Genomic DNA, 71,261 nt, shown 5'->3' on the forward strand with positions numbered 1-71,261 from the left:
AGGTAAAAATCTGATGCCCAAGAAATGCACTATGCGACCACAAAAGAGGGAACGCGATCGCGAAAGGGAACCAACTGGGTTGTGCTATGCGAACGCGAACGGTAAAACGCGAACGCGTTGAAGGGAAATGCACACCTACGCGATCGCAGAGAGTAGTGTGCGAATGCCAAGAACAATTATTCCTGCCTACAAAATTACACTATGCGAATGCAGAGGAATTGATGCTAACGCGATTAAGAAAACCAGATACCAGCAAAACAGCAGTCCAACATCATGGAGAAATGGGCTGTAGCCCATCCGAAATATGCCCGAGGCCCCCGATACCCTATCGAAACATGTCAACAAGTTCTATAACATAACACGGACTCGCTCCAGGTCTCAAATCACATCAAACAACGTCGAAACTACGATTTGCACCACGAATAGAACTTTGAAATCTTTCAACTTTTAAAACTCGTGCCGAGAAACACCAAATCATTCCGGAATGACGTCAAATTTTGCATGCAAGTCCCAATTGACATAACGAAGCTAATCCAACTCTCGAAATCGCATTCCGGCTCTGATATCACCAAAGTCAACTCTCAGTCAAACCTCTCAATCTTTCAAAACTTCAACTTTCTAATTTTGCCAAAACGCTTCAAATTATGCTACGGACCTCCAAATCTAAATTCGGACGCACATCTAAGTTTAAAATCATCATCCGAGCCTATCGGAACCATTAAAACTTCAATCCGAGATCAAATACTCAAAAGTTAAATATTGGTCAATTCTTTCAATTTCGAGCTTCTCAAATGAGAGTCACTCCCTAAAATCCTTTCCGAACCTCTCAAAAACCCGAGTCAATAATGCACACAAGTCATAATACACTCTGTGAAACTACTCGTGACCTTAAACTGCTAAACCAAGCACAATTACTCAGAACGACCAACCGAATAGTAACATATATGAATATAAGTATAAAACATCCATTTCATTGAGTTGGGGCCGGGAAGTTGGCACTTGACAACTTTGACTTCACTCATGTATTGTTGTATGCATAAGTTGAATAGAATAGTTTTGAAAACAATACTACAATTTGTAGTAATTAAGAAGACAATTATGATATTGTCAATAAAATGAGATACAGAAGTAGGTGAGATTGAGGCACACCTTCATTTATTTAATACTCGTGTGGCATCATAGACCAATTAATTGTCAAACTAGATACACCCCGTTATGAAATTGCAAAATGCACCAATAAAAATTATGGTGGAGGGATAAATACTCCTTCATTCTTAATCAGAATTCGAGCTCTAGGTATGGAGAGTCACCTTTGTTAGGGAGCATTTTGTCCCTCCACCCCTCCCCCCAATATGGAACTTTCCGCCGTTGTGTACGGGTAAAATCAAGAGCAAAAATTTCTCTTATTCCCCGATGAGAGAACGAAGGGAAAGCCCGGATCGGCGTGATTATAATCGAGGCCAGAAACCCCTCATATCGAGACCTAGGTAGAATGAACAATATATCCGACATCGGATATGGTAAAACAATGTATCCCAAACCGAGAGTAACTTCTAGACCTCGTGAGACGCGGTAAACGGTTACGCATGACAGATAGGGGGCCATAATATTCTCCCTCAACTGGATATTACTCTTCGAATCTCGTTCACTATCGGTTATGGATCAATAATTATTGAAAAACCAAAAAAAAATACAAAATGCACGACTAACTAAGTGGGAAGGACTCTTGAGGTTTTTTTTTTTTTTTTGTTAAATTTCATAACTCTTATACAAATTTTGAGTAGGTGTCATTACTTGTAAAACTTTATTGTATTTATTAACCATGTTTGATGAAAAAGCTTAAATCTTTGCTATTACAGTTTGTTGAAAACAGAATTCACTACTAAAGTAAAAGGTCAAATGAAATATTTGGAAGTTCTCATTAATTTAAGCGGTCAATATTTTTTTCAACAATTCGAATATGTAAACATAAATACCTAAACAAGTTTCTAGTAGTACTAATAACCAGTAGAAATATTATATACTTTCGATGAGATATTTTCAGTCTTTTAAGATTTTCGCATACCTTATAAAATCACATTTAATGGTTTAATCCTGCAAGTTTGACTTTGACAAGGTAAAGACAAAAGGAAGGTGACTCCTGTTGGGTGTATTATCACGTAATCAATAAATAATTGGCAGTGCACGACTGCATAACAATCTACTAATTATTAAACAATAGTTGACCATATCAATTAAATAAATTCCATTGATTAACTTAATATATCTATATCTATAAAAAAAAAATAGTTTACTAAATGTAGCACAATTTATCTCTGTCCCTTTTGTTTCTTGAAAAAGTATAAAGGTTCTTATTTTTTCCTAATGTCAATGTTCGGTATCCTACTTCTTTTTTCGTTTCCCAACATTATTTTTGAACAATATTTTCAGAAAATTATTTTCCGTATCTTTTTTTTTTCTAATCCACTGGTTGGTTCAAGCGGAGGAAAATACGTATGTTTACGAATTTTTGTCTTCTTCCAAAAGTTAAAGAAAGCTTTTATAATTCAATTTAAGTTCAGTTAGAGAGTACATCGATTTTCACACCTCTAATTTAGAAAATAAAATGAAATTACAAATTCGAATTTCTTGCAACTCAAATAACTAGATTGAAATAATCGATATTCCTAAGACCAAGTAAAATAGCGATTAGTTGAATTCTTATATTATTACTTGAAGCGTTAAATAGGTTTTATTTTATTTTAATATTGAGTCTTTTCGAACGTTTTGTTTACTTTTTCTTTACGTAGTTCTTAAAAATGTAATATTGAGAAGTTGATATTGATGTATGAATTTATGCTGTAATTTGAACAGCATTGTTTTTTGTTATACGTTATATTCATGAGTTGTTTCATTTGTACATTGAATAATGACTTGAGAGAGCAACTCCAGACCCACCACGTTGATATGGATGAAACGTACATTGAATATAACTAGCTAAGAAGGGTCCTGTCTATTTCAAATGAAAAATTAAATAAAACCAGAAAGAAGAAAATAAAAGGAAAAAAATAGCACACCAGGAGTATATATAGTCTACGTCCCGATAAATAAAGATAGATGAAAATAGATATTAGAATTTTAATTTTAATAAAGACAGAAAAATAACGTTTAGTGATTTCTTCTCATCTTCTTAAACTTTAGATAAAATTAGTCGGCAGTTATGTTAGTCAGTAGTGACTACTACAAAAGGAAAATGAAAATTAGCTACGAATTTCATCATTAATATATTGCTAAATCGCTCGCAATTAACAAAATTTTTTGATAACTTATCTCTAACCTGCCGCTAAATAGGATTAGCAATAAATTTTGCTATTTAGCTATAAAATTTATTTGTCGCTAGTTTTTATTTTTTTAGTAGTTGGTAAATATGCAAATTCATAATAAAATACGCACAACCTAACTCGAATACCAAAAAATGAAAATCCAATAAAGATAAAAGATGAGAAGTCTTGTCTAAATTCTCCATCAAGGAGTGAGTTGACTAAGAAAAAGCACTTCATTTTCAGTAGCAAATATCACATGGAGCAAAAAGCATTAAGAAATGTGGGGTTATTTATTTCATATCCCACCAATACTGAGTTTTATTCTTATCCACATAACTTTATTTGGAGGCAAACGGCATCTTTTTGTGGGCAACAAAATTCTTCTCTAAATCAAATCCCATATGATTGTATACACAATATTCTCGTCTCATCTGATCTAATAATTGAGAGAGAGCCTATATTTTATAATTAAAAATATAAAAACTTACAATTTGCACGTGTTCATTTCACCTTGAAACAAAATAATAACTATGCTTTTCTTCTTTCTTATTATTCTTTTTTTTTAAAACGAATCGGAGTTGCAAAGAGATGAAGTTTAATGGATCATGGCAGCAAAGTTACTCTGCTACTTACAATACCCCGTCGCGTATTAAGTCGTCTGCAAAAGATTCTACCTGCTGCTCAATGGAAATTGTAGTTCAATGTGATCATCGCAGCTGTTCCGCCGCGAAGACTTAGCCAACGACAGGTGACCTTGGGTCCAAAGGCTCCTACTGCGAGGCAAGAAGACAACGGTACATGTGTTGCTTCTAACCCAGATTCTGACTTAGAGGCGTTCATTTATAATCCAGCACACGGTAGCTTTGTGCCACTGGCTTTTCGGCCAAGCGCAATGACCAATTGTGTGAATCAATCGTTTCTCACGTACTAGGTTGAATTACTATTGCAATACTGTCATCAGTAGGGTAAAACTATACTTTTGTTGATCTTTTGAGTTTTTGAAAATTTTGAGATTATTAGGTTTAAGCTATGATCAATATCTCATATTCACAAGCATCAGAGAATGGGTTGTTAGGACTGTAATTTATGAATATTAAAACATATGACTAAAAGGTTATATTTTAACTAGATGATTCATAGCAATACTAATTGATGTTTGTTGGAATATTAGGTGTAAGATATAAGAAAATTAAGCACTTTAAGGTTTTAAGTCTAACCTCAAAACTAAGAAGCAAAGCTCTTTTATCTGCATATATATTCACAAAATATGATTTTATGCTACTGTTTAATGGAGCAAATGATCTCTTATATCCACTTATAATAATAATAATAATAATATAAATAGAAGAAAATGACCAAACAAAAACAATAGAGACGTGCAAAGTACAAATCTAAGACATCTTAGCTTTATGAGTTAAAAGAGGTCTGAATTGACGATAGGCCATCTTTTAAAATACCAATACGGCAATACCAAAGAGCAGATTCAGCAGAAAATGAAATTAGGGCAATTTTCAGTGACGCCCCTTAAAGTTTTTACTTATACACTTACATCCCTTTGGGTTTGGGGGAAATTAACTTTGGGAACATTCAGTTTGAACTCATCAAAATTCTTTCTAGAGCTAGCAGTCCTCCCCCTTGCTTAGCCGCTAATGGCATAAATATTTGTCCAATACAACTTGTTAATGAAAGTACTAAGAACAAATATAATATCATGGATAAGAATAAGAGTTAAATCGAATGTGCACCATACTTACGGCTTGTTTGGTACGAGGGATAAGGGATAATTAAATCTGAGATGAGTTTATCCCATATTCAGTTGGGAGAAAATCGCGGTATAACTAATCTCCGGATTAGTTATCCCGCGATTGTAGTGTTATTTTTATCCCTATGGGAGGGTGAGATAACAATTCTGGGATAATTAATCGTAGGATAACTTGTTTCCGAACCAAATGACCCCTAGTTGGTAATAGACTAACGAAGGAAAGGACTTCTTGTGGGCGCAAGGGTCTATTGTTGGTTGAGAGAGTGCGTGCGCGCGCGCTCAATATCAACGCAATTACACGCAATGAAGCAGTCACATTAACATGATCTTCAAATAAAAAGCTTAGCTTACCTCCGCTTGTGGTTTTCTGTGACATGCAATGCCACAATATTTAACAGCTATTCAGTAAAACGACAATAGGCTGAGATATGTAGTAGTAAAGCCAAAAGTCATGTTAAAACAGTCATTTCTTTTAAGGGAAAGAAGACTACTAGATATTATCATCAGACATAAAATATATACAGCCAAATCTACAGAAGGGAACAAAGACTATAGTCAATCAGAGAGCAAAGATGAAGTAAAACAGATGAAAACAAAAGTCAGTCAACAGAACCAAAGTTGTTCTCTATGAGGAACTAAGTTTATAATGCTGGTACCGCTAATGCAGCAACTCTATGCTGCCAAAGGTGCTATACAATGTGCATGCCTATTTTACACTAGCCAACCCGAACTAGATTGGAACTGAGCTGGAGTTGTTGTATTCTCTCACTACCAAAAAGATACTAAATAATGCAAAGAAAGGTAAAAAGACATACTCTGTTTTAGTTTCTGTAATTCTCTCTTTCTTATCTGATATCTGCCTAAAAGTATCTGCTTTTGTTAGCTTTTACTGTAAAAATTCCCTTGAAGTCTTCATACAAGTAGAAAGTCAGTCCTAACCCTTCGACAAAGACAGAGGAGGGAACTCATCTTCATTCTTAAGGCGCAACAAATGTTCTGCAGCCCTGAAAGCAAAATTAGATTGGCTTAATTGTCGTCTGATAACAAACAAAGACTACACTACTACTGCACAGCCCGAAAATAGTAAAACAGGAACTTCTCTTACCTTTCTTGTTTACTACATACAGATTCTGGAAGCTGCACCTTTTGCGGGACACTTGGAATCAGGAGCACGTCATGAGAAGTGCATGAAAGTGCATCTTCAGAAAGATTCCCCAGAGATCCAAACTCAATTATACATGATGAATGCGAGAAATCATTGGCATGAAAATCTTTGAGGAGCTTATCAGATTGGCTAGCTACAGCAAACTTTCCACGAACTTGAACAGAAGATTGCACAGCTGAAATCTCTACTGTACACTTTTCTGAACGATTTGCATCGGAAAGAGAAGGAACCCACTTATTACTATGAGTGCTACTATGCATGTGCAACTGACCATGATTTCTTGGTGCCTTAATCCTAGTCCTTCCTTTACACCGTATCTCCTGGAAAGAATAATTCTGCAAGACACCAAAGAATAAGTCTTCGTAAGGGGTTGTTTTTCAAATCTTAATGACATGGTCAGATATTCCTGAAAGGAAAAAGGGGGGTGATACAAAAAAGGCACCTAGCTTATGAAAAGGGACTTATCTGAACAAACTGAGATATAATAAAGATGGGAAATAAAGAACTGCACAGACTGTAGGAGCAAACTACCGAATTCGGGAAGTAGGTGCCAATTCCTTGTGCCGTTTCTTTCTTCTCAGAACCTAAAGTAGCAGTAGATGGTAGATAATTATCAGGACGGTGAACAGCTGGTCCTACAAGCATGCCATTCACATTTGTTTGCCAAAATGAGTTCTGTCTAAGTGGCATCGATTGCCGCACAGTATCCCAAAAGTGCTTGTTCTGACATTGAGATGGTGATGATGGACTATTGAGTACTGGTGCTGACAGAGAAAAACCATAGCAACACTGGCCATAGAGCAAACTCCGTATATGGCTGTCATAGTCCCCACTTAAGTCCACCAAAGGATTCAAAGCTTCAACATCTCCGGCTGTGCTCGCCAAGTCCCTTTCCCCAATATCGAGAGATAAACTTCCTAGAATACTGGTCTTTGGACTCGAGATTACTGAACCACCAGACCAGACGCTCTCGCTATAATCTGTACCTGATTGGTATATGCTGCTGCACTCCAGAGCGCACTCTCTGGTTTCTACCCACAAACCAGAATCAGATAGGTCACTTTGGCACAGATTCTCAGGCCCAGAGTTTCCATTTTCAACACATGATTTATTGAAATGAAACGGAGGATCATGGTAATGCTTCCTAGAAAGAAAATTCATGGAGTTTCCATTAAAACAACAGTCATATGTTCCATTTGCAACATCAAGATTTAGAGGATCAGAAGCTGAATGATCACTTTCATCCGTAGATAGAAAGAATCCTGACAATGCTGCATCATCTGGAAAGGAGCCACTTTCTGACACCATATCTGAAGAAACTCCATTCATCAAGTTACTCGACAACTCATTTGACATTGATTTAAATACCTTTTTCAGGCTATCATTCTCAAAATCACCATCGGATGATTTCAGAAGCATTCTATTGTCAGCATACGATTCAGCAGGGGATAACGAAGAACATGTGTCTTCATCACCATATATTAGGCCGGAATCTTGTAAATCAGCCAAAAGATTGTGTCTACGCCTCTCAATAGTATTTGCGAAGAACTTCTTGATCTCATCGGCAACTCTATCAGATGGTAACGAAAGAATGTTCCCAAGCTTGCGGGCCCCATACCTAAAAGCTCTTTGTATTCGACAGAAACTCCCTGGAGGGAATCAAAGCATAACTTACGCATGAGATAAAGTAACACACACCACCTAAACACCAACCCGAAGCACCAAAAACATGCTCTTTCCGGGAATAACAAGACAAGCACATTTTCTTTTCCAAAATTTCTCTTGTACAGTCATAATAACTCTTAAATGACTTTATCTACTCTTCTGTAGGCAATCATAAAACATATCGCTCATATCTAACTAGAGGTGGTACTAGTTGTTAAGCCAATAGAACTGCATGGTCACTTAGCAACATTTTAGTACTTTTGGTTGCTATGGGAAAAAAGGAATGCAAAGATAAATATAAAGACCTAGCTGAAAGCATTCAAAACAAATTTGGTAATGATCTCTTTTGTGGCCAAAACCAAAACAACAGAATCAGATCATTAGGCTCCTATTCCTCATATACTCTTTGAGTCACCAAAGTACCAAAGAAGGGAAACAAAAGAACAAAGAAACAAAAGGACGCTGCATTTCCTATGTGATAATCTTGTAAACCACATAAAGAAATCATTAAAGTTGTACCTCTGTTGACACTACGGCCAAGGTTGTTATTCTCCTTCAAGGGGTCAACTATATTTAGATACTTTTGTTGAAATACTCGTGTGTCCACCTCAAGACCCCTGGATGGAACTGAGAACATTTCCATACAGTTCCTTAGAAACTCTTCACTAAGCAACAGATTGTTGCTTATATGATCTGGCATTTCAACTGCAGACAGAAAAGGGGCGACCGTGAGCAAAAATTTGAAATGAAGAAAGATCAAATCTTCACTCATCTGAATCATCCCCCCCCCCCCCCCCCCCACACACACACACACAAAAAAAAAGAAAAAGAAAGGGAGAGAGAGAGAGAGACCAATCTCTTTGAAAGCTCACGTATGAGTACAAAAAATTAATCTATACAAGGCCGTAGACATCGAAAAGAGATTGCAGGCAACATCAAAGATGAAAGGAAGGGCATTGCCTACCTAATATGTCAGGAGATGATTTGCATATTGGACCATTCAAACTGATACAATAGTTGTCCCAATCAAATTTGCTGTAGTAATCCAAAAATCTATAGAGAACCTAAAATCAAGCATAAACAGGATATCCAATAAACTTATGCACAAAGCATAATGCACAAAGTCAAAATGCACCAAAACAAGTAATTACCGCTAGAGGACCATTTAACGAAGAATGGAACTGATGGAATATAAATAAGACCAGTGTTTCCAAAGCATATGTGGAAATCAGACCATGATGTGCACCAAGAATACGACTTTCATAATAGCACCAAGCCTTTATCAAAATAATACTACGTTTGAAGAGATGATTTTTCCCAACAAGACGATCTACCTGCGCTCAAGAAACAAAGAAGCCAACAACAAGAAAAATCAGCTGCTCATTGCCTCGATCAACATGAAAACAGAAGAATAAAAAATATCGACTAAAATAAAACGGGAGATATTTGGTTCTCCAAGTTTTTGCAGGTAATAGAAGGATAATGAATGAAAAACTCCAGACAGTTTAAAAAGACATTAAGCTGACAGAGACAAATAAACAACTAAAGGCTATCAGATTTTTTTGTTTAGAAAGCTAAAATATAGTTCATTTTAAGCACAAATTGGATAATACTGCAGAAAGGAGGGATATATGGATGTCAACACCCACCATTTTCCACTTACAGCTGCTTCAGCTTAACCAAGACATGCTAAAATTTTGCACATAATAGTCTATGTAACAAAAAGTAAAGCACAATGGCACTATTAAATTGACACACTGTCATTGACACCTGCAACCAAGCACCTATAATATAATGATAAAAATTTGATTGTTAAAAGTCAACTTTGTAAATTACCTGCTCAAGGAAACAAAGTGTGCAAAGTCCTCCTAACTGATTAAAGGATATATCTATCACAGTATTTTGTACAAGACATTTCACCAGCTTAACCTGCCATGAGAAATTCCAAACGTCTCAATACTAAACAGATAAAAAATTATCAGTTAAGCATAAAAATAGTAAACTACTATTGATAGCCAACCAATAGACAGTATTACAGACTCTACAAAACAACCTTCAAATACAATAAACATTCTTCAAGCAACTAAAAGCACAAGCCTCCCCCTACCCCCAAAATTACTAGGCATGGAAAAAAAACATTTGCTTATGCTCAACTATCCTTAGGCTGCAGGATATCGAAATGAAAACTCTTCGAACTATTTGAAACAGCAAAGAACAGTGAAATACTTCATCCAATTCAGTTCGTTTTACAGATTCTGAAGGTTTGAATACACTTGTCATTATTAGTCAGGAAAGAACCTCAGCATCAATAAATTGGGTATCCCTGACATCATACTCAGCATCTTCTTTTTGCTCTTCTTCCTGCAGAACAGCAAGAACATCACGGCCCAATGTTTCTTCTGTAATAGAACTGCTAAAAACAGTCAAATCAATGTCACCATCAGGAAGGTAGGTCTTCAGTGGCACTGATCCATATGGGAAGACCTGTACGACAAACAAGTACCATCAGTAAAACTCAATTAAGATACTGAAACGCAAGATAGAACTTACAAACTATTTCAGTTTAAGGTCTGAACAACATCATTCAAGCTTCATCAGTTAGTAAACATGAACAGAAATCACATAGTTCAAGCACAACATGTGATCTTATATAAGCTTAGCTTTCAAGTTCAAGCACACCAGACTACGCAATATTGAAGCTGATGCACCTAAGGTAGCAGGACATAATTTAAAGAGAAAAGGATGTTCAACCATTCTGTGAACAAATAAAGCAAGAGAAGACTTGAATACTTCAAATGTATAGACTTACTCAATTTAGCGGCTGGAACGATCAGATTCATTATCGACTAAGTTATGCATCTAATAGCATTTGCTTATGAAAATGTAGAATTCCTAAGAACTTAGAAAAGAAAAGATAAAAAATGAGTCATGCATTTCAGTTTAACTCATATGTGTTTGACTAAAAGCAGAAATTAGCTTCCTGAAGTTGAATTGATTGAAAGGTGTACAAAGAATGCTTAAAGGAACAAAAATCACTTGACATGAAATGAAAGAAAAGTAGTTACAACAACAACAACAACAAACAACCCAGTGTGGTCCCACAAGTTAGGTCTGGGGAGGGTAGGATGTATGCAGCCTTACCCCTACCCTGGAAGGGCAGAGAGACTGTTTCCGATAGACCCTCGGCTACAGAAGGTGGGAGAAGCCCAAGTAGCAAGTAATAGCAAAACAATAATTAGAAAACTAAACCGGGGATAGCAACAGGTAATATGAAAGGGTACTGATAACAAGTAGCAACAAGATAACATATTCAGAAAACTAATTCCAAGGCAGCAGACGAGAATATGAACGAAGTACTGCTAGCAAACTACGGAATTACCAATGGCAAGTAACAACGAAACGAGACATGCGAATATAGAAACTAAGGAAAAAAAAGGGTACCGAACTAGCGCTAATACTATCGAGCTAGAGAAGATAAAGGGGGATGCACGACTACCTACTAACCTTCTACCTTAATCTTCAACCTCCACACCCTTCTATCTAGAGTCATGTCCTCGGTTAGCTCAAGTAGCGTCATGTCCCGTCTGATCACCTCTCCCCAAGACTTCTTTGGCCTACCTCTACCCCTCCTCACACCTGCTAAGGCCAACCCCTCACATCTCTTGACAGGGGCATCTGCGCTTCTCCTCTTAACATGCCCGAACCACCTCAACCTTGCCTCACGCATCTTTGCCTCCACAAGGGCCACTCCCACCTTGTCTCGAATAACTTCATTCCTAATTCTATCCAACCTAGTACGCACACACATCCATCTCAACATCCTCATTTCCGCTACCCTCATCTGCTGAACATGAGAGGTTTTGACTGGCCAACACTCTGCCCTATACAACATAGTCGGTCTAACAACTACCTTGTAGAACTTACTCTTAAGTCTCAACGGCACATTCTTATCACACAAGACACCGGAAGCGAGCCTCCACTTCATCCACCCTGTTTAGATACGGTGTGTGACATCCTCATCTATCTCCCCATCCTTCTGAATTATAGATCCCAGATACTTGAAACTCTCTCTCCTGGCAATGACTTGCGTATCGAGTTTCACATCTCCATCCGCCTCCTGGATAACACCGCAGAATTTGCACTCCAAGTATTCTGTCTTGGTCCTGCTTAACTTGAAACCCTTAGACTCCAGGGTATGTCTCCAGACCTCCAGCCTCTCGTTTACGCCACCTCGCGTCTTATCAATCAAGACTATGTCATCCGCAAATAGCAAGCACCAAGGCACCTCCCCCTGAATGTGACGTGTCAAAGAATCCAATGCCAGGGAAAACAAAAACAGGCTAAGTGTTGATCCCTGATGCAACCCCATCTCAACCGGAAAGTAATCTGAGTCTCCACTTGCTGACCTAACCCGTGTCTTAGCTCCATCATACATGTCCTGAATCACTCTAATATACGCTACAGGCACTCATCTAGCCTCCAAACATCTCCATAAAACCTCTCTAGGGACTTTGTCATAGGCCTTCTCCAGGTCCGTGAACACCATGTGCAAATCCTTCTTCACCGCCCTAAACTGCTCCACCAATCTCCTCACAATATGAATGGCCTCAGTGGTCGACCGTCCCGGCATGAAACCAAACTGGTTCTCGGGAATGGACACACACCTCCTCAACCTCCCTTCAATCACCCTCTCCCACACTTTCATCGTATGGCTTAACAACTTGATACCCCTATAGTTGTTGCAGTTTTGGACATCCCCCTTATTCTTGTATAGCGGGATCATCGTACTCTGCCTCCATTTTCGGGCATCTTCTTCGTACTAAAAATGACGTTAAACAACCCAGCAAGCCAAAGAAAAGTAGTTACAAAAGTGAATATTGCCAGCCCCTCCCATAAAGAAACAGCTTACTGCTATTTATTACTACTAGCTCTCAGATCAACTACTAAAACATCACTTCTAACGCAGTGCAATAGGTCAAGACCCGATGCTCTTAGCCAAAAAAGTGTTTACACTTTTATAAGTGAAAACTATTACAACGCAATTCAAAGTAGTTACACTTTTTGTAGTAATCATGACAATGAAATCTTTAACTACCATTCTTCTTCTTCTTCTAACTTGGTTTACCGAAAGTACATGAACTTAAGTAAGGAGTAAAGCTGCCAGAACAAAATTTTGGGCTTAACACTACAATCGACAATAGTACTTGTAATAATTCTAGAACTGAGGGGATTCCCTCGAGGTTGAAGAGCTAGAGAAAACCTTGGGAACCAAGGTTCCAATCCTAGCAAAGTGAACACTAAGTAAATTCTTCTCATCTGCCTAAACATGGTGACTCGGTACCTATGCTGGTGAGAGACAGCAGATACTTGGTGGATTAGTCAAGGTCGGCACAAGTTTACACAAACACCAACACCTCCTCAGTCCCAAACAGGTTGGGATCGACTACATGAATCCTCACTTATTTCTTTAAGCTCAACACATATCATCATCATATCAAATAAAAAAAGGTGGCAAATAAGTAACGCAAACGCCATTGTTATTAAAAGAAAAAAGCTTACTTTAGTAAAACTGTAGCAGTAATGCTAAAAAGAAGAAAAAGAAAATCTAGGTCTCTTTTTCTCCCCCTTTGCATTCATACCATCTTAAGATTGGCAGAATATAATCTGAGATTGTAAACAACATTAAATCGACCCTTATCTGTTCAGCCGATATGAAGAAAACATCAAATAAAAGGTAAAACATCATTTTCTGACCTCCTGCAGGTTGACCAAGCCCCTACCCCACCCCCACAAGCACACCCACATTATTTTCAAAAAGAAGGTATCAATAGAAGCTAAAACGATTGAACCCAAGGGTGTTGCGAGTGGTCAATAGAGTGGGAGGAGAACCATCAAGTCTCAAATTCAAACGTTGCGGGGAAAAAAGCACTTAGGTGGTGACGTCACATTGACCTAAGCCTTGATAAACAGAGTTACTCTAACTCGATAGAATATTAGAGGTGCGCACAAGCTGGTACGGACACCCTCGTCATACAATAGAAAGCATAAAAAACCGTGATAAAACATTGAGATAGCAATGGAACAAATAATCTATGAAGACGAAAGGCCTCGTGAAAAATAATTATGAGATATCACTTAAAATTAGCTGCAAAACATTTAAGTTATACAGATAATCTAGACATTCAAGATTCACCTCGCATCCAAGAGAGAATTTGATGAGACTCTGGACGTAATCTATAACGTCTTTCCTCTTTTCCTCAGTGTCAAGTGTTGGATGAAGACAATTCACCACTTCTTCTGTAGCTTCTTCAGCAACAGCCCAACAATTCTCAGTAACTGTTAAAGGATCAGAACTCAAAAAACTCCAACCGTTCTCCATTTCAACCCGGCTTCCGTTTCCACAAGAACCCATAACAGAAAAAAAAAACCGATTACACCCAAGCAAAACGTAGGGTTTTAGAGGCCATTGACAACATGGAATGTTCTAGACTAAGGGATGGGAATAGAGAGACAAAGTGAGAAAAAAGGGTAATGTGGAAAAAGTGCTATATATAGAATTTTTGTATGTTTTGGATATCTGTAATCTGCTTTGTATTGTATTAATATCAACCCCAATATCAAAGAAGAAGAAAAAAATGGAACGTAAAGTTCGGGAGAAGGAGACAATTCTCAATTGCCCCCACCTCCCCCTTTGTATATCTCTGTTGTTGTTTTCTTCCTCAAAATCAAAAACTTCCTTCTACCTGCAACTACGTGTATATTTCGTATATATGTACGTATACGTATACGTATATTTTTGGGGCTTTTTTGGTTGAGAAATTCTGTTATTGTGTCAGACAAACACGTCTGCCGCGGGGGTGAAGGTTGCGGCGCAACGCGACGCCGCGAAAGAGGGTGGCGCAATTGTTCAAATGCAGTTATTGGAAAACTATATCATAACTTTATGTAATTTTGTCACTTTAATTTTGGATTCGAAGTCTATATATATATTTATGTGTCAAAAATAATTTATAATTATAATACTCACAATTTTTAATTTAATATCCATTGACTTGCATCAATTATTTAAAGTTTGAGAATACATTAAGGGCTCGTTTGGTATGAGGGACAAGGAATAATTAATCCTAGGATTAAATTTAAGAATAGTTTATTTCATGTTTGGTTGGGAGAAAATTGTGGTATAATTAATCTCGGGATTAATTATACCGGGATTGTAATATTTTTTAATCCCAATGAAAAGGTGGAATAACTAATTAGGGATTAGTTTAATCCTGAGATAACATCTTTTCAACCAAACGGCCCATAACGACATTGTCCTCGAAGGTACTCCACTGGTCCATAATAAGTGACTTTTAAGTTTTTGGCACACCCTTTAAGAAAATACAAACTTGTAGAGAAAAAAAGATGTATTCATTAAATTATCCTTAATTACATGTTACCTTGACACATTGAAATATGTAAATAAGAACAAATTTTGAAAAAATAAAATTAACTTTTTCTTGATAATAAGAAGAATAAGGAATCGCTAAGAGCCCAAATCCAAGGGCCATTAATGAATCATGAACAACACCAACCATTAGCAGACATTATTGAAAATAATTCTTATAACTTTAACAAATTATCATTCCAGTTTCCCATCGGGGTTAAGAACAAAATCAATAGCACATACATCAAGCAATTTCAACCTATCGAAGATAAATATAGCTGGGGTAAGAGTACCAATGGGATCTTCACTATCAAATCAGCTTATGAAATGCTCCAAGGGAGAGAAGAGGGGGCCACACAAGACTACAAATGGCTATGGAAAATTAATACTCTCAATAAAATAAAATTCTTCCTTTGGACGACTATCCATAATAAACTCCCCACATCACAAATGCTCTTCAACAGGAACATCACCAACTCTCCAACCTGTAACATTTGTAGCATTGAGAGGGAAGATATAATGTATATGTTCTTTAGGTGCAAGCACTCCAAAACTATCTGGGACCAAGTTGGCTTCAAACTTCTCCCTCCAGAACCACCAGACAAATACACATTGCACATCTGGTTAAAAGCTCAAAGTAGCTCGAACATTAGATTCAATGACTATCTCGTCTGGTCTGATGTCCTTCCCTAATGAGACGATATTCAACAACACTAGCAAACATCTCCTATTAAAAAACAGTATTAACAAAGCCATGGAATATAAACTCCTGGCCACAAATCAAAATTGATCCTCAATAACTAGAGATACCATCCTCATCAAATGGAACCCGCCACAACAAAATATTTATAAACTAAATGTGGATGGATCGTGCTTTGGAAATCCGGGTAAAGGTGGAATAGGAGGAATCATCAGACGGGGCAATGGAGAATGAGTTTCGGGATACAACATGGGTATTTCACATGCAACCAACATTTACATGGAAACATCCTGAAATTAGCTATAGAGAACAACTACCTCCCTCTCACTATTGAAACGAATTGTAAGGAGCTCATTAATCTAATTGATAATAAGGACTGTGCCTATAATCTAATTGATGATTGCAGATGCCTATTGAGTAGAGCAGGTGATCCGCCACTACAGCACGTCTACAGAGAGGCTAACCATGCGGCTGATTCAATGGCGAAGAATGGAAGTTGTTTACCAACACTTGGAAGCTTAACAACTTATCTTATTCCTCCTACTTTTGTTATTTCTATTTTGGAAAGGGACAAGCTAGGAACTACGTGTCCTAGAACAGTTCCCATTTGTAATGTACTATGTAATGACTCTTAGTATGTGTTTTTAATATATGTCTTTATTACCAAAAAAAAAAAAAAAGATTATGTAAAAGGATATATATTTTGGACCAAAATAAAGTTAGTATTTACTAATTTTTTGTTCCAATGATACAAAAATAAAGAATTTAAAAATTTATGTAAACTAATTTGTACAGAGTTATTCCAGTTATCTTTCGTCCATATATCTAAGTTCTACGAAATCCATAACAATATTTACTTACTAATTTTGGTTCAAATGATATAGTAACAATTAAAAATATTATGTGAAATCATTTTAAAATTTGAAATTTGCCTCCATCTTACCCACTCATCCTCTCAAAAGAATCCCACACTCTTGTTTTGGTAAATTCCTATAACAAAAGAAAGAAAATCCGGAACTCGTATTCCTGGATTTTATTCCAATGACAAATTAGCTAAGAGAATTATGAATTTACCTTTTTTGATGAGTATAAAGAAGAAAATAAAATAAATGTATCTAATTTAGTTTTCTTATTTAATATTTCCACGTTTGTGAAAACGAGACAATACGAGGTAATATCATACGTATATAACGTAACCGTTTGATTTTTTCTTTTCTTTTTTCTAATACGACAAAATTTTATCATCTAATGAATGATTATTTATTGAAAAAATGACACCGTATAGCCGCTGTAAAAATAATAGTCGAAAAATATATAAAATTTGTATATTTTTTGTATATATATACATTATGTATGTTATATACAAAAATTATACAAATTTTATACACTTTTTCGACTATCGAATATAAATAATTTATGGTGCATGTTAAAAGTGATAATATCCCTTATTTATTTATATACGTACTCTATGTGATTTCATTCAATTGAGTCAAATATAGTTGAACAATTGGTCCTTTTAACATTTTTGGTCCTAATACTAAATCATTAATAATCTACAAATAGCAAAATTAGCAAATTTCACCTTTTTTATTTCGTATCATATGCCAAAACAAAGATAAGATTCAAAACTCTTATTTTCTGGTGGACCATCTATTTAGTACTTGAAACGTTTTTCATATGCATTACATTTTAATAAAAAGGACGAAAATGAAACAAACTTTAGGCATCTACTATCAATTCCTTGCAAAAATTAACAATTTGTGAGAATATAAAGTATCAAAGTAAGATAAGAAACGATTCCACTAGAATAAAACAAGAATAGTACAAAGGTTTCCAAGTTTAGGGGAAAATATTTATCCTTACCCACATTAAAAATTTAACCTTAAAAGTTACAAATTAAAGTAACAAGATATATCACGTAACCATGCTTGCAACGTTAAAGTTGTCTCTGTGTGACTTATAGATCACATGTTCGAGCCGTGGAAGCAGTCACTAATGCTTGCATTATGGTAGATTGTTTGCATCACATCCCTTAGGGTGCAACCCTTCTTCGGACCATGCATGAACGCGGAATACTTTGTGCACCGAACACGGTTCATGGTTAAGCGAATAATGCCATTTATATAATGTGCAAATGATTTATATTCAACTGATTTAATGTAAATAAATATTTTTTTACATTATTAAAGTAATGGAAAAATATATAATTTATTACCTTAGATCAATATCAAGATAACATGTCAAGTGGTACCATGTGAAGACCAACTTGCCTGTCGAAAAAGGAGTTTTGATCTCTCTCTCTATGTTGAAAAAAGAAAAGAAATATTGGAGAAATATATTATAGAGGAGTGAGCGAAAATTATAGGCTTTCCCACTGCACATATCCCCTAAAACTTCTTGTATCAGTGTCGTATTAAATTATGTGACTATCTCAATGACAATAATAAAAAATTCAGTATAGTCTCTATAGGTGGGATTTGAGGAGAGTAATACGTACACAGACTTTATTTCTATCTTGTAAAAATAGAAAAATTATATTCGATAGATCCTCGGCTAAAAAAATATAAATTGCGTGACTATCTCGTTTAAAAAAGTTTTTACTAATTCATATTTTGAACAATAATTGTTCTATGAAGTGATAGTGAATAGAGATATTTGGACTTAAAGCTATTCGTCTTAGATTTTAGCATAGGAGGAAAATCCAAACTTCTTTATCCATTTCGTATTTTCAGAATTCTGTTGCTCAGCGGGCCACACAAGTCGAAGGATTATGTCACATCTCTCTCCATCTCTACACTTATATAATTTATTTATTTAAAAAAAAAAACAGTCTGGTGCACTAAGCTTTTACTATGCACGGGGTTCAAGGAAGGGTCGGATCATAAGGGTCTATTGTACACAGTCTTACCCTGCATTTCTGCAAGAGATTATTTCCACGGCTCGAACACGTGACCTCCCGGTCACATAACAGTAACTTTACTAGTGGCTCCCCTTCTATCTCTACACTTATATGCGAGACCATAATTCTTGTTTTAAAAGATCCTATTCTTTGTTTGTACATTATGTAAGCTAGTTACTAAAAGGTTTTAAATTATGTAGACAGACAATGCTAATGTTTTCGTCAGCGTAGTTCTACCCGCTATTATAGTCCGTTTTTTTTCCGGACCTCGCGTGTATTGGTCAAAATCTGACCACCACAATCAGGTCGCCCAACACCCCGCCTCGGTAATAAGGCGGTTAAAGTCAATATAGTCCGCTCCATTTTTTCCTCTGAGACATCCGACAAATCAGAAAAGACAACACATAAAGTCAAGATCAGGATACATTAGTGACAAAAAAGGGTTGAGTCAAGCAACGAGTAAAAAGACCTCAACTATATATAGCCAAGAAAAAGCTCTCAAAAGGGGGGCTTCTGCACTTTCTCCCAAGAGAGAGGGCAAAAAGCCTCTTTCTTGTATCTCAGAAAACGGGGAAATGACCCCAAAGAATACATGTAAATTTACTTTCTCTTCCATGGATGGGGAAGACAATGTTAAATCTTAATAAGATCGATCATGTTTCTTTCGCCCCATATGCGTTCATTATCATTTATGTTTTGATCTGGAATTAATTATATTTGGCTACGATTTACCCCTTCATCTTTGATTGATTTGTTCAAAAAGGTTTTAACATCTTTTGAGTCAAACAATTTGGCGTCGTTTGTGGGGATTTCTTATTGAAAATTTCCTAGTTTCTCTCAGATCGAAACCAAGAAGTGAAATCACTTACCAAAAGTAGCGCGGAAGAGGAAGAAGAGCCAAGCAAGATCACCGGGCTCGAAAATCTTTGTCCCATCAACCATCGATATACTAAACAAAGCAAGCGATGCCACCAACATGTATTCCCCCACCGGATCACCGGGCAGGAGCGAAGGAAATCTCATCCTTACCTCTCATTTTTTGTCCGGGAAAGCACATAAGATCCACATGGACAAGCGTATACTGGAACATCTCAACTAAAGGCCGAAAAATGCTTCAACACAGCTGAAATGCCTCCTGCCGGCAACATATCCGAGCTGGACGGTAGAAGTGAGACAAGAAAACCATGGGGCATACACAGCACGAACCTAAACAAAATATCAACACCTCGCATTCACCAGCGTTATACCACCCGGTGCAAGCAATGCAAAAGGGACTGGGACTCCCACGAAATATGACCGACTCTCCAGAAACCGGGACTGATGACGGGCTATTATTTCGATAAGTTCAAAATAACACCCTTTAAGGCTAAAGGCCTTTGCCAAATGTAAAGAAGAGTTCGACCTCGCTCGAACGACGACGAGCTGTTATTTTGATAAGTTCGAAATAACACCCTTTAAGGCTAAGAGCCTTCGCCAAAAGAGAAGAAGAGTTCGACCTCGCTCGAACGATGACGGGCTGTTATTTCGATAAGTTTGAAATAACACCCTTTAAGGCTAAGAGCCTTCGCCAAAAGAGAAGAAGAGTTCGACCTCGCTCGAACGACGACGGGTTGTTATATTGATAAGTTCGAGATAACACCTTTTAAGGCTAAGGGCCTTCGCCAAATGAAAAGAAGAGTTCGACCTCGCTCGAACGACGACGGGCTGTTATTTCGATAAGTTTGAAATAACACTCTTCAAGGCTAAGAGCCTTCTCCAAATGAAAAGAAGAGTTCGACCTCGCTCGAACGACCACATCTGCTATTTCGATAAGTTCGAAATAACACCCTTTAAAGCTAAGGGCCTTCGCAAAAAGAAAAAAAGAGTTCGACCTCGCTCGAACGATGACGGGATGTTATTTCGATAAGTTCAAAATAACACCCTTTAAGGCTAAGAGCCTTCGCCAAAAGAGAAGAAGAGTTCGACCTCGGTCGAACAATGGCGGGCTGTTATTTCGATAAGTTCGAAATAACACCCTTTAAGGCTAAAAGCCTTCGCCAAAAGAGAAGAAGAGATGACGGGCTGTTATTTCGATAAGTTCGAAATAACACCCTTTAAGTCTAAAAGCCTTCGCCAAAAGAGAAGAAGAGTTCGACCTCGCTCGAACGACGACGGGCTGTTATTTCGATAAGTTCGAAATAACACCCTTTAAGGCTAAGAGTCTTCGCCAAAAGAGAAGAAGAGTTCGACCTCGCTTGAACGACGATGGTTTGTTATTTCGATAAGTTCGAAATAACACCTTTTAAGGCTAAGAGCCTTCGCCAAAAGAAAAGAAGAGTTCGACCTCGCTCGAACGACGACGGGCTGTTATTTCGATAAGCTCGAAATAACACCCTTTAAGGCTAAGAGCCTTCGCCAAAAGAAAAAAAGAGTTCGACCTCGTTCGAACGAGGACGGGCTGTTATTTCGATAAGTTCGAATTAACACCCTTTAAGGCTAAGGGTCTTTGCCAAATGGAAAGAAGAGTTCGACCTCGCTCAAACAACGACGAGCTGTTATTTTGATAAGCTCAAAATAACACCCTTTAAGGCTAAGAGCCTTCGCCAATAGAGAAGAAGAGTTCGACCTCGCTCGAACGACGATGGGTTGTTATTTCGATAAGTTCGAAATAACACCCTTTAAGGCTAACAACCTTCGCCAAAAGAAAAGAAGAGTTCGATCTCGTTCAAACGACGATGGGCTGTTATTTCGATAAGTTCGGAATAACACCCTTTAAGGCTAAGGGCCTTCGCCAAATGAAAAGAAGAGTTCGAACTCGATCGAACAACGACGGGCCGACATTTCGATAAATTTTAAACGACGTCCCTAAAGGTCAACCATCACCGAAAGAAAAGAAAAACCGGCACTCGTCGGACGAGCCTCCATCCTGTACCAAAGCCGTGAACGGTGGAAATAAAAGTGAAGTACAAGGCAAATAGCGAAGAAAAGAATTTTTATTTATGCAAGGTCACATTGTGGACTACCACCGCCTACATATGGCCTAGGCCAACCAAAATAAAAAAAGAAACGAACAAACAATAGTCGACAAACCAAACAAAAATAAAAAACAAAAGATAACATTCTTCATTCCAAGTGATCACCACCATCATCATCACCATTGTCATCACCGTCTCCAAGAGGTTCTCCATTACCATCATCCGCATCCCCATTAGCTTCGGGCGTCGCCGCGTCATATCCACAATTAATGCAAGCCTCACGAGCTTTCGCCCGTGCTTCTTCATAACTAGCCTCGGCCACGGTGCCTGCCTCCCACAAACTCTTATATATGTCCCGCTGGGCTTCAGCATAAACCTAGAGCTTATGCGTTTGGCGAGGAACGACAGCGGAAGATGACTCAACTTGAGCTCGTAATCGTTCATTTTCTGCCTCCAGGGCCGCGACCCGATCTCCTAGAACCGATGCCTTTTGATCAATCACGCCAATGCGGTCCTCGAGCCTCGCCTCCCTTAGAGTAGATGTCGCTCTCTTTGACTCCAGTTCAGACTGGAGTACACGAATGGTGTTCTCTAGAGCCGTCGCCCTCGCCAAATACTCAGACCAAGCTCTCTCAATGTTCTCCAAGCCAGCGACTTTGCGCTCCATCGCGGTCAGTTTCCTCGTCCATTCCATGCTCATCGCCTTGATCGTGAAAAAGTTCTGGTCCATCTATGACTGCATCGACCTCAACCTACCCTGTAAATGCTCGTACTCTGCCGCGACCCCCTACCCAACTCGAGCTCCTCGTCCTTAATGCGAAGTTGGTCCTCGAGCTCACTCTTGTTGCGGATGGTCTGCATCATTTTTCTCCAACTCCTCACCAAGAGCCCGATTACGGGGATCCGTCCTTAGCCGCTCGTGTATCTCGCGACATCTATCACGGTAGCAACGGAATTTCTCCAACATCTTCAAGAAAACCCTTGCCCGGATGTTGGCCCTGCGAATGTTTTCCACTTCCACCATGTATGTCTGGAAAACAGAAAGATAGGGTTAAACTAATACTTTCGAAAAGGGCAAAAGCATAAAGCAAAAATAAAATGTAACGTACCCTCAAGCCCATGACGGCCACCTCGTCCAGCAATTTAGCATCGGGAACATCCCGAAGGGACTCATTCTCAGCTTCGGAGCACAACAGGCTAAACTGCGGTACCAGATCTTTCCCCTCCGCCAAGAGATTAACACCGGAAGGGATCTGGAGGATACAGGCCGAGCCCCTCGAATTAACCACCAAATGAGTGAGACCCTCCACAAACATCCTAACGTCGTCGGGGTCTAGGTTCGACTTAGACTCATAGTCATCAACCACCACGCTTTTTCCCCTTTCTGCTGCTGAAGAGGAAACACACCCTCTACAGAAGATGAGGGCACGTCCGAAGTCATAACAACGGCCCTAGAGGTCTGGTTCTCTACCACGACAAGGTGTTGATTGTCAACAATGGCGGGGTATTCTGATTGAGCCAAGACAACGGCAGGGGTTTCTGATTGCTGATCGCGGGCACCGACAACTCCAACGTTCTGTTCCGCCCCAATGTTGGGGAGTCGCAATAACACCCTCTCCGGAGCCCGTCGGGGGAGAGTCATCCAGATGAATTATTGTTGGGGGCGCCGTCTCAAACTCTACTCTCCGTCTCTTTGAAGGCACCTCTTCCTCTCTTGTAGATGGTGACTCGTCCGTTGGGCGAACGATATTGGTCGGGACCTCGTCCTGGGAAGCGGCCCTCGTTGGAGTAAACAAGGCCGCAGATTCAACCGAAGCAGCCCTCGATGAAGGTCGTACAGTGGATACTGCGATGGGGCGAGCATATGCGGCCGACTGACGAAAGGCTAGCTGAGGTGCCCTTACTCTCCGCACCCTCCCTGGCAACGACGAATGATACATAAGAGGCTAAACAAAAAAAAATAAAGAAGAAGAATAGAGAACAATAGATGAAAGCGCCATCCCACCTGTAAGGGGCCTGCGTCCAAACCTCTCATGAAAGGTCGACCATGTGCGAACACCCACTGTGTGGGGAAGAATGGCCTCCACCTATTCACGAATCCCTTTGACAAGCGGCAGGGGCAATCTCTCAGCTACAAAGATGAGACAGTTTAGTACTCACAGAAAATGGTTGAACATTTCACTGACTAAAGATACAAACTTACGTGCGAAGTTCCATCTCTCAGGGAATCCCGTTGGGTCCGCCACAATGTGTTCGGTCCGCACATAAAAGTAGTTCTCATAGAAACGACGGTTGGTCCCGTCGTCCATCTTCACCACCAGACTCCTCGACCCCCGAGGACGCATGTGAATCATCGAACCACGGATCATTTGAGGAGCAAAAATGCTGAGCATACGGCGTAAAGTGACTCACGACCGGCAAGTTCCGCATATTTGAGCAGCATAAGGAATAACTTGTACAAATAAGGCGAAAGCTGGGCGAGGCATACTTCATAGAAACGGCAAAAATCCACCACCAACATAGGAAGAGGGAGTGTGTACCATACAATAAAGGGGTAGGCGTAGAACATGCAGTACCCGAGACGGTCGAAGTGAACTATGTCGTCTCCCTCCACCGGCCGCATATCAATGTAATTGGGGATTCCCCACCTTTCTTTCAACTCTACAATCCCCCTTTCCCTCACGACGGAGGGGACAGGTTTGGGCTCCGCTCCGCTGCTAAAGCTGAAGTCAGTCGCCTCTCTCCACGGACGAGGCAAGATCTCAACCATTAAAGGAATCTCCTCGTCCTCCGCCGCATCCGCCCCTCCAGTGACCGGAACAGAACTCTCCGGTACCGGACTAGCGGCAGGAAGGTTATTGCGGGAAGAGTTACCAGCCATTTTTTAGCAGAAAACGTTCCAAAAAGAAGTAATAAGAAGAAGAGATGAGAGATTTCAGTGAGCAAGAAAGTAAGCAGAAATTCGAGATTTCAGAAAAACCTATATCTGAAGAACTCCCTCAAGCGAAAGATGAAGTGAATCAATCAAATGACAAGTTCCCTATATTTATAAGAGACATAAATTCCTCAAGCACGAAACCCAAGAGTCGCCATTCAAATTTGATAGGGCACGAAACTTTTCAGTCTCCCAGGAACGTGTATCATAATGGTGTAACCACGAACCAAAGCTTCAGTGCCAACCAACGTCTCGATTCCGAAACCGCCGCAACGGTCCATGAGGATCGAAAGAACGCCACCCTTCCGCCAAAAAACCCACAGAATGCGACTAAGGAATAGAAAGTTGTAGGCCAGATTTCTCTCGACTTTGTAACGAACATGATCCGTCTACTGAGTCCGACATAGGACGACCTCGACAGACGGAGGAACTAACTGTATTGGTCAAAATCTGATCACCACGACCAGGTCGCCCAACACCCCGCCTCGGTAATCAGGCGGTTAAAGTCAATATAGTCCACTCCATTTTCTCCTCTGAGACATCCGACAAATCAGAAAAGGCAACACATAAAGTCAAGACCAGGATACATTAGTGACAAAAAAGGGTCGAGTCAAGCAATGGATAAAAAGATTTCAACTATATTATAGCCAAGAAAAAGCTCTCAAAAGGGGGGCTTCTGCACTTTCTCCCAAGAGAGAGGGCAAAAAGCCTTTTTCTTGTATCTCAGTAAACGTGGAAATGACTCCAAAGAATACATGTAAATTTAGTTTCTCATCAATGGATGGAGAAGACAATGTTGAATCTTAATAAGATCGATCATGTTTCTTTCGCCCCATATGCGTTCATTATCATTTACGTTTTGATTTGGAATTAATTATATTTGGCTACGATTTATTCCTTCATCTTTAATTGATTTGTTCAAAAAGGTTTTAACATCTTTTGAGTCAAATACCGCGCATAGTGAAAGCTTAGTGCACCGAGCTGCCCTAATTTAGTATCTCTTACTAAAAAGAGTTGTTTTCTAAGATTAATGCCGTAAAGCCACCAAACTTATTGGGTCATGGTTTAAGCGTGTAACTTCCTAGTGACATAACTGTATACAAAAGGAAAAAACAAAGCTACCACAGATGGGACAAATGATTCTGTTTGTTTGGATAAGGCCCTTTACGTAATAATTGTTGGCAGTAGCAAAGCAAACTCTAGTGAGAAATGGAAAAGTATGTGACCCTTGACAAATAAGACTAAAAACTTCACAATTATCTATTGAAGTTATCTCATTTTCTAATTATGGATGTTAGGAAATTTCACGAGGAAAGGGAAATGACAATACAACAAACATGAAAGCTTTATTATGGCTAGACAAACTAGTAAGGCAAACGGGCTATATACCATTTTCTAACTTTAATTCTAGAAAGTAAAATATATCGTACTCCCTCCATTTCAATTTATATGAATCTGTTTGACTGAACACAAAATTTAAGAAAAAATGAAGACCTTTGAAATTTGTGGTCCTAAACAAGTTAAAAATAGACCCAAAATATTTGTGTGGTTATAAAAGTTTCTCATTAAGAGTACAATTATAAGTTTAAGCTAAATTGTTTCCAAATTTAAAAAGGGATCATTCTTTTTAGAACGGACCAAAAAGAAAATAGGTTAAAATAAACTGGAACGGAAGGAGTATAGTATATCCCAGTAGCAAAATGACTCAAAAAATTCAAAATATGTAAGGGTTGTCTGTTTGAGAAGTCTTACATCAGGGGCATTGCTTCCAACAAGGTTTGTATTTGGTACTCAATTAAAAAAAAAAAAGAACTGATTATTTGACCAATCAGGCAGATGTGATATCTCAAAGCAAACAGAAAATGCTTAAATTCATAGAACTTAAATCTCTACTCTCCAGCCAGAATTTCATGCCATAAAATAATGTACTTGGTCCCATTAAACTGAACCAAAAAAGTACTCAAAACTACCATATATAACAAAACTTCATAGTCACTTTCACATTATAGCTAAACAACATGATCAAAACAGCTGGCACTCAAGTACGAGCTGTTGCTGTCGGAGCAGCTCCAGGAACCCGTGGAGCTTGACCAGGCTTTGGAGCATCATCCTGAAATAATCACAAAGAAGCTTTAGATAAGCATAAGAAGATTGGTGCACTAAAGCTCATAATGTATGTTGCAAAAAGCATTGAAAGGCCTAAATCTATGCACAAGCCGATTCAGCTAGAGAGTCTGGCAAAAGATTGGCAGCAACCCAAAGTAATGTTGCATTGGCCAAGTCAAGCGGCTTTAATTGTTAGTCTTTTTATTGGTTCATCGGGTTCAGCCAGAAAAAGGAAAAACTCGGGAATAACCACAGTACGAGCGGCATTGGTTAAGGCAAGAAGTTCTACTTGAGACTGTGTTTGGTTCGTCTCGCGGCCTTAAAACAACGTTGTTTGAGGCTCCAATCTTTCCTTTTCAGAGGAAGAAAACTGCCTTCCACTCCTAAAATTTGATCTTCAATTTAGATAGCCGAAAAAGCTTCAACGATAAATAGAGAAAGTAGAATACCCTTGGGCGCCTGAATCGCTGTGGAGGCTCACGGACCCTCCTATCAGTTCGAGAGCGGACCCTAACCACCTTAGAGTGGATGGCACATGATACACAATATTGCATCTTCAGATACAGCTTAGGCAGAGTGTACGCTGCAGAGAATATATTTCATGTTAGCTGCTGTATGAGTATAAACTATTGCTCAACGAGGATCACTGCAGAACAAAGAAAGGCCCACTGTAGGCTCTTTCACAACATATCCACAGAAAAAAAAAAGGAAAAAAAGGAGGCTCACTTTCAAAAGCACAAGCTTCCTGCACATCCCTAACAGCTGCTTGCTCAACAATATTCCTCACAAGAAACCTCTTGATGGCTTTGTCCTGTCATAATAGGAGTACTAAGCATCAAATTAAGTTGCAAACTCTTGTCAACAAACTTGTCTTATATCAACATCATAGCATGATTACAATGTCAAAAGAAAGTTAAGCCACACACCTCTCTTGTTACCATGTTGGTCATAAGATACAAAACAGAGACACTCTACCCTAGATCTCAGCTATAATTCAGAGAACGGACTTCCACAATATGAACTATACTAAATAACATAAATCATCAAACTGATAAAGTTCCCAAACTACTACTGAACATGCACACCACTTTCATCAAACCCGATCAACAAGGCGACAAGGACTTAACCAGCAGGCATTTACAACTCTGCGCGTCAATCAACCAGCTACACTTGAATCTCAAACTAGATGAGGTTAGTTATGTTTCAGACGCGGATTCAGTATTTGAAGTTTATGAGTTCCTCCGGTGACCTGAGTTAATATACAATAATAACTGGGTTCACATTCAAATATTTATAAATACTTAAGTGAATTTCTTAATACATATACAGGGTCTGAACAAGAGCTACAGGGTTCATTCAAGTACAAATCATTTATCTCACAGGGCAATTTGTTCATTATCTTAAACTAAAGGCTCACAACTCTATGCATAAAAGCTCAATAGATAACATGGAACTCAGAAACCACATAAAATCATACAATGCACCTAAAATCAAAACGCATCAACAATAGTTACAGAGGAACAAAAAAACGATAATATTTAGCATCTTTTATTGATGTAAACCATCGTGTGCTTATCTCAGTATTTAAAGTGGTACCTTAGGGCAGCATTTGCCGCAGTTGGAGCAACGCACGAATTTGACGTGGCCACGTCCATGCTTGTTGCGACCTCCGTTCCTTCTCTTGAACGTCTGCACAAATAAAAAGCTTAGAGAATGATAGTTTGCTGAGATTTAACTGACATTATAGAAAAAGTTCAATTTTCTCTTACCATTTTCGGAGCGGGCTGGAACTCGACGGCTGCTCACAGAACCTAGGGTTTTCGTTTTTTCCAGAGAATGGGGAGCAATGTAAATCGATGGTAATATTGGAATCACTCTAATTTTCGCGGCTGATCATTTTGCCCCTTCAAGTTTCGGGTCAATTGGTTTTGTGACCAATACAAACTTATTTTTAATTTTATGATCCCATATCTTTTTTTATACATGAAAGATTTGTTTTTACGGAGATCTAAAAAAGACATATTCTTAAATTCAACATTGTAAAAAGTCATGAAGGCCTAAAACCCTCAAGTTTCTTTAATGTTACTGATATAATATAGTCCCTCCCGTTTATTTTAGAAAGAAATTTAGTGTGCATTTGGACATAAGAATCGTAAAATTCCAAGAAAAAGTGGGGAAAAAATTCAAATGAGAATGGTATTTAAAAATTAGAGTTGTGTTTGGACATGAATATAATTTTGGGTTGTTTTTAAAATTTTGTGAGTAATCTGAGTGAAAATTTTGAAAAATAGCTTTTTGGAGTTTTTAAAATTTTCGAAAATTTCCAAAATTCATTTTCAAGTGAAAATTGGAAATTTTATGGCCAAACACTGATTTCAAAAAAAAAGTGAAAAAAATCTTATGTCCAAACCGGCTCTTAGTTGGTAAGATTTTTGAAACTTGTGCTAATTTTTCAAAATTATGACCTTAAGCGTGTTATAATATTTGTACGGCAATAAGAATTTTTCTTTAAAAGTAAAACAAAAGTGTAAATTAATTATTCTCAAACGAAAAAATATGTCATTGTTTTCAAAATGAGCGACATAACCTGTACGGGAATGAGTAATACTAGTATTTATTATTTTGCCAAACAAATAAACTAAAAATATAAATTGGACCAAATAACTACTCATGTTTCAACAAGCACCAGTGGTCTAGTGGTAGAATAGTACCCTGCCACGGTACAGACCCGGGTTCGATTCCCGGCTGGTGCAATCCTTTTTTCACTTTTTCACATAAAAATAAATGTGAGTTTGTACAGTAATTTTTATGTGTGTGAAATCGGAAGTTAGAGTCGCCGAGCCCAACTATACGACCCCATTCTTAGCTAACATTAATTACTTTCTGCACTGTCATCTTTGTGTTACAAGGATCAGCTTTCTGGAAATATATGATCGCGACGACAAATGCTAATATGGTGTGAAATATCAAAAGTAACTTTTGTGCCCCAAGTTTTGCCATCCCTCATCTACTTTGTAGTTATGTTTTCTTTTCTTTTTTTCTTCTGGTTTTTGGTTGGATTGTCTTCCCTACAAAGTTACAGACCTATGTTACTTCCTTTGTCTAAAAAAGAATGGCATTACTATTTTTGAAGTCAATCAAAAGTTTATTACTACTACTTTTTATGTATTCAAATCCGATTGCAACATCTTCATTGGCTTCATGTGAACAAACTAATCCAAGAGAGAAACGATCTGAGAGTGTCTGAAGAACATAATAGTCAACTAGGAAAAAAATATATGCTATATATATGTCTAACAAGGTTCAATAATGAAACTGCTACATTAGGACAGCTATCCTTATCCTTCAAATCCACCAACTGCAAAATAGAAAGCTACATTCTATTCAAATGCTGTAAGTTGTAACACATCTGTGACGTATGGAAAACTTTGCAGCGACATCTTCATCGCTGAAAACTTCTATCTATACTCTGATCAACCGCTAGCCAATAGACAGTGTTAGAAATTTTATACGTGCTGATCCTTGTTAGAATTCCAGCCAGGAGCCTTAGCAACAATACTATCCGCCATATTGCCAGTACCTTTTTCAATATTTATTAGAGGATCAGATTCGCTTTCCTTTACCTTCAACACAGAAACAGCAGATATGATTAGTACATCTATGTGTCCAACATATAGGAAAATTTAATACTTAATAAAAAACAAGTTCCCAGAAGATCAGCGATTTAAAGTGAAGGGAGCATAAGGTTTAAATATTAACTTTCTTCTAGATCTGCCCTTCCTATGGGGGCGCAACTAACTAAACAGTTTTGTTAGCAAATCATAACGCAAATGCAGTAGTAGTAATAGTAGTGTAATGAGGTAACACAATAGGAGGTAGTAAAGGGAGCCGTGCCACTAACTGATCCATTTGTAAGCACATTGCAGATTTAGCAGTAGTGTAATCAGGTGAAATGAGAGGAGGTAATATTGGGCCTGCCGGCCTCCAATCTCCATTACCGGCAATCTTGCAAATCATTGGCCCATAGTATGAAAAATAGGAGTACCTTTTTGTCTGTCTATGTTCTGGAAAGACATGACATAATGTAGAATACTAAAAAACAAAGGTGTAATAATACCTGAGAGAGATGGGATGCAGCCTCTATGGACTTCTGCTGGCTCTCAATGGTGCAACAATATGAATAGAGTATCATTCCAAGCATAGCAATGACGATGCCCAGAATGTTTCGCCAGCTGAAGGGGTCACGAAGAAGAACATACCCAAAGGCCAAAACAAGACATGTTTTTAGATGTCCAAGGACCTGATAGGTGACTGGAGAAGTCTTGCCAATTACCAAAAAAGTACTGAAATTCACGGACACAGATATAAGGCAGGAGAGAACAATAAAGGCCTGCCATCAACACGTTGAAGTTAATGAATAATGATATCTAACTTACAATTGAAAAAAAATTCTAACTTACCAGAACTTTTGGTGTGTAGTTGAAAGCAAACACATTCTGATTTGTCAAAAGCCCATCCAAAAATGGTCCTACTATAAACAAAGTAAGTGATTGATAAGGACAAGACTGATACAGGAGCTGGGTTGAAGAAACCTTGAACTTCTTTTGGATGGTATTCGTCATCTGAGAAGATGGGTTAAGATATCCAAGCAAGAAAAAGATATGATACAATCGTTGTAAATTATAGGTCCAACAGCATTTGCTAATACATATAAATAACTTCCAAAAAAGTTTTAAATCTTATTTGCCACAAATAAGGTTGCTAAACTGAGTATCTATGAAGTGGATGGAGGCATGGAGACACTGAGACAAAGAACTGATTGACAATACAGCAAAGGATACAATCTGTGCAATACAAGTGGTGACAATTGCAAACATAGATAAAACAGAACCCAAGAGATTGAGCTGCAAATCAGTGACTGTTGCAATTCCAACCCCAAAGAGAAGAACGGTAAGTGCAAGCTGGATATTCCTACTGCAAATCATAGTTGAGAGAAAAATAAACTCGTTAGTAAATATGTACAACTAAAAGAGTAATTTCATAAATGCATAAAGCGAAACAGTAGATGAAAGCAGAACTTTCAGAGCTAAAAGTATTACTTCATAGAGCACTAACAACACTCAGGACCAACAGATACATAGAGGTTAATTAGATCACAATAGTGGAGCCAAAATAGTTTCCAGGACTTTGGTCTAGTAGTAGGAGTGCAATGCGTGACGTGTGGATTAGGCGCATATCATGAATTGGACTCTCCCATAGGCAAAAGCCTAGTATTTAAGTGGAGAAGGTTAGAGCGGTGGGCTCATTATCCATGAGTTTCTAACCGTGCGCCACTGACCTTCAAGGCTTCTCAGTTATCAAAATAATAATAATAATAATAATAATAATAATAATAATAATAATGGAGCAAAAAATAAGCTCTATTTGTGCACAGTTATACTCGGTAAAGATCTCCCGGTATCTCCTCTCACCTTTTCAAATAGTTCCATGACTTACCGCCCCATGACCATTATTATTATATGATAATTTACTAGTCACTTGCAACCTCAATATTGCATCTAACTCAGGCTTAAATAATCGTCAATATTTGAATTAAGCAAGAAAAAAATTCCTTGAAAAAGATTCCATCCATGTTGACAAGGATCTTCTGAACATCACATAAAAATAGGAGAAACAATCTTGAGTGTGGTAAAACCTAACAGGAAAACTAATGAAATTGACCGAGAATGTTCCAAATGGATCTCTGAATTGTTAAGGACCCCAAAAAAAAATTGATATGGTTGGCTCTAACAATCTTAATGATTAATAGCATTTCACAGGCATATATGCATTTCAAAAGCACAATTTTGTCAAGAACTTAATCTTCTGCTTTACCTTTAACCCTGTTAATGGCACTTAAGATATTTGCCTAGTACTAATAGAATTTCAGTCATAATCTTAAAGTAGTAGAATTTCTAACACAAAAATTAATTAGCTAAGATTATGAAAGCGCTTTTGCTAGCATTCACTGATAGAAGCTAACCAACTTTTTTTTGGGTCCAAAAGCTAGCCAGCGTTTGAATTACTTTCAGCCTGCAGAATGCACCTAATCGCCCCTTTTGGAAAGAAAAAAAAACACCTTCATGATCCAAAAATAAAATACACATGCAAGGGGCGAATACCCAATCAAAGATGCCTGAGTATTTTCCTCTAGACACTACTTGCCGTTTTTATTTAGATTTTGATGCAGATAGTTGTCTTAAACACCTTTCTTTTGCCATAGTTTTTGTCTAAGTTGATCTTTATCAAATCAAGAAAAAATGACTGTATATGTGACTAATGTTATGCCTCTGATATTCAACTTAACAGATAAGGGCAAGATACAGTATTCAGACTCAAATTCTAATTATTCAAAGAAATTACTTCTGGTTTGAGCCAAACACATGGTGGTGAAAAAGCTTCCTCAATGTAATGTTCCAAGCTTAACAAAACAAGAACAGATCACTATTTGGGAGAGAAAAATGTTCCAAAGGAGAAATAACAATGGCTGTGAAGGTAATGTACTGTGATACTCCATCTACCTAGTGTAAACAGACTCACTTTTTAAGAACTTTTCGGAAATAGTAAAGAAAATTGAGTAAGTCAACATCTAGCATATTTTACCTGAATTTTTTCCTGTAGAAAAGAGTCTCCAAAAGAACTGTACAGGGGATGATTGCTAATTTTGTCATCTATAATACAAAAGCAGTAAAAAGATCAGAAAAAATAACTGCATTTAAGTTTCAAAATTAACCAGAAGCTAAAGATCTCCTATGCAGAGACAAAATAGAATTAAGCTATAATGAGAGTTTGAGAGCAACAGGAAACAAGAGGATCGCATCACATCAAGTAAATTCGTGTCTCACCACAAAAAGGAAGAAGCCTGCTGCCCTTTTCAAAGAATGAAAATGGAAAAGACCTTACAATTCAGCTAGCTATGTTGATTGTTATTTTCGTAATGACCATTAAACATTTCATGATAAGATTTTGATAGCACATATTCATCGTGAGTAACTTAAGGTCAAAGAGGAACAAGCTATTTCCAGTTGTAAAATCATGCCGTGCAGCTTCTAGATCTTATAAACACTTAACTATATCAAACTAATTATCCCAGCGGATACATTGTTATACCTTGAAACATAGGTACAGAAATAAGGGGACAAGAAATGAGAAAAAGGAAAACTTAAAGAAAAGAGAGTTAAAAACAAGAAGAAAAAGATCTTAACCTGAAATATCACTAGTAAAAACAGACAGGTTTAAATTTTTTTTTGCCAGATAGTCATTAATAGCAGAAAGGAAAAAGAACGAACCTGATAAAAACCGACAGAATTAAACCCCAGGCTTAGATTAAGAAGTCCAATGGAGGACCCATTCAGTATTCCGAAGCCCATAACAGCTTTTGGATCAAAAGGCTTGTGCTCAAACAATCTCATCCAAATAGCCACATGGAGAGAACAAAATGTAACTAGAAGATGCCAGCTTGTCAAAGTCGTAGCTGAGAAAGTAATATAAAAAGTTAGAACTGAAAGCTGAACAAAATACAATTGAGAATTTCTTTTATTAGGTTTTTCAAGAACCAAAATGGAAGTGCCAACTAACGGCCTAATAAATTGTTTCTGGGATGTCTAAGAGGTGTTTAACAAATTTTAGATGTAAATGCACAAGAGTAATTTGCACTATGTTATACTTTTTGTTTAACTACTATGCATGCACTTGGACCTGATTTTATGTTCTCTCCTCCTACTAGTATGACATAAGCCAAGTTGATCAACTGTCAAAGTAAGTTGTTATTCATTAGAGGACCAGAGGAAATAATTGCAAAATAGCTGAAGGTGTATGTAAAGAAGAACACAAACAAGAGAAATAACCAAGCCAAAATATTTTAGCTGTTTCTGCTCCCGACTAATTACAAACAGTCGAACCCATTTTTTTGGCGTAAAATATTGAGGTTTACTGAATGACATTCGTCCAAACAACAACAACAACTACGTCTCAATCCCAAGCTAGTTGGTGGACACATCCGTCTCAAAAAGAGTGACACAATCTTAGAAATCTTTTCCCCCACAAGCTCTTGTGATTCACCATGTTAAAGTAATCGACGACTCAATCAATTATGCCTCAATCTGAATAGTTCCAGTTGGCTATATGAGATCCTTTATGTCCATTCCCCTCTAAATGTATTAAATAATTTATCTTTTCAAGGTAAATTAAATGTTAATTCTGAAGCAAGTACCTAATTTCACAAAGCAAGTTCTACAACATAAGCAACTCACTCGTAAAATTAATCATTATACTAATGGAAGAAAACACACACACAACTAGTACTGCTATGCCTCAATCCCAAGCTAGTTGGGTTGACGTATTCGTCCCAGAAGAAAAGTGAGTCATCGTAGATACTCCCCGCATAAGCTCTTTGTGAATCTCATAGCACCATGATAAAGCAATCAATGAACCAATCAAGTACGCCTCAATCTAAATAGTTGTTTTGGCGATATGGAATCTTTTATGTGTATTCCCCTCTAAAAGTATGAAATAATTTACTTTGTCAAGGTAACTTAAATGTTAATTGTAACGCAAGTACCTCATTTCAAGAAGCAAGTTCTACAACATAAGCAACTCAGTCGTAAAATTAATCATTATACTAATGCAAACACACACACAAAAACAAACAAACAAAAAGGTGCCTTAGGATAAAAGTTATCAAACTCACCAAATGTAAAACCAAGTGTGCTAATAAGCGCCTTATTGCAAATAACAATGGACACAGAAGACACCACCGACAAACTCAGTGCCCCTATGGTCCCCAGCTGAAACCTCTGCCCTTCGCTCATTTTCGCTTTTTCTTCAATCCCAACCTCAAAATCTGCACATCAAATAGAATTTTTCCACCTCTTATATCATTGAAAAATGCAAATCGTCTCGCAATTTCACAACCAAATTCTTACCTCATCGCAATCGTGAATCCATACAAAACCAGCTCAGCTGAAAATAAACGTCCAATTCCGACAAAAAATGTGATTTACTCAGCGATATATAAAAAGTTATTAAAAACCATATACGAATCCAGCATATATGCGGTGGATCAACATGCACGTGTGTGTAAGTAAATTTAAAAAAAGTGCAGTATACATATGTACAGAGAATTTTTTAAAGCAAAAATTAAGAATATGTTAATATATTAAGCAGTGCACCAAATGATTTAAAATTTTGGATTCGTCTCTGGATGGGCAAATTGCAATAGTACGCTTTGTGAAATTATAGATCTGCTGCTTAGATGGGATATATTATAATATTCATACATTTATACGTACAGGTAATATGGAGAAAGAATGGAAGAAAATGGAAGAACCTGAAAAGCTTCGGATCACGGAAATGGAGGTAGTGATGTGCGCTAAGTGTTTGATAGAACGTTAAAAGCATTAGAAGCAGAATGCGGAAAAAATTGCACCACCATATATATAGCTTTTTGTTGTTTAATAATTTAATTTTGACTTTTTAACTGAATCCCGGCTTGCTTTTCGCCGGCGGATCACGTGAGGACTGAGGGGTCTATTTATTTAGTATGGAATATTCAGACAGAAAATTTAAAGAAATTAGGATTTAGATATGTTCATATATACGTAAAAAACAATTTGCTCGAAAATTAATAAGTATATTATAAGTTGAAAAAGTGTGTTGAATTATTATTTGAAAAACACCCTTACCACAATTTCATAAAGTAGTTTTTTTATTGAACCTGCAAAAATTAAAAAGAGCTTGAGAAAACTTTTTCATAAACACCAACTTGAAATATTTTTTTCCAAGTTCTAAAAAAAATTCGTGGACAAAGATTTTAATGAGAGTTAGAATGACAATCCTCACCTCTAAAAATAAGTTCGTTAAAAATCATTTATATATTTCTGTCAAAATACAAAATTATCCTTGAGACTCTATATTCATGCATTCGTTAAATATATACAGAAAATACAAAGACAAAAGAAAGATAGAAGTTTATACTTAAAGAAAAAGATGTGTTCAATTGTTGCGGTAGCAGTAAAGATGTATAAATACTCTTTGTGTTTCATTTTATATGCCATTGTTATTATTTAGAAAATTAAACATAATTTTCTTTGATTATAATTTTTTATAAATTGTTTCAAGTAATTGTATAGGGTAAAATCGGTTCGAATTAATTGCTCAAATAATAGAACGACGTGTGGAACCGGGGACAGGCGGAAGGCGAGGCAAATGGAAATCAGGACTGGGGATAGCAGCTTCGTTTGGCATCAAGAAGACCCCGAGGGAAATTATGCTAATGAAGAGAAACGAATATTTGTCATCCGATGATATTCAATGAGAATATTCTTCAGTATGAAATATATAGTCTGTTATAGAGAATTTTGGCATTCATAGCCTACTGTTACACATTCGTCAATGACCCCTATAATTGTCATTTAAAATGGGCTTGATCCTAGGACCTTGTTCCCTATGTGCAATTATAAATAGTGACTTTAACAACCATTGTAGGAAAGAAAATTTTCTGAAAAACTTATACTACACATTATTTTAAGCTTAATAATACTTTATTTCTTGTCTATTGATATCGTTGTTACTGCCTTCGGAAGTTCTAATCCCGGAACCAAGCTATTTGATGTCTTATCATGATTTCAACGCTAAGTCTTGCATTTTGTTTAATTTATTTATCATTTTGGAATCAAATCGATTTGCTTGTCTAGAAACCATATTACAAATTCAACTGTACTGTTTTACGGGTAAACATTAATTTTAATTATAAGAGTATTAGGAGAACATTTGAGTAAGGAATTTTTGCTTTCCTATACTATATATGAAACTTATTTACCCTTCCTAATCAAATTTTAACTTAATCACATGGGCATATATAATTTATCAACTATATACAAATTAGTATTAATGAGTATCCCTTTATATTAGGAATCGAATAGAGAATCAGTTAGGTAGTTATTTCCTCATCCCTGCTCTCTCTCTCTCTCTCTCTTATTTCCCCAATTTTTTTCTTTCTTGTTCTCTGCTTTTTGTCCTCTCTTTTTTATCAATAATTTCAATTGTTTTAATATAGAGTTTTAACTTACCAATTTCTTTTCATGTTATACAATTGGTGTTCGAATTAAATTGTCAATCAATAAATTTTGAAAGTGTTTGATTCTTCACCATTGACAATCAGTAAAAAGTTTCAACGCTTTGAATTCGAATTTGGGTTTTAAAAACAGTTATTTATTTGGATTGGGTGTTGTTGAAAATAATTGAGACTATTTTTCAGAGTTTATATCTCAATTTTAAGGGTGTTTGGTGAAGATTAGACTTAATTTTGGCTGAATTTCAGATTGAAACTCAAAGAAGAAGATAAATATACAATATACTTATGAAATTATATTAAAGTTATATGTAAATTGTAATTCTGTGTGACGACCCAAAGGGCCATCACCTGTTTTTAATTGAATTATGTATCTCCGAAGCCTTAAAACCCTCATTTAGAGTTGCCTCGATTTACGTGCGCAATCCGACGCGTAGCCGGAAAGCTTAAATATGAAATTCTGTGAAAAATGATGAAATTTGGTTATAAAATGAGTAAATTTGACTTCGGTCAATATTTTTGGGAAACGGACCCGGACCCGGAAAATATGGGACTTGGGCGTATGCCCGGAATCGAATTCCGAGGTCACAAGCCCGAGAAATGAATTTTTTAAGAAAAATTATTTTTCAAAAAATGTTCAAGGAAATTTCAAATGAATTTCGATTAGAACATGTTGGTATCGGGCCCGTATTTTGGTTCCGGTGCTCGGTACAGGTCTATTATATGGTTTAAGTCATTTCTGTAAAATTTGGTTGAAAACGGAGTCCGTTTGACGTGATTCAGACCTAAATTGCTAAAGTTGATGTTTTATGAAGTTTGAGAAAAAATTCTTTGATTTTGAGGTTTAATTTGTTGCTTATGATGTTATTTTGGCGATTTGATCGCACGGATAAGTTCATATGATGTTGTTGAGTTAGTACGCATGTTTGGTTAGGAGCCCCGAGGGCTCGGATGTGTTTCAGAAGGTTTCGAACTTGGAAAATGTTGCAGGTTTCTCAGCTGTTGGGTTTCTGGTGTTTCCTTCTTCGCGTTCGCGGGAGTACCCACGCGAACGCGATGGGTTAATTATTGCTGAAGGAATTTCCTTCTACGCGAACGCGTAGCTCAGGTCGCGAACGCGAGGCACTGGGGGATATCCCTTCGCGAACACGGTCCTGGCCACGCGAACGCGAAGGCCAATCGAGCCTGGGCGGGGGTAGGGCATTTACCTTATGCGAACGCGACCTCTTGGGCGCGAACGCGAGAGCTCGAGGAGATTACTCTCCGCGAACGCGAGCCCGTGTACGCGAATGCAAAGGTTTACCCAGCCTGACCATCGCGAACGTGAAGTGTCAGTCGCGAATGCGAAGGGCATTTTCGCCCAGTGATTTTTAAACACCCAAAAACTGAACACTTACGGGATTTCTCAAAATTTTACAAAACCTCTTCTTCTCCAAAGCTCTTAGGCGATCCTTGAAGCAATTTTTCACCATAATCTCTTGGGTTAGTAATCTTTAACTTACTTTCTTTCGTTTCATCAACACCTATTGAATTTCTAGGCCTAAAACATGTGATTAAGGGTAGAAAATTAGGGATTTGGGTAGAGTTAGGGCTTTTTGATTTATTGGGATTTAGATCTCGTTTTGGGGTCGAATTTGAAAACAAATTATATATTCGGGCTCGTGGGTGAATGGGTGATCGGGTTTTGGTTCGAACCTCGTGTTTTGACCAAGCGGGCCCGAGGTCGATTTTTGGGATTTTGGGAAGAATGATTGGAAAGTTATAATTGAACATTGGAATTGGATTGTTTAGCACTTATTGATGATATTGAGTCAATTATGTATAGATTTGATTGGGTTGGAGCCGAATTTGAGAGGAAAAGCGGTGTTCGAGGCTTGAGTTGGCCGTGGAAGTTCGAGGTAAGTGTTCGGTTTAACCTCAGCTTGAGGGATTAGGAGTTGAGTCCTATTTGCTACTTGCTTCTTGTTGAGTACGACGTATAGGCATGGTGACGAGTATCTATACGTTGCTGTCGAGCATGACCGTGAGTCTTAAAATTTGAACGTTGTTGTGTTCTTAAATAACTCTTCGGATGCTTTAATTAACGATCTTCTATATTGAGCAAAAATTGATTTTATCCTCATGGATCTTAGTTATGATTGAGTATTGTCATTGATTGAGCTCAGTACAAAATGAGTTAGGATTTGGTTATAGCTGATTCTCCTTTGCCGGGATGACTGTTTCGATATTGTTGTTCCCTTACCGGGAAGTTATTATATTGCTTTTGTTCCCTTGCCGGAATTTCTTGTAATTTTGTGATGGCTTGTAATGGGAGCGGGTGGTACGCCTACCACAAGATATGATGAAATGGGAGCGGGTGGTACGCCTGCCACAAGATTGATGAAATGGGAGCGGGTGGTACGCCTACCACGAGAATTAATGAAATGGGAGCGGGTGGTACGCCTACCACGAGAATTAATGAAATGGGAGCGGGTGGTACGCCTACCACGAGACATAATGAAATGGGAGCGGGTGGTACACCTACCACAAGATATGAGAAATGGGATCGGGTTGCACGCCTGCAACAAGATAAAACTGAAAGTGAAAGTTGCCTTATTTCTTTTTATCCGTGTTAGAAGTTAAATTGTAGTTTCTTTATTATTTTGATATTCTGTTTTATCTGCTACCCTCGAAACATGTTCCCCTTCCCCAACTTTGATTGCTTATTACCTGTTTACCTTTCTGCCATATAGTATATAACTGGATAGGTTTATCTGGAGCCTGGTCCTAGCCTCGTCACTACCTCGCCGGGGTTAGGACAGACACTTACCAGCACATGGGGTCGGTTGTGATGATGCTACACTCTGCACTTATGTGCAGATACCGGAGCAGCATTTGAGCAACATCATTAGCTCGGGAGCTAACCTTTAGTCCACCGAGACACCGAGGTAGCCTTGTAGGCGTCCGCAGGCCCGGCGTCTACTCTATCCTATTTTATATTGTGTTATCTCATGTATTCGAGACAGACAGTATTATTTTTATTTCAAACTGATGTATGTAGTATTCTTAGTAGTCCGTGGATGTTGTGACACCAGGTTCTGGGTAGAGACATGTATTGGTTTCTAGATATTTTGGTTTCATATTTATTTAAGACTTCCGCTAAATTTTATTTTCTGTTGTCATCTAAATGCTTAATCATTGATAATTTAACTGGCTAAGCATGTATTAAAACGAAAGAGTTAATGGTTTCTAAGTTCATGGCTTGCCTAGCTTCTACGAGTAGGCGCCATCACGACTCCCGAGGGTGGGGATTTCGGGTCGTGACATTCTGTTGTAATTATATATATATTTTCATTTGAATATTATATGAAAGTTAAAAATAGTTGTATAATGTATGAATCGTTGTATGAAATTGTATTTAAGTTATACATACTATCTTTTTACATAAAGTTGTTGATATGTATCAAAATTATTTTAAGAGAAGAGTTTTGATTGGAATTTTTAGAGAGGAAGAAGAATACACCACTTATAAATTATATATACAAATCATATACAAAATACAAACAAAAGACATATTGTATAAAATTTGTATGAAAATTGTATTTAAGTTGTATGATATTGTAATTGTATTTAACTGGATAGAATTATGTATGAAAATTGTATATAAGTTATAAATAAGTTGTATAAAATTTATTTTTACTATGTATATTGTAGATATTCAAACAATTGTGGATAACACTATCGTAAATACTAAAATTGTAACGATCTAACCGGACGTTTTGCTTTTTAGAACCCCATTCCCCTAAATGAGACTTTACCATAGTTGATTTTACTGATTTATGACTTGTGGGGATGGTTAATTCGGGATTTAGAAGAGTTCGGGTTGAAATCAAAACACTTGGTTTCTTAAGGTTGGCTTAAAAGGCCAAGTTTGACTTCAGTCAATATTTTGAGTAAACAACCTCGAAATCGGGATTTGACAGTTCCAATAGGTTCGTATGGTGATTTCGGACTTGAGCATATGTTCGGATCGGGTTTTGGATGACTCGGGAGTGTTTTGGTTCCTATTAGTGAAAGTTGGTTCTTCGAAGATTTTAGAAGTTCTTTAAATTTGGTTTGGAGCGGGTTTTGGGTGATATCGAGGTCCAAACGGAATTATGAGACCTGTAATAGTTTCCTAATGTCATTTAAGACTTTCACGCATAATTTGGTGTCATTCCGAGTAGTATAAGTGTGTTTCGCGCATTGGAAGTAAATTGAAGAACTTGAAGTTCTTAAGTTTGATTCAATTGGTTTTAGTGTGTGATTCTTAGTTTTAGTATTATTTCAGGCATTCCGGGAGTTCGAGCTAGTCCGTTTTATAATTCCAAACTTGTTGGTATGTTCGAGCGGGGCTCCGGGGTTCTCGAGTGTCAATCGGACGAGGCTCGGACCAAATTAGAAACTTGGAGCAAGAGCTAAAGCTCCCCAAATCTGTCATAACCATACCTGCACTTGATCAGCCGCAGGTGAGAGCTCACAGGTGCGGGCCAAGCATCGAAGAAGCGGCCAAGGAAGGGCAGCCCAGGTTCCGTAAATGTGTCACATCCTCAGCAGAAGCGAGATCGTAGAAGCGGGTACCCATCCGCAGGTGCGATGCTAGCCGGCCCAAGCTATTTCCGCAGAAGCGAGGGCGTAGCTGCGGCCCTTTGACCGCAGGTGCGGAAATCGCTGAGGCAGTGAGACTCATTTAATACGGGCTTAGGCCAATTTTTATCACATTTCTTCCACACTTGGGCAATTGGAGAGCTTTTGAGGAGAGGATTTCGGCCTAGCCTTTTGAGGTAAGTAATCTCCACTGAATGTGAATTTAATACATAGATTAGGGGTAGATTTTAACATGAAAATTGGTAAAAATTATGGGTTTAGATGAAAAACCTAGGGTTTAATAAAAATGAAATTTTGCCACGAAAATGATTATGGAACTTAGTAAAAATTATATATTTATGTTCCTTAACTTATGGGTAACAACTTTCTTCAAACATTTCCGGAATTCGGGCACATGGGCCTGGGGGTAAATTTTAGGAATCTTGCATTTTGGGATGGGTAATCACTTAGATAGTTAGAATATAAACTTTTGAACACATATTGATTAGTTTTTACAATATTTGAATAGTTTTGGATTTGTTCGGTTTCGATTTGAGGGTTTGAGCGCATTCTTGAATTTGGAAGTAGCCCTTGAGATGAGGTAATCTCCTTTCTAACCTTGTAAGAGGGAATTAACCCCATAGGTGAATTAACTAATTGTGTGTACCTATTTGTAGGGGCTACGTCCTTACGAGGTGACGAGAGTCCGTACATAGCTACTATTATGCTATTGTCCGGGTAGTTTAGGACCTGTATCATGCTTAACTTGAAATGTTTGTGCCTTACTTGCTAATTTAATTGCTTAAGTCGTCAGAACTTGATATAAAAGCAGTGTAAAAGGTTAAATTCACTTACTTGAAAGATTAATGGAATACTTGACTGTAAATGTGAACTTTGTGTTTTGCTTTGAAATAAATTGCTATTTGTGGATCGGGCCGAACGCCTCGGTAGTAAATAAATGCATTTATGGTTCGCCCATTCAACCCTCCGACAGTGCACAGTTTAAATATTATATTGGATCAGGCCGTGCGACCTCGACATAATTTGCGCATGATAATTCTTTGGAACTCTCCATGATTGTAATTGCTTAAATGTCTTGAAAGGTAACCTGTTAAATGATATAACTGAATTTGAAATTTATATTTGTGAAAGAAGAACTTATCATTTCCTGTTATTGAGATTTCGGTATTATTCAAGAAATTTATGCTTAGTATTATACTTTGATTATATTATTTCTAGCTCATAGTAAGTGTCAAAGTCGATCCCTCATCACTACTTCTTCGAGGTTAGACTGGATACTTACTAGGTACATATTATTTATGTACTCATACTACACTTTTGTACTTAATTGTACAGGATCTGAGGTAGGTTCATCTAGTTACCCGTCCAGCGTGCGTAGTTGATCCCCACCTCGAGACTTCACGGTGAGCTACCTTCCGAGCTGTTCTGCAGCAGTTGGAGTCTTCCTTATATTTTACTTTTCTGTCTATTTCCTTTCAGACAGTAGGCTAGCATTCTTTTGTATATTCTACTAGATTGCCCACACACTTGTGACATCGGGTCATGGCACACATACTAGTAGACTTATGATTTTGGATTTGCTTACATGATTTCGATTAGTACTTATTGCTTTCGCTTATTTATGTTATACTTGTAAATTTCTAAATCTTTTTAACAAAAAAGGAAATGCTACTACTTAATAATTTGTTTAAATGGGAAACCATTACTTAATCGGTGTTGGCTTGCCTAACAATGGTGTTGGGCGCCATCACGACTTATAATGGAATTGGGTCGTGAAAAAAATGCCATTACAAAGTGATATAAATCTAAGAGAAACACTCTCTCTATAATTATCTCCCCCCTCTAGATGGCCCCATCCCCACCCCTCACACAAGACCAACTATCACCACCGGCACTAAAAAACCTCGACCTACCGGACACAAATTCAACACTGATGGAAATTGAATCAACTCAAAAAGAAAAAGTTCCTACCTTCAATAAGGAGATTCTAGCGAAAAAAACTTGACAAAGTCAAGTGTATACAGCACCAGTACCATCAACCGGAGGCAGTACCTAAATGAACCACTGACAATGCAACTGGGTCCGTCATCCTCAGCCAAGAACAAAAAAATAGACTTTACCACCCATGGCATTTCTCATTAATCGTCAAAGATCTTAGGGAAAAAGGTACCCCTACCACCTATTGAAATCGAAACTGCAATACCTATGGAATCCTAGTGAACATCTGACACTAATTGATCTGGGTTGGGATTTCTTTGTGGTAAAATTTTAAAAAGAAGAGAACATAAAGATTGCACTGCACGGAGGCCCATGGTTCATCATGGGAGACTTCCTCTCCGTCAGGAATTGGGAACCAAATTTCGTGCCGGTGGAATAAAAAATACACACCACCGCCATCTGGATTTGGTTACCCCAATTACCCACATAGTTCTACAATAGAGAGATCCTGGAAAGGGTGGGGAGAAGGGTTGATGGCTGTTGAAAATAGAACCTCTTCCACCTTAAGAGCCAAATATGCACGGATCTGCATCCAAGTACCCATCGAGGTACCCCTCCAAACGATGGTGCTAATTGGTGAGCATAAGCTGCCAATTGAGTATGAAAGTGAGAACATCTTGTGCAAAGGATATGGGCGACTAGGCCACTTGCTAAAAAAATGCCCAAATCAACGGCAGATAGAGGCAAACGACACAGCAAGGACGTCGGCATCGGTACATAATGCACACATGGACGAAGACTGGAAAGTGGTATATTCCCATGGAAATCAAAAAAGCAAGGGATAATGGAGGGATTCAAAAACCAGGGACGACCAGAGGCAACAGAGAACAAATCGGGAAGCGAAAAGCGGCCATTGGATTCAGGTAAGTTTTCTATCCGTAGTAACATCGAGGAGGGTGACGGTGGAAGCAAGCTTATGGAGCAGGCGGTGCTAGGGCTGTGGAAAATATGGGCCAAACAAGGCAGGCCCAACAGATACCATACGGGCCTCGTCTAACTAGCCCCAACAAGACAGGCAACTTAGGCCATATGGGCCCAAGTTAAAATTGTCTGGGCCTCTAGCGCACAGCCTAAACCAAATGCACAAATTACATCCTGTGCCAAATTTAGAACACACGCAAGGCACGTACCCTACCACACACGTGCGTCTTGTCTCTAGCACGGCCCAAGAGGGAAAACATGCACCCACATCGGGTAAGAATAATACCCAAAATGAATTTTCAAATTAAATACCTCCCTGCACTAACACAAGTTAATTTATGGGGTCCACCAATGGAGCTAAGCCCAATCTCACTACTAACATTACTAATACTGGGCAAGGGGATATGGATTAAATTACGCATTTCCACTCTCCCTCTCACACCATAACCCACCTTGTGTCCTATCATCATTTCTCCTCTATTGATTTGACTTACGTCGTTGCCTCTAAAAGATCTCTAATGATGAGAAATCTCCATGCATGAAAACCTAATGGTGAAGGTCTTTGCTTAAAAGAAAAAAATGCATAACAGTTGGGATAAACTCAACTACCAGTCTAGACACCAACAATGGAGGGGAAATCAAACAATAACAACAACATGCAGGGACAGGGGGAGGATCCAAACCAAATACGAGTATCATCTACCCCAGTCCCCACGGACCACATCCCAACCTAATGGTTGGAGATGGCCCCGCATGATATTACTTTTCCCCTGAACTTCTCAATAGGGACAATGCCCCATATCATTGGTCATTCGAAATCTACACTACTTGGCCAAACTGGTCATAACCAACCTAAATTATACCCTACTAAACTATTTCAGATGTGGTTGGCAACAGTCATGCAAGCTCAGTTTACACTGAGCCATCAAACAATGACAACAGACCAATTGAGCCTTCCCATGCAGCAAATAAGCCACACCCTTCCTTCTTCCCACTAGTTTTCCCAAGGGAGGGGATCCCCGACCCCCCTTTCTTTCTATGGACACCAGCAAGGACAATGACCCCACCACCAATGACAGGGTCAAAAAATATCCACGAACACCTAAAGGCAACCAACACAAAACTAGAGGAAATAATTGAAAGGTTGGGAGTGCCCAAAACCAAAGTTATGCTCCTACAACAAGTGGAAACAATATAGTTTAGAGGGCCTGGGGGAGAAATGCTTATCGTACTATGCCCAAGAAGCATGGTAATATGTGAAGTAATCCTAAGATCAGCCTTAGGGCCAAACTCAAAAGACTCGGTTGTGAACCTAAAACCAGTAATGGCCCAACTAACTACCTAGATTTCTCCTGGAATGGGAACCAAGAGAGCCCAACAATGAAGGGGAAATCCAAATGCTTGAAAAGGAAGCCACAAACCAACCCAAGGTTACTAATGAATTTCATCATTTGGAATGTTAGGGTGGTTAATAGTGAGGAATTTAGGAGACATTGTGCTGAAATAGTTAAGCTGCACAAGCCTGCCATGTTGGTTCTCTTGGAAACCAGAATGACTGAGCACAAACACCTGATTCAGGAGCTGGGTTTCACAGGGCAAATTCATAACCTTGTTGTAGGCTTTTTAGGAGGCATTGTCATCATGTGGAAAGATGATATTCTGAAGATTGATAAAGTCTCTACCATCCCCAGGGCATCAATGTCATGGTCAAGGTAACTCCCTCTTCCATCCCTTGGCTTTTCACTGCAATATATGCCAGCAACACTTATGCTAACAGGGCTCTTTGGGACCAACTTAAAACCATCTCTGATGGTTATAGGGGGAGCTGGCTAGGGGGGACTTCAATGAAGTCCTAAGGGATAGGGATAAGCAGGGGAAACTGTATCTCTGGCCCAAGATCTAGATAGGTGCTTTGCCAACGATGAGTGGATCCAGGGTTATCCTTGTAGTAATGTGAGTCATCTCCCTATAACTCATTCTGATTATTGCCCTATGCTAATCAGCCTATGACCCAATGCCTTCAACACTCCATCTAGATCTTTTAGGCTTGAACCCATGTGGTGTAGTCATCCATCCTTCTCTACCATTGTCCAACAAGCCTATGAAGGGTGTGGTAGCCTAGAAAGGGGTAATGCTCAGTTCCAGTCCTAAGTGTTGACCTGGAACAGAAATGTGTTTGACACTATATTTCATAAAAAGAAACACATTATTGCCAGACTTGGGGGCATTTAGAATTCTAATGCCTACCCCTTCAACACCTTTTTTCAGAATCTAGAAGGTCAACTTCTAAAATAATATTCCTCTATTATCAAATGTGAAGAGATATTTTGGAAAACTAAGTCTAGGATTAATTGGTTGATGAAGGGTGATACTAATACCAGATTCTTTCACACATCAACCCTTAATAGGAGAAGAAGGAACAAAATCATGACCCTACAGGATGGGTTAGGAACTAGATTGAGGGGCAGCATGAAATCCAAAACACCATTTACCACTACTCCAAACTATTCAGCACATAACACAATCTATAATGCCCGTACCCTGATCACTAGAGAGCAAGATATGCTGAATACCCCCTAACGAGTAGTGAAATCAAGGTGGTCGTGTTCTCTTTCAAACCTACAAAGGCCCCTGGGCCTGATGGTCTCCACCCTTTTTCTACCAAAGATACTGGAATATCCTGGAGAATAAAATAACTCAATTCTGTAATCAAACTTTCAATACCCTAGAAATGAAGCCTGAAGTTAATACAACCTACCTTTGTTTGATCCCTAAGTGTGCCAACTCCAAAATCCTTAAGAATTTCAGACCTATTGGGCTATGCAACACTATGCATGAACTGATTACAAAAATAATTCTCAATAGAATCAAGCATGTCCTCCTTTCCATCATTGGCCCAAGTAAGGCCAGTTTTTTGTCCAATAGGAGGACCAATGATAATGCCATCATAGTACATGAATATATCAGTCACTTCACTAACATGAACGGGAAAAATGCTAACATGATCCTCAAAATTGACCTAAAAACGCATTTGACAGATTAAAATGGTCCTTTATCAGACACACTCTGGTGTCCTTTGGTTTTCCCTACAATATAACTAAATTAATCATGTTTTGCATCTCTTTAAGCTCTATTTATACCTTGTTAAATGAGGGTAGGACTGAATTCTCCCATCCTATTAGGTGTATCAGACAAAGGAACCCTACATCCCCTTACATTTTCATCATATGCATGGAAAGATTATCTTGAAGCATTGAGGCTCAAGTGCAATATGGTAGTTGGTTTTCCGTCAAAATCAGGCACAATGGGCCAAAAATCTCCCACCTATTCTTTCCTGATGACCTAACCTTGTTTGCTAGGGCAAACACCAAGAACTGTGCCACCATCATGGAAACACTGCACCATTTCAGCAGCCTATCTGGTCAAAAGGTCAACACCCTAAAGTCCAAAACTATATTCTCCAAGAATTGCCATCATGATACAATAGATAGCTTAGCTAGGACTTTGGACATTAAGGCCAGCACTTCTTTTGGTAAATACTTAGGCTTTCCAATCTTCCATAAGAGGTCAACCAATAAGGATTTTCAGTTCATCATTGATAGTATACAAGCTAAGTTAGCTGGCTGAAAAACTAACTTTATGAATATGGCTGGGAGAACTACCTTAGCCAAATGCTCTTTGGGATGCATCCCTAGTCATGTCATGCAGTACATTAGGTTACCTGCCCAGGTGTGCAACCAAATTGATAGGATTCAGAGGAATTTTATATGGGGAACTATTGTTGTTAATAAGAAAATGCATTTGATCAAGTGGGGAATCATTACTAAGCGTAGAGATGTCAATAAGTGGATAGGACACAGGGTGATAGAATAAACCTATATAATGATAGATGGATCCAAAACTTAGAACATTTTAGAGCTTTGATTAGTGGACCCCTTAACTGGGGAGAGGAGAACAAAACTCTGGCCATATGTATCCTAATTGTTCAGTTGATGCCTACCAACATTTCCTTCAATCTGCCTTGCAGTGTGGTTTCTAGCATAAACTCCACCATCTCTAGTGCTAACCCTCTTAGTATAGCTAAGATGGTGTGGAACATGACATGTAATGGACTTTTCTTTACCAAGTCTGCCTAGTCCATGTCCCTTGAGAAGTTTGAGAATATGTGCCAAAGTCTAGAGATGAACATCAATTGGATTTGGTCAAAGAAGGTTCCAAACAAGATAAAATACTTCTTGTAGTTGTTGACTCATGACAGAAGTCCTACTACTAAACACCTTCACTACAGGGGGATCACTATGAACCCAGGTGTTTATTTCGTGACAAAGAGGAAGAACCAATTGAGCATGTCATAGTCAATTGTGACAATGTCAAGCTATTATGGGACAACCTATCCCGCATGAGCTTAAATAACTACAGCATCACCACCCTCATGAATAAGCATAACAACTGGGGATGTACCACCGACACAATCCACAACAAAAACTTCAGCACTCTCCTAAAATGGGGTGAGTTGATCCCATTCTGCTTATGAGAGATTTGGCTCACTAGAAACAACAATTGTTTCAATGGGAAAAGAGAGCAGTTTTCTGTAAGAATGTCATAACTAAAGTTGTTGAATTCATTCATGTTGTTGGTGAATGCATTGACATCACTATCAATGTCTTACATCTCAAGTGGTACCCTCCCAGGAAAGGCCACTATAAACTCAACACAAACGGGACAACCCTTCAAAATGGGTTTATAGGTTGATTAGGAGGAGTAATCCGAAACAACAATGAGGACTAGGTGATGGGATTAATGGGGAAAATAAATTACACCAAAACTCTACACTTTGAACTGACAGCTCTAACGCCGGGACTAAGAATGGCAGTCTCAAACAACTTCATGCCTTTGGAGGTTAACATAGACTCAACTGAGGTAATACACAATATCAATAAAGGCAATCTGATTTATGAGACAATTGTATGTGAATGTAGGTCACTCCTAGCAGCACTGGGGCATCCTCAAGTAAATCACAGCTACAGAGAAGTCAATAGGGTGGCGGATAAGCCGGTCAAGGAATTAAGCAAGATGAATGAAACAACAACAAACTTTTTGATAGTTCCTCCGGTGCTTGCCAATGAAGCAATATGGGCAGACGTCCTAGGAATTATTTTTGAAAAAAAATAAGGAGTTGTAATATTTATAATGGAGCGATAGACTACACTTTTTGTGTGGTGATTGATACCTTTCCAAATGCTTTTGTAGTAACAAACAACAAACGCACCAGTTAATATATATATATATATATATATACTAAAATTACGTTGTTTCATTATTCGTGAACATTGCTTCCCTCATACTTAGCAAACTAAATGGATTTTTATGTTGTGGCTGCAAAGACGAGGGAGCCTTTGATAATCTTTGGTCTATACAAAGATTTACTAGTATAAAAATTAAAAGGATTAGTAATAAAACTATAAAAAACTAAAAAGCCTACGACTTTGAATTAAAACTTCTATAGACTACGCTAACACCAAAAAACTGTTAGATATCAAAAATATTTACTCAACTAATAAAGCTAATTATGCCTTAAAATAAGTAATACATCTTGAAGGAGTCTTATTGAAAAAGGAGTGGAGAGAAAATAAGAAAAGAATGTAACTAAATCCCTTAATTTAAGGCACTAATGATGAATTGCATATAATTTGTAAATAATCCTTGTTTAGAACGGGTAATATATTAGGACAATTTTGATAAATAAATTTCAAATATTTTATAAGAAGGAAAAAATTTCTTGAGTAATTGCTTTTACATATCCAAACAAACTTACAAGGTCACAAAAAAAAAAAAAAACCCAAAGAGGATCTTATTTATACTTCAATTATGACTTGAATAGAGTTTAAAGACCCGTTTGGCCATACATTTTGCCATTATTTGAGTTTATTTGGCAAATACATATTTGTTCATAAATTTTATCCATATTTTGGCAAATTTCAAAAACCCAAAACTCAAATCCCAAAACCAATTCAATGTTACTATTACATTTTAAAAAAATTGTCCCAAACCTTTATATTTTATAAAGGAGCCCACCATTTATTATTTTGTAACAATGCTGCTTTGGCTTCTCGGTCATCTGATAGTGTAATTTGTAGTTCAGTATAAAAAAGATAATTTTGTACCAAATTTATTTATGTTCAGGACTATGGTTTGCAATAATATAATGAATATTATTGATGAAGGTACTATTTGGTATTTGTGATAGTTTTAAAACTTGTGGGTATAAGTCATGTTCATGTTTTTTCAAAAAAAAAGTGAAATATGTTTTGAAAACTGATATTCAAACACATTTTCATTTTCAAACCAAACTTTATTAAAATCAGATTTTTCAAAATAAATTTGAGAATCTATGGCCAAACGCTAGCTAAATAATTTTATTTAAAATGATTAAAAAATCAAATTTTGAATTGGCACAAAAGGGTAAGTGAAGGATTTGATATCGTACTTGGGAAGTCACCATTCTATTTTAAACAAAGGAAATACTTAATTATTACTCTTGCAATGAATGAAATTTTTAATCATTTGATATTCATACACCATTTAACAGGAGTAAGATCATTTCCAATTACTGAGTATATTTCATCGGAGCTCGCCGGAGTATTTTGGCCGGAGCTTTTATGAAACCGGGAAGAAAGACAATAGAAGTACAGAACTGAGAAGCACCCGACCCAACCCGACAAAATCCCCTTTCTCAACAAACCCTAGAGTAGTCATTCGAAATTCAATTTTAGGGATTTTAAGGCTCATTTCACGCTTAACAAATGGATATCGATATTTCCCGTTGGATTCTTGAATTCATCCTCCGGCAACCGCTCGACGACAGCATACTCAACGCTTTAGTTCACACTCTTCCCCTTCCAAACGATAATTTGAACCTCAAAAAAGCCCTTATCCTCAGAAAACTCGAATCCGAGATTTCTAACAGTTCAGTTACTGAGAAAATCCTCGAACTTCTGGAACTATTCGAGGAACTAGATCATCAAGAAGGAATTGAAACTTTAAAGGAAATGAAATCCGCGTATTGTGCGGTGGCAGTGGAATGCACGGTGAAATTTTTGAATCAAAAAGGAGCGGAAAGTGATAAAGGAAAGTATTTTGAAGCGGTAAAGAGGATATGGAAAAAGAGAATTAATTTAATGGAAAAAATAGAGAATGTAGGTTTCGTATGTGAAGAGTTATGGGATTGGAGGGATGAAATAGAAGCAGCGTTATGGGAAGATAAGTGTTGTGACAATGTGATAAGGAGAAGTAAAGGCATATTTCCTGTTGAGGCGGTTGAGGTTTTCGTTAGAGAAGCTAAAGAGAGAATTGGGCCTCCTTTTCTTGATGTTGTGGCGGAGACTTACAGGAGTGATGATGCGGTGAGGGAATTTTTTGGAGGGGTGAACGAACAAGGGACTTGCAGGAATAGTGTCAGAGGTAGAGTTGTAATATGTAACATTACATCTGCAAAATGTGTCTGAAGATATTAAATATTTGTGTGAATGTGTTATTAAACTCTATGATATGATCTAACTTGGGATATGCATTTGTATGAATACTCTCTATAAGTACCTATGATCTGATTATTGGTTTATGTAAGTGAATGCATGACCAATTTCTGGATGTTGGTGTTAAAGGATGAACTTTTTGTTTCTGGTATATATGGGTATCCTTTGATAAGAGATAAAAGATATCTTTTTAACATTTCCTTGTTGTGCCCATAGCTATTTTATCGTTATTAAGGGATAAAGATTTTTTTTTGTTGTTGATATTTAATTGTTTAACTCGTATCAGTTTTATGGGTTTTATGTTGAGATGATTGTTTTTTCTGCTTGCAGAAGTGCGCAAAGGAAATGCATTGCCCAGGCAGAAGCATGTTGCTTTCAGACGCACCAGAGGAGCATCAGCTGGGACATGTGGAGGTGTTAGGATCAGTGACTCTATTGAGTTGGGACTTGATGCATCTGGTGGACAGGACAGCTTCCTGCCTACGCCTGAAATCGAGAAAGCACAGGAAGCACTTAAATTGAGTTCGAAGGAGCTGCGTGCTATGGTGAAGGATCCTCTACCCGATGCACTACAGTTTGCTGAGACTCTGTCTTCTTTGGTGAGGGATCATATGGGTCATCAGCCTGCCGAAAATAACAGTGACAGAGCTCCTCATCCAGTGGTTGCCAGTAGCAGAATGGATCAAGCTAATGGAGAGAATTGTGAGGCAAATTGTCATCCTAGTGCTGCATCCAAGCCAGACCTAATGAACCGAAAGAGTGCTGCCCATACATCTGAGGTATGTACATTGAAAACTTTTCTTGCCTCCACCCGCTTAAAATGGTCAAATGGTTCTGATGGTCACGTTTTAATGCACCAATGCTCTCCAGTAGGTTATTGAATGTATATGGGCGATTTTAACCCGAAGTCTTTATTGCAAGATAGTCTTGGTTATTTTCAAAGCTTTACTAGCCTAGTGACTTTATGTGCCAAAGTTTTTGCCACTATCAAGTAACTAAGTGATATTTTGTAAAATAGTGAGGTTAGTATAGTGGTGAGTGTTCCCGCCTGTCACATGGGTTCCCCACGTTCAACCCCCCCCCCCCCCCCCCCAAAAAGGAAAAAAAAAACAAAGCTTACAAATGCATGCTTTTTCCTATCCAACTTGTTTGGGAATGAGGCATAGTTGTTGTTATTGTAGTGAGGTTAGATCAGATATTAGCTCTAGCTTTTGGTTTTGCCAGAGGAATATTAGAGCATAAACATTAAAGCATATTCTTTGTTCGAAAAAAATTTTCTTAAGCACAAAAACTGTATTTGGGAAAATTATCCAAATGGTGAAAGTTAAAAATGGCAGTATTGTGCTTGCTAATGGTAACAAATGCTGATTTGTATACAGCGGGACGAATCAGCAGATGAGTTAAATGAAGGATCACCAAGTGGTGTGAGGAGGTTTACATTACCTAGCCCGAAGAGGACGGAAATCTCTCCCTTGAAGAAATATGAATTTAAAAAATTTACCACGAGGAGAAAGCCCACGAAATGGAGTGCATTGGAAGAAGACACCTTGAGAACTGGTGTACAGAAGTACGTAGAATCTCATACTTCCATTTAACTTTAAAGAAGTGTCAACACAAGGTTTAGCCCTCTAAATGTTTTCTTTTTGTAGGTATGGTTCCGGAAACTGGACGCACATCTTAAATACTTATCGTGACATATTTGTAGTGAGGACTGCGGTAAGTGCAGTCTCATGCTGCTAGTAATATATATGTCTTTTAATACTCTTACTTATGAAGTCCGGACAATTTTGTTCAGGGTGACTTGAAGGACAAGTGGAGAAACATGATGTCGTAGAGATTTATTTTGAAGAAATTTGCTAACATATGTGCCTTTTGTTTTGTTTAGCAGAGGTATGGCCTTGTATATATTTTTTGTATCATGTAAATGTCAAGCTGTTCCTATGTATCTTGTTCGATGCATAAAATTTCAGATGAATATTGTTGTATATCATTCATGGAAAGTGACAACAAAAAAAAGCTATCAAGGGTCTGCCCAAATTTTGTTGCAGAATTTGTTTTTTGTCTGCCTTTATTTTTGCATGAAAAGCTTATGGTCCCCAACCTCTCCTAATTCCTCATCACACCCAGAAGATAAGAGGAGGAGCAGCCTTGTTTTGCTGACATTTTGAAGTAGATGTGCCACTTGTTTTAAAAAGAAGACGACAACAAGCCCGAAATATGTTTTCTTTCATTCATTTCTTACCATCAGCTTTCAGTGTCCTTTAGCTTCACAATTTAATACAACAGGCTACCTTCACAGAGTATCTCAATTCTCAACAGATGCAAAGGCTGGATTATTACTATGAAAGATGAGTACCGTCTGCCTCGATTACTTCTGGGTTGCAGTGTGGTGGTTCCATCGAATTCTAAAAGCAGCTCAAGCCAATCCTATAATGGTAACTCGATTTTAAACAGCTATCTGCTAATAGTTCTTGCAGCTCTGCTACTTGCTCTGCTATGTGCCCTTGACCTGAGGGCAATCATACGTTCTGTTTTACGATACAACACGAGATTTCCCTTAGAGTCCACAGAAGCTGCTACGTCACATTTGGCATCCAATGGATTGGACAAGGGTGAGTTGAAAAAGATAGCAGTGATGGTTTACGAGCCAGGAATGAGGACGTTTTCTGCTACAGATTGTCCAATATGCCTCGGAGAATTTGAACAAGGAGAAAAGTTGAGAATGTTGCCAAGATGCAATCATGGCTTTCATGTCAAGTGCATCGATGAATGGTTTTCGTCGCATTCATCGTGTCCAACTTGCAGGCAACCATTGGTTCTACACGATGTTGAATCCAAAACTTAGACGTTGCGGAGTTTGAGTTGAGCTAAAGAATGAGTTTTAAAATGTATATCTAACTGTCTATATCTGTTATCTGCACATATATATGGTATTCGACCGTAAGTATGGAGTTCAAATATCTCAATAATCAATCTTAGTTGAAATCAATTGTATGAATCATTGCCGTTAGGGGGCGGCTCAAGCACATATGTAACCCAAAGTCAAAATTTAATGTGAGGCATAAATATTTTTAAAAAAATTATAATATATATAATTTTATTTGAAGTCTACTTTTCTAGCTTATTGAAATACAAAGTTGTTAATAAACTTTTTATAATTGATTTGTTTTCAATTAAAAATATAGCCAATTTAATTAATACTCATTTATTAAGAAGTTGTTGATCTTAAATAAGATTATATCAATTTTAAATATGAAAAATTCTTTTCGATGAGGCAATTGTTATAAGAACTGTTAACATTATTCTATAAGCATTTGGAAACGAGTCAAGTCTTTTTATTTAATTAAGTAAATCAACTAAATTATTATACTGCTGATCAATTTAGGCTGGTCAGTCCATTATTATCTAAAATATTTAAAATTAAAAATTCACATAAAAATAATTATTTCTATCACGTTTGAATCATTGCAAGAATTATATAAAGCTTACGTCTACACTTCTCATGACGTCTAAAATCAATTCTGGTCCACCTGGATGACAGGAATAAAAAACTATTATGTTGTCTGGCTATCGTTTTTCATTTTTAAAATGAAAATACTACTGTCCCAAATGACTCATATTATCTCGTCAAATCAGAATCGATATTAATCTTCTTCCTTATCCTAACTTCTGGATAACGAATTAATTGTAGAGCAGCAGGATCCACGTAACGTAACGGGCCGTTTGGTACATGGGATATTGATAATAATCTCGGGTCTAAAATTAACTTTATTACATGTTTGATTGGTGGTATTGGCTAATTTCGGGATAACTTTTACACTCTCGTTTGGTACGAGTAATAAAGAATAATTAATTCCGGGATTAAATTTGAGATAAGTTTATCACACGTCTGATTCATTGAGATAAAATCATAGTATTATTAATCCCGGAATTATAGTACTCCCTCCGTTTCAATTTATGTGAACCTATTTTCTTTTTGGTCCGTGTCAAAAAGAATGACCTCTTTCCTTATTTGGAAACAATTTACTTTTATGCATGATTTATAGCCACACAAAATATATGTGCCTCATTTTACATCACAAGTTCAAAAGTCTTCTCTATTTTCTTAAACTCCGTGCCCAATCAAATAAGTTCACATAAATTGAAACGGAGGGAGTATTATTTTTATCCTATAAGAGGATGTGATAACAATCACGACACTTCTGACAGCTGGCACTTATTATGATAGAAAAAAATATAATATTTCAATAGTACTGATAGACTTTGAAGTTTGAACTTATTGCTAAAACAGGAAATGTTTTCTTGCATTTAATTCTTACCAGTTTTTATCAGCAGAAAAAGAAAAGTCTTACCAGCTTTCTACATCATTCTCTGCATTTATATTAAAGCTTCATCTTGTGATTTCCACACTTTACGTTTCCAGTTTTTCTCTCAAGAAAATGCCAAGATTTCTATTATGAGAGATGAGTACGGTATGTTAGAATTATGTAATCGCCTCATTTTGAATTACTTAATTATATTATGTCTCAATAATGTCTGCTTCGTTTTCTTCAGGGTTATAGTGTGTGGGTGCAATCCAACCATACGAACAGATCAAGCCAATTAAACAACAACAACAACTCAATTTCAAATAGTTGTCTGCTAATAGTTCTTGCAACTTTGCTATTTGCGCTGCTAATTGCCCTCGTGTTGAGGGCAATTATACGTTGTGTCGTAAGACACAACGGAAGATTTCCATTTGAATCTGCAGAAGCTTCACTTGCGCGTTTGTCGTCAAATGGATTGGTTAAAAGTGAATTGACAAAGATTCCAGTGATAGTATACGAGCAACGACAGAAGATGTTATCTGCTACTGCAGAATGTCCAATATGCCTTGGAGAATTTCAACAAGGAGAAAAATTGAGGATTTTGCCAAATTGTAATCATGGTTTTCATGTTCAATGCATAGACAAATGGTTTTCATCGCATTCTTCGTGTCCAACTTGCAGGCAAATATTATTTCTAGTTTAAATAAGTACAAAAGAATTTTTACATTGCCATGAAATTTCCTGTTGTAGTAGGAGGTTATCTGCTTTATTTTTCAGGTTATAGTATTATTTTCAAATCCTGAACAGTGACTTGTAGTATCTTTTAGGTGATATGATATTGTTATAAAAATATTATTTTATATTTTCGTATATAGAAGTTAAACCCTTGATATAAGCCTTGTTCTATGACAGAGGAAACTTTCAAGCTCCTTTCTTATCATTATTCTTGTGGCATCAAGAGATTACACTGATACGTCTTGCAGTATTTTTATTACGAGGATTCAAAAATTTAAAAAGTAAATACGTAAAAAAAATCAAGGAATATATATATATATATATATATATATATATATATATATATATATATATACGTATATATTCTTGTCCAAAATTTGGTCTTGTGCGTACTCATTTGGAACTTCTATTGAATACAACATTAATTCATTAGTTGCAAAGGGAGAGGTTAAACCTACTAGTCCTAAGAGTACTTGCTTGACTGTGTGGTGCATTTGGACAACTTGCTTATAAATATGATAAGAATAATATTTTTATACATATATTTAAAAAATTTAATCTCCTTAACATTAGAATACATTTCGAAATTCAGGTGTGACATTTTTGAAAATCTTTGAATTCCCTTATCTTCATCCTAGCTCTGTCAATATGATGAAATCAACACTAGCACGTACAACAACAACAACAATTCAGTATAATCCCACTAGCACGTACAACAACAACAATAATATTTTTCACAAGTGAGGCATAAGGAGGATAGTGTGTACGTATGCAGACCTTATCCCTATCTTGTGCAGGTAGAGAGACTATTTCATAAATACCACCGACTCAGCTAAGCACAATAATCAGCTCTAAAGAAATACAATATGTAAAAATAAAAAAAGCTATGGGAAGAAAACATAAGCAATGGTGAGAGCTAAACAAAACGAACCAAAAGCAAAATCAAGTAATAATATGCAAAGAATAAACCACAACTAGCATAATGTTAAAACTACAGGTATGAAAGGGAAGTATGCTATACTAACTAGTAACTACTAATTTTCTATTCTAATTTTCGATCTCCATAATTTTCTATCAGGATCATATGCTCAGTAAGTTGCGTCATATCATGACCACTCAACACTATCACATATTTGAGAAATGCTTCTTCATGAGTATTAAATTGTATATTCAACATAAATTGACTTAATGTTTTCGTGTAATAGGATTATGTAGACTGATTTGACATGCTAATTGCTAAAGTTCCTGTAAATAATTAAGTGCATACATACTGTTCTTTCAATATCATTTTTGTGGTGAGACTAGCTTTTGGTGAGGCCACGTGCAATTTTATTGGTAGAAGTTGAGAATTGAACCCCATCTAATGATAGGTTTAAATGACTATTGAACCCCCACCTAGTGATAGATTTGGTTCCATTTGGTTTGGTTCCTAACCAATAGATATCAATTTCTGAACCGGAAACATTAAACCTTTGGCCAAATCTTAACCAATGTACGAAAATTAGACTATTTTAGGTGTGTAGAATGGACCCAAATATAGATATTGATATAAAAATTGCACGGGCGTCCTATTTGGTCGCTCCCATTTAACCTATATCCATTTTTTAAAAAAGTTTTAATTTGTATCCACTTTTTAAACAACTTTAGCCCCTTTTCTCTTCCTCCTTCTCCTCCTTCGTTTTCTTCTTCTTCTTCTTCTTCTTCTTCTTCTTCTTCTTCTTCTTTTGCTGCTGCTGTTGCTGTTGCTGTTGCTGCTGTTATGAAACTTCAGTTTATGGGATGATTGTCATAAATATGTTTATCAGATTATTTAAAAATAAATATTACGTAAGTTAGTAGATAATAATTTGTAAATATTTCCACGTACATAAGTTAGTAGACAATGATAATTCTGTTCTTTTCACGTTTATTGTTCCCAAAATTTATGATTTAGATACTATTGGCAATCTGATTATTTATCTAGTATGTTAGAAAGTTTTTTCAAAAACTTCAGTTTATATAATGCTGAAGATTTTACAAATGAACTAAATAACTTCAGCATCTTCTGCTGAAATTTTTGAAAAAGCTTTATGAAAAAACTAATGAATCCAGGACAAAAAACTTTAGCTTTTAGTGTTGTAACTAAAACATCTTCTACTGAAATTTTTGAAAAAGCTTATCCAGGACAAAAAACTTCAGCTTATTTAGTGCTGAAGTTTTTATAAATGAACTAAATAACTTCAGCATCTTCTATTGAAGTTTTTGAAAAAGCTTAATAACAAAACTAATGAATCGAGGACAAAAAAACTTCAGCTTATTTAGTGCAATTACAAACAAAAACTTCAGCAAATAGAGAACAAAACATCAGCTGCTATGCTTAGGTTCAACAATTACAAACAAAAACTTTAGCAAATAGAGAACAAAACTTCAACTACTATGCTTAAGTTCATCAATTACAAACTAAAACTTCAGCACACTTGCTACTTCAGGTCCGTTTACTAGAATGTTGAAGTTTTGCGTGATTGCCTTTGCTACTTCAGCCCCGCATGCTGAATTTACGCGAAAAAGTGGATACGCTTGCAATTATTTTTGCAAAACGGGCACAAATTAAAACTTGATCCAAAAAGCAGGTATAGATGCAAATGCCCCGATATTGATTAATGCTTTGCAATTGGTACCCAAAAATATTGTTGCAGACTTGAGCCCGTTTGGCCATGAAAAATTGTTTCATTTTTTTTTCGAGAAAAATTCACTTTTTTTTCGAAATCGGTATTTGACCATACAATTTCCAATTTCGCTTGAAGATGAATTTTAAAAACTCCAAAAAGTTATTTTTTAAAATTGCACTCAGATCACTCACAAAAAATAAAAAACAACCCAAAATTATATTCATGCCCAAACACAACTCTAATTTTCAAATATCATTTTTACTTGAATTTTTTTTCCCACTTTTTTTTTCAAAATTTTACAATTCTTATGTCCAAACGCCCACTTATTGTATATTGTTGAGAAGGTACGTATTAGTGCATGTTGATTGTGGGCTCGTATCTGCCTTATGCATTAAGTTAGAAAATAATTCTTTACTTAGTGTAGTGAATCATAAATGTGTAGGCATTGCTTTTATTTTAATGAAAAAATGACACTGTACTCGATCATCACAATAGATAATTTTGAAAATTGTAGTTTTCGATTTGCAGGAGAAAGAGATGAAGGACAGAATTGGTTCCACTGGGCATGCCAATTTGTTTGCAACAAATTATTTGTGATACAAAAATAATTGCAACCACAATATGAAGAAACATAGTTTTATTGATAAAATGATGCGGCTACAATTATGTTTGTTTTCTTAATTCTTCTCTCCTGATTATCTCCGTGATTTGAGGGCTAGAACAACGTGTTTCTCGAACGCAGGATGATGCGGGCTTTCATGGATTTATTTGATATCCATGAAGTATATTGTGCATCTTCTTGAAGTATTTGATTATCAAGAATTATCCGGTCACTTCTTGATATCTTTGTGAATATCCCGTGAGTTTATGAGATTTTCGAGATGATCTTCATTTTTGAGATGTCTTTGTTAAGGAAATGTGTAACCCTTTTTATATGAGTGACTTAGGGTTAGGGTAGAGTAGCCACTAAGATAGGGTTTCAGTAGAGTAGCCTCTAAGCAACCCTAATAAACTCCTAGAATTTTAAGAGTAGTCTTATAGTATCTTGAATTTAGGATTTAGCTTGATCCGTTAAAATTTTGATGTCTGCAAATGACCCCTACTTCAAGGTTTATCGGGCGTAGACTTACCGAAACTTGAAGACGAGACTTGAAGTACCCGATCATCGCAACAAATAATTTTGGAAGTTGTAGTTTTTGATTTGCAAGAAGAAGAGATGAAGGGCAGAACTGGTCCCAATTGGCGTGCCAATTTGTTTGCAATAAAGTATTTGTGATACAAAAATAAATTTCAACCACAATATAAATATGAAGAAACATAGTTTTATTAATAAAATGACGTGGGTATAATTCTATTTGTTCCCTTGATTCTTCTCTCCTAATTATCTCCGTGATTTGAGAGCTAGAACAGCGTGTTTCTCGAACGTAGGATGATGCGGGCTTTCATGGATTTATTTGATACCCATGAAGTATATTGTGCATCTTCTTGAAGTATTTGATTATCAAGAATTATCCGGTCACTTCTTGGTCTCTTTGTGAATATCCCGTGAGTTTATGGGATTTTGAGATGATCTTCATTTTTTAGATGCCTTTGCTAAGGGAATGTGTAATCCTTTTTATATGAGTGACTTAGGGTTAGGGTAGAGTAGCCACCAAGATAGGGTTTCGGTAAAGTAGCCTCTAAGCAATCCTAATAAACTCCTAGAATTTTAAGAGTAGTTTTGTAGTATCTTGAATTTAAGATTTAGCTTGATCCGTTAAAATTTCGATGTCTACAAATGACCCCTACTTCAAGGTTTGTTAGGGTGTAGACTTACCGAAACTTGAAGACGAGACTTGAAGTACCCGATCATCGCAACAGATAATTTTGGAAGTTGTAGTTTTTAATTTACAGGAGGAAGAGATGAAGGGCAGAACTGGTCCCAATGGGCGTGCCAATTTGTTTGTAACAAATTATTTGTGATACAAAAATAAATTCCAACCACAATATAAATATGAAAAAACATAGTTTTATTGATAAAATGACGCGATTACAATTCTGTTTGTTCCCTTATTCTTCTCTCCTGATTATTTTCGTGATTCGAGGGCTGGAGCAGTGTATTTCTCGAACGTAGGATGATGCGAGCTATCATGGATTTATTTGATATCCATGAAGTATGTTGTGGATCTTCTTGAAGTATTTGATTATCGAGAATTATCCGGCCACTTCTTGATCTCTTTGTGAATATCCTGTGAGTTTATGGGATTTTCGAGATGATCCCTATTTTTGAGATGCCTGTGTTAAGAGAGTGTATAACCCTTTTTATATGAGTGACTTAGGGTTAAGGTAGAGTAGCTACCAAGATAGGGTTTCGGTAGAGTAGCCTCCAAGCAATCCTAATAAACTCCTAAAATTTTAAGAGTTATCTTGAACTTAGAATTTAGAATTTAGCTTGATCCGTTAAAATTTAAATGTCTACATAGCCGATGTAAAAATAATATCCCAAAAAAGTATAAATTTTGTATATTCTTTGTATATATATACATTATGTATGTTATATCCAAAAATTATACAAATTTTATATACTTTTTCGACTAATAGATATAAATAATTTATAGCGCGGGCTAAAAGTGATAATATCCTTCCCTATTTTAATTCACTGAAAAACTTCCATATAAGTTCCAACTCTGGCCCAAATTTGTTCACCTTTTTATAAGAGGAAACAGTTAAAAGAACATCAATATTTGTTTTTGAAGATAGAATAATTGTTCTTTTGAACATGCTATAGTAACCCATTGTACTAAGACAACTAAACAATCTATATATCTATATCTATCTAACTTTGGTAGTAGAAGAGGTGATGCGACACATCTCTTAGAATACGCAAAAAAAATTATATATTTTTTCGACTACTAGATGCAAACAGAGGCGGATCTAGAATTTCCGAAGAATGGGTTCATCATTACTTTAAAAAAAGTAAAAAAGTTGGTAGGGGATTCGATCCCCAAACCTTAAGGCTATTGGAAATAAAAGACCAAAACCAATGCACCCCTTCATCTCTTTTGACCATGGGTTCCATCAAATGTATATATCTATTTTTGCCAAATTATGTACATCATATCTATACTTTAACCCAAGAACCACAGGTTCACGTGAACCACTTTTTAGACTGTAGATCCGCCTCTGGATGCAAATAGTTTATGAACGCGGGCTAAAAGTGATAATATCCTTCCCTATTTTAATTCACTGAAAATACTTCCATATAAGTTCCAACTCCGGACCAACTTGCATCATCTTTTTAAAGGATTATGGATGTTTTTATTGTCATTTGTTACATGATTATGAAAGTTGTTATCTGCAAAAAAAAAAAAAAAAAAAAAAAAAAAAAAAAAAAAAAAAAATATGGCATGCAATGGACCAGAGTTTCGCATCAAACTCCCTATTCTACGATACAACAGCAACAACAACAACAATAAAGAACCCAGTGTAAAACATACCTTACCCCTGCCTGCCTTGTGAAGAACTGAAGATAGAGATGCTATTTCAGATAACCCCGGCACAAGGTAAAAGTAAAAGAAGCAGGCATACGCACAACGCGTAGTATCTTCACTAAAGTAAAGTGGCATGCCTAAAAAGTTCAGTTGAGTAATTGTAATACTAAATGCTGACATTTTAAGATAAATCCATCATTTCATAATGATAGAGTAGAGATTAACAAAAACACCTTTTCCATTAGAAGGTACATGTGAGAACCCACAAAAAGTGAAGGAAGGGAGGACAAAATAGACTCCTTCAACTGTGAGTATGTATAGAGCAACAACTATGGGGTTGTGAAACAACACTATGTATATATCTTAACAAAAGCTCAAACAATTGAATAAACAAAAGAAATAAAATATCTAGGGAATTTACCCTTCATCACCTTTATTCTCTTGTTCAGCATCTGCAGTTTTCATGAATCCATTATCAGGATGGTTTCCTTCACTCTCACCGGCAGCTCGTGAGAGCAAAGAGTCTCCCAAGCTCTCGAGCCCGTTCTGTGTTAGATACTCCAGTGGAAGGTTGGTAGCATTAACAAGGGATGTCATGGTCATTCCAGCAGTGGCCTCGACTAGCATGTCATCGTCGCGATTAGGGTGGGAGTTCAGGTCCAACTGTCCTTTTCCGGCTCCAAACTCCTCCATCTGATCCCCGTTTGTATCCCTTTCGTTCTCTGAAAGATTCATGTGTTCATTCTCGGATTGATTCATATGAAGCAAATGATCAGTTCCACTTGCCCCGTCTGTTTCTGACCCATCTTTAGGAGGAACCTGATCCTTCGCCTGTGCAAGCTCCGCTTCTCGTTCTGATTGTTTCTTCTTCTTACGTAGCATGAGTGTCTTAAACCGACGTTTCACAGTCAAGCAGACATTGCACTTACATGTCGGCTGGTGCTTGCCTTTTCCACTTGGAGGCTGAATGCAAACAATGCAACTGCAACCAGGGCGATGCCGAGGATGTTTAGTAGTGGCTCCAACTGAAGGCTCTCCCAAATCACCAATATTATCTCCTAAAACAGCAAGTGTTGCCAAGGCATCTAGACCAGAAGGCTCACAATCTTCATTGTTTTCTACAAGTTTTCGCCTCTTAAGATCTGGAATGAGGAGACATTAATAGTGAGTGACCAAATTATATAAACAAAGGTGATAACCAAGACAAACCAGTCCGGGAAAACAACTGCTGCAAGAGTAGCATGAGAAACATATACGCATTTTCATTTATTTGATAGTTAAAAAAGAGACTTCGTCGGTAATAGGTTGATGTTGTTTCTAGCTATAAATTTTATAGGAACCAAAAAGTTACCCGGCCCAGTAGTCAAAGTATAAAACTGACTTGCACATAGAACAACTTTTCCTTGTGAAAACTGACTTTTTAGCAACCGTGACCTCTAAGAAACTGTTACTAAAAGCACAACCAAATCTTAAATTCTACAAGAAATTAAACCCACTTAAATCACCCATCGTCATTCTTGTCCACGTATAAAAATTTCCTTACTACTTCATGATCATATGCTTGTGAACATTGCATGTCATTAACAAAGAATCAAAATGAAAAATATATAGGAATTGAAGATTTCTGCTAAACAATGAGGAAAAATATTCAATACCCTTGCCAACTCTAAAGAGAGCTTCCAGTTCCCTCGGATTAATCTCATCAGGAGCAGCACAAGAGCATCTGTGAAAAAGTAGTTGGCAGTAAAGGGTTAGAAAATGTCATTCTTCGGAGAGTATCTATCCAATCCCAGGACAAAGGTATACCAGAGCTAGCTCACCTATCAACATTGACGAGGATATACAACTAAAAGTAATCAAATGAAATAACAAAATTTGCTTAGGCAACCCCCCCCCCCCCCCCCCCCAAAAAAAAAAAAAAAAGAAAAAAAAAGCAAATGCATCTGAAAAACATGGCACATTCATCTAACACCAACATCTCAGTTTGCACAGACTCCCAATATCATAGTAAGAAGTCACTAAATTGGTTGAAAGGAATTTTCCCTAGTTTATGATTTACCTACCGAGGAACCACAATATGGGCAAAAATCTATTTTTCTTTTTCCTCTTAGGAATGTGATATAACAACCTAGTCTCAAATATAAAGCCAAAATGGGAGATGGATGGAGCCAGATACAGACCTTCTTGAGTCCCAAATATTGTCCGAACAAGTCCACTTTGCAGGAAGGAGAACATGCACCGGCAATCTACGCCATTTAGAGCAGCTGTCACATTGAGCCCATTGCTCCTGATCCCTGCACAACAGTACAACAGAAATTAGCAATCAGCTTAGCTCATTGGAAAAACAAAAATATCTAGCACATAATCAAACAGTGAAACGGCATAAGTAGTTCAAAGGTATCATGTGACAGTTTGCACATTGAACGAAGTTCACTGACACTAGTTATTAATCATAATAGAGAACTACAGATAAATTTCACTCAGTGTAGTCAGTTTTTCCCTTACCCAGAAGATCGGGCAGTAAATATCGTCCTCTTTCCAAATACTGGTGGTTCCTGTAGAAAACAAAAAGAGCATTAGGCATTAAGCTTACTACTGTCGATCATTGGCTATCAAAAAGGAGGACAATGACAGAAAATTAAAAGAAAGGGAAAATTTTTAAGTAACACTTCTACATTTGGGTTGCACGTACTTCATATTCCTCAAATTCATAGTCCTCAATCACAACAACGGTAGGCTTGGAAGTCGGAGGTGGCCGTAGCAATTCTTGTGCTTCTTCCCAAGTGATTCTAAGTTCCATAACATCATCAGCATGCATAAGAAGCCTCTTATTTTTGGACCCTATGTTTCTTGCCTTTTTCTTCTCTGAAATCGGCACTTGCCGGTTCACAGAATCATCACTAGTCCTGCCTCCATTCTTTTCATGTTTCAATGAGAAAAAGAATTTGTATTAAGGGAAAGAGCAAATTCAAATGCTTGCTTAGCAAAAAGACCTAGAAGGTTTAGAGTAACACTCACCGGAAGATTTTCGGTCATGCCAGTGAATGAAGTTTCTGCAAAGCCACTGCCATTGGGAAGGACATTGGGAAGGATAGACGGTTGAGGATCCTGTTATTTGCATATGAAAAAAGGGAAATAAAATCACTACAATAACTTGAAAAAGAAAGCTGGCTATAGCAACCAATATTTTTGTAGGTAACCTGCATGTCAGCATTGTTCGTTGCCTTTCGAAATCCCATAACAAGCTTTCCTCCCGGATCTATTCGACTGAATATCACTACAATAATAGACCATAATCAGTAGATATCACTATCGAATACAGAGTCCTTCATGAGCGAAATATGTACCCGATCCACAGACCTCTTCTTGCCTTTTCTCTTTTATTGGGGAGGGGGGGGGGGGGGTTGCGGAGGAACAAGTTACCATTTCCATTGAATTTAAAAGAAATAACAGATGGAAACATGCAAGAGAATGTTTTACAATTACTACAAACAGGGTTGGTCATATGAAGATTTTTTTTCATAAGAAGAAAGAATGAAGAGTTACCGGTATCACCAGCTTGCAATTGCATATTCTGTATACAAGGGGTAACACCCTCCAAAACATACATCCGGCTGTTGTTATTGGGCCAAAATCTGAATTGAAATGTCCACTCTTTACCCTTTATATCCTGAATCCTTATAGGTAGACCCTCAGATTGGTTAATTGGAGGAAAGTACGCCTGCATAGGAATTGGCATTGATGACGCAAAAAAGGTGCATCACAAGCTAACCATTTGAGACCATAAAGATAACAGGCAAGATATCATATTGTCCAAACTTCACAAATTACAAAACATCTGAAGAAGTAAGCTCTTACCTCAGCACATGCTTTGGGCAGAACCAGACGGCCTATTCGACCAGCGTCACTGGCACTTAGGACCTTCTCAAACAGTGGTACAATAGTGGATTTTAAACTGAAATTGCAGTTAAGTAAACATAAATGATATCAAAACTGGGGGAGGGAAAGTAAAAAAGAGCCATAAGTAGAGCCTCTGATCCCTGCAGAGAATGAATTTTTTAGCCTCCTTGAGTTTTCACCATTTTAGGGTTTAAATTTTTCTTTTAGGTCTAATATTGCTATTTTACCTTCATTTCATTTTTAGCAGGGCTTATTTGAGGAAATTGAAATTACAAAAATCAGTCGCATATATACATAATAGTTAAAGAATCCCAATTTGATAAATAGGGGCGATATACAACTCAAAGATAACTAATAGTAACCTTTTGACAAGGATACTCTCCAGATATTTGTTGCAACTCCTGGTCTGTAATCCTAGGCCAGTATCGAGGCAGTAATTGGTTGCGGCCACCTCGGCCTTCAGCGGGCGGCCTTGCAACCCGTGTCTGTGAAGTCATTGCTTTGTTTGATTCAGAACCTGAATTGGGGCTAGGTTTGGGGGGCTTGGGCAATATATGGCGTGTCCTTTGGCCCAGTTGAAAGGGAGAACTTTTGCTTTGTTCCCTTCCTTCAACATCTCCACCAGGAAAAGGCTGTGCTGAACTTGAAGCACCAACAAGAGTACTCAATGAGAAATTTAGAGACGGCTGATTGATCGATTCGTACATATCTTTAACCCCTTGGCTTTGTCTGTCATTATCAGGCTTGCCAAATAGAGAAGCTGCTCCAACGGGCTGCTGGTTTAGATTTGAAAAGCATGTGCTGACATTACCAATGGGAACCATTGTTTCTTGTTTAATGTCATTCTTTTGAGTTTGAAAGAGTTGACCAGACTCACTGGTCTCCACTGGCTTGCTCAACCGCATAACCCTTCTTTTGTCAAAATTATTCTCATCCATTTTATTCTCAACACCTAGTGGCTGCGTAGCCTTAGTTCCCAAGGTTCCATTAGGAAGATCATCACCAGGTATCTGCCAAAGCATTTCTTGAATTTTTTAAGACTCAAATTACATCTATTGAACATTATCTAAATTTGTTATAGAGTATACTTTTAGGGTGTGGAATTAGTAGTAAAAGAACATGTAAAGAGGACTTCAAGAAAACACGTAAAAAGAATTCCAATTATATAAGTGAGATAAGAGGGAAAAAAGACAGAAAAGAGAAGTTACTCATTAGTCAATATTTTGAACTCCAATGGGATAAGTGAAATAAAAGAAAAAAGGACAAAGAGAATCTATTCATTTGCCAATATTTTGAATTTGTTTATTTCTTTCAGGGACTGGGAGCTTTCTGGTGGGAGTGGTTCCTCTACTATGTGAAGAGTAGAAAGTAATAAATTATGGAGGCGGTCTAGAGTTTTCACGGCCGAAGTAGGAGTAAGGTCTATGTACACACTACACTCCCCACACTACACTCCCCAGACCCCAATTGTGGGAATTCATTGGACTTGTTGTTGTTTAGAGTTTTCACTGTAAATGGCTATTTCAGCATGGAACTTAACTGCGTTTGACCGAACTCTTCTCCCATTATTGGAGACAGCGAAATTTGATGCTGTATTTTTAGATACTTGCACAAATCTTTAAAAAATTATGTAGATAATTTTCTTAGGACATAACAACTAAAGAGAAGACAATGTATTTAAATAACCAAGTACGCTAGCCATGAAAGAGCATATATCATATATGAGAAGCGAATATCTGAATATCAAACATTAAAACACGCGAAAAAAATGTTAAAGTGGAGGGGGGATAAATTAATCTCTGGTGTGTCTGTGTTGCATTGACACAACACAGACACAACATTAGGCAATTCTAACAAAGTTCGAAATCAAAATTATTGCATGCTTGCTCTCAGTGCAAAAACAGTGTTAATTTGCAGAATTAAATGTGACGGTTTGAAAGTAATATAATACAGTGCTAGTCAGAATTTCACCATTGACAGCTATTTCAGCATGGAACCAAACTGCATTTGACCTCACTCTTCTCCCATTATTGGAGACAGATAATTTTGGCCCTGTATACTTCCACAAATATTTAAAATCAACATCTACTACTACTACTACGCTTCAATCTCCAACTAGTTTTTTTTTGATTTGCACCGGGTGTCCGAGTCTCTTCGAGCCCCGACTATTCCCGGGGGTGCACAGGCCCTCGGCAAGGAGTTTCCCGCAAGTGCACCACGGTTAATTCAGGTTTTACCCAGTCCGATGGCCCTCAGAAATTGTTTGCACCCAGTGGGTTTCGAACTTGAGACCTTGAAAGGGAGCAAACCCCAAGGCTCAAGTCAATTGCCACCAGGCCAACCCCTGAGGGTTTCAATCTCCAACTAGTTGGAATCGCTTTATGGATCCTCACTGACTATTTCACTCTATTTGAACCCATTTGAAAGTACTATTCCAATGTTCATTAACTTGAGGTTCTCTACCTCTTATTACATATACATCTCTATACAGACTGAAAAGACTGAAAATTTTCATAGCATGCATCGAACCTAATATACTATAAGCATGTCATCATGTCTTAGCCTCGTATAAATAAATTTTCTAAGTACAAGAAAACAAAAATTATGAAAATCACCATGCAAGCATGCCAAGAAAGAGTAAACATCAAATTTGACAAGCTAATATGTGCACATGAATACTAAACGTTAATGACACACAAAAATAAAAATAATAGTTGAATGATTGGTTGGAGAAATAAATATAAATAAAAGAAAAGTACATATATACTTATTATATAGAAGTTTACAAATATTTTGACCCACTTACCTTTCTATTTACAACTTACTTGACCATTTCCTTCAACGAAATTCCTTTTCATCTTTCAAAATTTTAAAGTGCATATGACCAATTCTAGATTTTATAACCATTCTTTAATGTGATTCACCTTAATACCAACAATAATGTCCAATTTAATTCTTGATCCGTTCCAGAAAGTATGATGTCTTCCACAAATGATCATTATTCTTCCTCTAATAAATTAATCTAGAATCCCTATATTCCAAATTCTATGACATTCTTTCCATTTTGTGGCGTCCCAAATATTTCACACCATTCTACCAA

The 71,261-nt window shown here is 37.3% G+C and overlaps 6 protein-coding genes and 1 non-coding gene across 11 annotated transcripts in view; 3 read left to right on the forward strand and 4 right to left on the reverse strand.

Moving 5' to 3' along the window:
- Positions 1-5,637: 5,637 nt before the first annotated feature.
- Positions 5,638-14,810, reverse strand: LOC107799056 (uncharacterized). 2 transcript variants are annotated; one of them, XM_016622127.2, is made up of 9 exons: positions 14,088-14,810; positions 10,193-10,378; positions 9,731-9,823; positions 9,046-9,228; positions 8,859-8,958; positions 8,414-8,599; positions 6,761-7,878; positions 6,170-6,564; positions 5,638-6,068 (listed from the first exon to the last, which is right to left on the reverse strand). In XM_016622127.2, exons 1-9 carry the CDS (start codon positions 14,304-14,306, stop codon positions 5,999-6,001), a joined length of 2,550 nt encoding a protein of 849 aa, XP_016477613.2. In that variant the 5' UTR covers positions 14,307-14,810; the 3' UTR covers positions 5,638-5,998. The 2 variants fall into 2 exon arrangements, with proteins under 2 accessions (XP_016477613.2, XP_016477614.2); XM_016622128.2 differs by having other exon boundaries at positions 10,121-10,378; positions 14,088-14,725.
- Positions 14,811-26,652: 11,842 nt separating this feature from the next.
- LOC107799053 (small ribosomal subunit protein eS26x) lies at positions 26,653-28,822 on the reverse strand. Its single transcript, XM_016622123.2, has 5 exons — positions 28,684-28,822; positions 28,511-28,603; positions 27,641-27,725; positions 27,364-27,497; positions 26,653-26,918 (listed from the first exon to the last, which is right to left on the reverse strand). Exons 1-5 carry the CDS (start codon positions 28,684-28,686, stop codon positions 26,847-26,849), a joined length of 387 nt encoding a protein of 128 aa, XP_016477609.1. The 5' UTR covers positions 28,687-28,822; the 3' UTR covers positions 26,653-26,846.
- A 774-nt stretch (positions 28,823-29,596) lies between these two features.
- Positions 29,597-29,667, forward strand: TRNAG-GCC (transfer RNA glycine (anticodon GCC)). Its single transcript has one exon. It is a non-coding gene; the product is annotated as a tRNA-Gly (tRNA).
- A 503-nt stretch (positions 29,668-30,170) lies between these two features.
- On the reverse strand, positions 30,171-36,424 carry LOC107799060 (UDP-xylose transporter 3). The gene is made up of 9 exons (XM_016622131.2): positions 36,282-36,424; positions 35,878-35,914; positions 35,643-35,795; positions 34,243-34,427; positions 33,557-33,624; positions 31,756-31,888; positions 31,375-31,536; positions 31,032-31,304; positions 30,171-30,537 (listed from the first exon to the last, which is right to left on the reverse strand). Exons 3-9 carry the CDS (start codon positions 35,761-35,763, stop codon positions 30,421-30,423), a joined length of 1,059 nt encoding a protein of 352 aa, XP_016477617.1. The 5' UTR covers positions 35,764-35,795; positions 35,878-35,914; positions 36,282-36,424; the 3' UTR covers positions 30,171-30,420.
- Positions 36,425-52,103: 15,679 nt separating this feature from the next.
- LOC107799057 (uncharacterized) lies at positions 52,104-56,067 on the forward strand. Of its 4 annotated transcripts, none has more exons than XR_001651056.2 (6): positions 52,104-53,030; positions 53,432-53,880; positions 54,481-54,668; positions 54,751-54,817; positions 54,897-54,991; positions 55,421-56,067. XR_001651056.2 is itself a non-coding variant. In XM_016622129.2 (5 exons), exons 1-5 carry the CDS (start codon positions 52,373-52,375, stop codon positions 54,933-54,935), a joined length of 1,401 nt encoding a protein of 466 aa, XP_016477615.1. In that variant the 5' UTR covers positions 52,110-52,372; the 3' UTR covers positions 54,936-56,067. The 4 variants fall into 4 exon arrangements, 1 of the variants encoding a protein (XP_016477615.1); XR_012693898.1 differs by having other exon boundaries at positions 52,116-53,030; positions 55,388-55,596; XR_001651055.2 differs by having other exon boundaries at positions 52,116-53,030; positions 55,401-55,538.
- LOC107799055 (uncharacterized) lies at positions 55,443-58,111 on the forward strand. Its single transcript, XM_075220232.1, has 3 exons — positions 55,443-55,873; positions 57,393-57,498; positions 57,656-58,111. Exons 1-3 carry the CDS (start codon positions 55,443-55,445, stop codon positions 58,109-58,111), a joined length of 993 nt encoding a protein of 330 aa, XP_075076333.1.
- Positions 58,112-64,481: 6,370 nt separating this feature from the next.
- Positions 64,482-71,261, reverse strand: part of LOC107809675 (B3 domain-containing transcription repressor VAL1-like) — a 10,766-nt gene continuing 3,986 nt past the window's right edge. Inside the window, 10 exon segments of the mRNA XM_075219079.1 lie at positions 64,482-65,403; positions 65,917-65,984; positions 66,442-66,555; positions 66,767-66,816; positions 66,954-67,192; positions 67,195-67,369; positions 67,462-67,538; positions 67,808-67,982; positions 68,120-68,216; positions 68,540-69,171. Coding sequence (XP_075075180.1) covers positions 64,679-65,403; positions 65,917-65,984; positions 66,442-66,555; positions 66,767-66,816; positions 66,954-67,192; positions 67,195-67,369; positions 67,462-67,538; positions 67,808-67,982; positions 68,120-68,216; positions 68,540-69,171 — 2,352 coding nt within the window. The 3' untranslated portion in view covers positions 64,482-64,678.

This window comes from Nicotiana tabacum, chromosome 8, assembly GCF_000715075.1.
Source record: "Nicotiana tabacum cultivar K326 chromosome 8, ASM71507v2, whole genome shotgun sequence".
NCBI classification, from domain to species: domain Eukaryota; kingdom Viridiplantae; phylum Streptophyta; class Magnoliopsida; order Solanales; family Solanaceae; genus Nicotiana; species Nicotiana tabacum.

Excerpts from the sequence above, each read along its gene's own strand:
- LOC107799053 (XM_016622123.2), bottom strand. Across the intron at positions 27,726-28,510 it reads GCGGCAAATGCTGCCCTAAG|GACAAAGCCATCAAGAGGTT; the intron begins GTACCACTTTAA and ends CTATTATGACAG. Across the intron at positions 27,498-27,640 it reads GGAAGCTTGTGCTTTTGAAA|CGTACACTCTGCCTAAGCTG; the intron begins GTGAGCCTCCTT and ends TATTCTCTGCAG.
- LOC107799055 (XM_075220232.1), top strand. The coding sequence starts at position 55,443 with ATGAAAGATGAGTACCGTCTGCCTCGATTACTTCTGGGTTGCAGTGTG. Across the intron at positions 55,874-57,392 it reads GTCAAGTGCATCGATGAATG|GAAATGTTTTCTTGCATTTA; the intron begins GTTTTCGTCGCA and ends TTGCTAAAACAG. Across the intron at positions 57,499-57,655 it reads TTATATTAAAGCTTCATCTT|GGTTATAGTGTGTGGGTGCA; the intron begins GTGATTTCCACA and ends CGTTTTCTTCAG.
- LOC107799060 (XM_016622131.2), bottom strand. The coding sequence starts at position 35,763 with ATGAGCGAAGGGCAGAGGTTTCAGCTGGGGACCATAGGGGCACTGAGT. Across the intron at positions 33,625-34,242 it reads ATTCTGTCGGTTTTTATCAG|ATGACAAAATTAGCAATCAT; the intron begins GTTCGTTCTTTT and ends TTTGTATTATAG. Across the intron at positions 31,889-33,556 it reads TTCTACAGGAAAAAATTCAG|TAGGAATATCCAGCTTGCAC; the intron begins GTAAAATATGCT and ends TATGATTTGCAG.
- LOC107799056 (XM_016622127.2), bottom strand. The coding sequence starts at position 14,306 with ATGGGTTCTTGTGGAAACGGAAGCCGGGTTGAAATGGAGAACGGTTGG. Across the intron at positions 8,600-8,858 it reads ATCATCTCCTGACATATTAG|TTGAAATGCCAGATCATATA; the intron begins GTAGGCAATGCC and ends TTCTGTCTGCAG. Across the intron at positions 6,069-6,169 it reads GTATGTAGTAAACAAGAAAG|GGCTGCAGAACATTTGTTGC; the intron begins GTAAGAGAAGTT and ends TTTTGCTTTCAG.
- LOC107799057 (XM_016622129.2), top strand. The coding sequence starts at position 52,373 with ATGGATATCGATATTTCCCGTTGGATTCTTGAATTCATCCTCCGGCAA. Across the intron at positions 54,669-54,750 it reads TTGAGAACTGGTGTACAGAA|GTATGGTTCCGGAAACTGGA; the intron begins GTACGTAGAATC and ends TTCTTTTTGTAG. Across the intron at positions 54,818-54,896 it reads TATTTGTAGTGAGGACTGCG|GGTGACTTGAAGGACAAGTG; the intron begins GTAAGTGCAGTC and ends AATTTTGTTCAG.